The 71,644-nt window shown below is 45.5% G+C and overlaps 2 protein-coding genes across 2 annotated transcripts in view; both read left to right on the forward strand.

Annotated features, from left to right (window-relative positions):
• The first annotated feature begins 7,859 nt into the window (after window positions 1-7,859).
• Window positions 7,860-42,766, forward strand: LOC107110145 (interleukin-1 receptor-like 2). The gene is made up of 11 exons (XM_015410881.1): window positions 7,860-7,992; window positions 17,714-17,783; window positions 21,112-21,364; window positions 28,348-28,534; window positions 29,017-29,179; window positions 32,503-32,568; window positions 33,327-33,450; window positions 35,063-35,211; window positions 38,413-38,556; window positions 40,247-40,414; window positions 41,734-42,766. Exons 2-11 carry the CDS (start codon window positions 17,720-17,722, stop codon window positions 42,126-42,128), a joined length of 1,713 nt encoding a protein of 570 aa, XP_015266367.1. The 5' UTR covers window positions 7,860-7,992; window positions 17,714-17,719; the 3' UTR covers window positions 42,129-42,766.
• A 21,289-nt stretch (window positions 42,767-64,055) lies between these two features.
• The window catches only part of IL18R1 (interleukin 18 receptor 1), a 39,726-nt gene continuing 32,137 nt past the window's right edge, over window positions 64,056-71,644 (forward strand). Inside the window, exons 1-2 of the mRNA XM_015410891.1 lie at window positions 64,056-64,113; window positions 64,920-65,145. Of these exons, the coding sequence (XP_015266377.1) occupies window positions 64,056-64,113; window positions 64,920-65,145 (284 nt within the window). The remainder of the gene's footprint in view (window positions 64,114-64,919; window positions 65,146-71,644) is intronic.

The following is a 71,644-nucleotide window of genomic DNA, read 5'->3' on the forward strand; positions in this document are numbered from 1 at the left end:
TATATATTTAAAAATAAGTTGTATCTAAGATAGTAACCTGCCTTTGAGTACTTTGTACACAAAGATGGGATTTTAAAACAATCCAAATAAAACAGTTCCACTAAGCTATAGGTATTTAAATCTCAGGAGTCAGACAGAGCAAGATGTTAGCTCTGCGAGATAGCAGGCCCCACCCCAGTGCCGAAGTGTCCCAGCTCCAGTGATAAAGTGTCTGGAACAAAGGAATAAACAGGTGAGTTCAGCAGACACGTGAGTTCAGCAGCGGAGTGAGGAAGCCAGGGCACTAATCTCTCCATGTCCCTAGAAGGGTAAGCACACTTTCCACAAACAGATCTACAGAAATAAGAAATTTAAAAAGGGATTATTATTATTATTATCTGCCCTCCCCCAAATTGGCCTCCCCCCAATTGGGGCTCAGGGTAGTTAACAAGTCATAAATACATTCTCATAAGTACTATAATATGTACATACAAAAAAATTTTAAACAATAAAGACTAATCAGATGGTGTTGAATATTCCATTGGATAGTCTGTATTTTACTCTTGGGGGGGGGAGATGGGCTTGATGGCAAACAGTTGCTGTCCCTCAACCACAGGCCTGAAGGTAGAATGCCAGCACGGGGTTGCACTGCATGCATCATGTATGACTGTCTGCCTGCTGGACAGAAGTCATGGGTGTGTGCTCAGTGCAAGGAGCTCCTGGTTCTCAGAGAATGAGTTTGCTCCCTTGAGGCCAAGGTGGCTGATTTGGAGATGCAGAGGCAATCAGGCACACAGATAAAAGTCTCGGGGACTTGTGTCCCACTCCAAGAATGGCAGCCCCACCGCTGTCAGGGAGCATGAGGGTCAAGGCGAAATGGCACCATGCTGAAGAAAGGGGGAATGTTCCCTCAGAAGGGACCCCTTCTACAGTTGGTGAACAGGTATCCTTTCACACCAAGAAACCATCCCTGGGCAGGAAGGAAGGGGGGCTCTTGGTAGTTGGTGATTCGATCCTTAGGCATGTAGATGGATGGGTTGCGAACCCACATACTGACCGCATGTTGACTTGCCTGCCTGGTGCGAAGGTAGCAGACATTACATATGGTCTAGATAGGCTGGTAGACAGTGCAGGGGAGGAGCCAGTGGTTGTGGTACATGTGGGACCAATGATGTGCGGAAATGTGTGGTCCTGGAGGGAAAATGTAGGCTGTGAGGCAGGCCAGGATCTCCAAGGTAGCCTTCTCAGAACTGCTGCCTGTTTGACATGCAGGGTCAGCTAGACAAACACAAATTAGGAGTCTCAGTGCGTGGATGAGACAACGGGGTAGGGAGGAAGGGCTTAAATTTGCTAGGCACTAGGATGCTTTTTGGAAAAAGCAGGACCCGTACAAAAGATACGGTCTTTACTTGTCTTGAGAAAGAACCAGGCTGCTGGTGTTTAAAGTCAAAAAGGTTGGTGAGGAGTTTTTAAACTAAATTCCAGGGGGAAGCCAACAGGAGATGAAATGTCTCTGGTTTGGGATGGCTCATCTCTAAGAGATGAAGGGGTAGCTGTCCAATATTCCCTCTAAGCTGTGGAGTCTTGTGAGCAAAAATTCTACTTTTTGAGCTACTGGCATTAAAGTGTGAGCGAGCAATTTGGCTGCTGCATCAAGTAGTTTGCTCGGGAGCTATCCTTCCTGAGCGAAGATGAAAATGTGTGAGCCGGAGGCTAAAAAACTATGAGCTAGCTCACACTAACTCAGCTTAGAGGGAACACTGGCTGTTACTGTTCTAGAGGTAAGTGGGTTAGGACTGGCCACTGAGATGGTGACTAACAATATTAACTACCTGGCAAGGTCTAGAGGCCACAAGAGGAAGGTTGCAGGCCTAATGTGCCTGGAGAATTATAGACATTTACAGGCAAATGCTAGAAGTGTCTAAGGTAAACTGGGGAAGCTGGAATGTTTAGTGTGAGAGTAAAACAAAGACTTTGTGGGCATTTCAGAAACTGGTGGGATGAGGATAATCAGTGGGTTACAGTGATTCCTGGATATAAATTATGTCAGAAGGATAGGGAGGGAAGGGCTGGAGGTGGAGTGGCTTTGTATGTCGGAGAGGGTATACCGTCCAGTAAGACTGAGAATGTAAGAGAAATATATTCACTTCCAGAAATACTATGGTAGAAATAGTGGGCCCAAATGGAAGCTTAACTCTGGGAGTTTGTTATCATCCACCAGATCAAAGGTTAGAGGACAATTTAAAAACAGCAAAAGAATTAAGGAAAGCAGCTAGATGAAATAACTGTGTCATAATAGGTGATTGTAACTACCCACACATTGACTGGGTCAATATGTGTTCAATTCAGGAGAAAGAGATTGGGTTTCTGGACTCAATGACTGTTCCATGGAGCAGATGGTCACAGAACCTACTGGGGGGGAGTACACGCCCAATCCTGCACTTGGTCCTAAGTAATGTTCAAGACCTGGTGAGAAAAGTAAATGTGATAGCACCAGTTGGGAAAAGGGACCATAATGCTATTAAGTTTAGCATTTATATAAATAGGGATTTGCCCAAAAAGACCAGCACAACCACATTTAATTTTAGAAGGGGTAACCGCTCAAATGTAGGAGCTTGTGAAGAAGAAACTTAAAGGAAATATAAGGAGGGTCAAATTCCTTTGGGAAGCTTGAAGAATATTTAAAATTACAATATTGGACACTCAGATAAAATGTATACCACAGGTTAGGAAAGGTGCAAATATGTATTTTAAAAAGCCTGCATGGTTAACAAACAAAATAATGGAAGCAGTAAAAGGTAAGAAGGATTCTTTTAAGTGGTGGAAGGCTAGTCCGAGTGAGGTAAATAAAAGGGAGCACAGGCTTTGGCAAATAAAATGCAAGTCGGTGATCAGACAGGCAAAAAGGAGGAACATACTGCAAAAAAACATAAAGCCCAACAGTAAAAATTTCTTCAAATACACTAGTAGCAGAAAACCAGCCAGGGAGGGATTGGGGCCCTTAGATAACCAAGGGATAAAAGGATTACTAAAGGATGATTGGGAAATGGCAGAAAGGCTGAATGAATTTTTTGCCTCTGTATTCACTGTGGAAGATGGGAGTTGTTTGCCTGCTCCAGAATTGCTGATTTCAGGAGGGGTGTGGAAAGACATGGATTGAGATGACAAGAGAGGAGGTCCTGTGACTGATAGACAAATTAAAAACTGACAAATCACCAGGCTCAGATGGCATATATCCAAGATTTCTGAAAGACCTCAAATATGAACTTGTGGATCTCTTGACAAAAATATGCAATGTATCACTAAAATCTGCCTCCAGTCCTGAGTACTGGAAGGTAACTAATATAACCCCCATTGAGAACTTACAGGCTACTCAGTCTAACACTCTGTATTCACTGTGGAAGATGGGAGTTGTTTGCCTGCTCCAGAATTGCTGATTTCAGGAGGGGTGTGGAAAGACAAGGATTGAGATGACAAGAGAGGAGGTCCTGTGACTGATAGACAAATTAAAAACTGACAAATTACCAGGCTAAGATGGCATATATCCAAGATTTCTGAAAGACCTCAAATATGAACTTGTGGATCTTTTGACAAAAATATGCAATGTATCACTAAAATCTGCCTCCAGTCCTGAGTACTGGAAGGTAGCTAATATAACCCCCATCTTTAAAAAAAGGTTCCAAAGGAGATTTGAGAACTTACAGGCTACTCAGTCTAACGTCAATATTAGGTAATTTGGTGGAATCCGTTATTAAAGATAGAATTAGTAGGCACATTGATGAACAAAAGCTATTGAGGAAGAATCAGCTTTGATTTTGAAAGGGAAGATCTTGTCTCACTAACCTTTGAGTTCTTTGTAGTGGTGAACAAACATGTGGACAAGGATGACCTAGTAGATGTTGTTTACCTAGACTTCCAGAAAGCTTTCGAGAAAGTTCCTCATCAAAGGCTCCTAAGTAAACTCAGCAGTCATGGGATAAGAGGACAAGTCTTCTTGTGGATTAAAAACTGGTTACTTAACAGGAAACAGAGACCGATTTCACACAAGAGCTGCGCCGCAGTCGCGCCTCCCTTTGCCCTGCTTCTATTGGTCAATTTCCCACTCGAAGCCGCGTCCCACTTGAAGCCGCGCGGCCGTATTTTGACCCCCGGCTTCGCCTGATTTTCCCCGCAGTTTCGTGATCCTGTTTTTTGAGGATCACAAAACCGCTGGAAAAATCGGGTGAAGCCGCGGGTCAAAATGCGGCCGTGCGGCTTCTAGTGGGAAATTGACCAATAGACGCGGGGCAAAGGGAGGCACGACCTCGGTGCAGCTCTTGTGTGAAATTGGTCAGAGAGTAAGTATAAATGGGCAGTTTCCACAGTGGAATGTAGTAAGCAGTGGGGTACCAGAGGGCTCAGTACTAGGTACTACGTTTGCAGATGATACTAAGTTGTTTAGGGTGGTGAGAACCAGGGAGGAGGAGGAGAAATTGGATTTATACCCCGCCCTTCACTTAGAGTCTCAGAGCGGCTTACAAACTCCTTTCCTTTCCCCTCTCAGCCCCACCCTGTGAGGTATGTGGGGCTGAGAGAGCTCTTTCCACAACTGTCCTTGAGAGAACAGCTCTGACAGAACTATGGCTTGTCCAAGGTCATCTAGCGGCTGCAAGGGGAGGAGTAGGGAATCAACCCCGCACGCGCACTTAACCACTACACAAAACTGACTGTGAGGTGCTCCAGAGCGATCTGTCAAGGCAAGTGGGTGTCAACATGGCAAATGAGGTTCAACCTGGGCAAGTGCAAAGTAATGCATACTGGAGCCAAAAATCCTAACTATAAATATACATTGATGTTTTACATGATGCAGTCCAAACTAGTACTAACTGACCAGGAAGAGAGATCTTGGACTTGTGAAAATGTCAACTGAGTGTGTGACTGCAATTAAAAAAGGCAAATGCTATGCTGGGAATTATTACAAAGGGGACTGAAAACAAATCAGCCAGGATCGTAATGCTCCTGTATAAATCTATGGTGCAGATTCATTTGGAATACTGTGTACAGTTCGGGTCACTGTACCTCAAAAAAGATATTATAGCATTGGAAAAGGTGCAGAAAAGGGAACTAAAATGATTAAGGGGATGGAACATCTTTCCTATGAAGAAAGGTTACAGAGGTTAGGGCTCTTTAGCGTGGAGAAATGACGATTGAGGGGTGACATGATAGAATTTTACAGAATTAGGCATGGGATAGAGATGGCAAAGAAAGAAGTACTTTTCTCCCTTTCTCACAATACAAGAACTCATGGGCACTCAATGAAATTAAGGAACTACGTCTTCACCCAAAGAGTAATTAACACATGGAATTCACTGCTGCAGGAAGTGGCGGCGGCGGCTACAAGCATAGACAGCTTCAAGAGGGGATTGGATAAACATATGGAGCAGAGGTCCATCGGTGGCTATTAGCCATAAAATATAGATGGAACACTTTGTCAAGGGCAGTGATGCTCTGTATTCTTGGTGCCTGGTGGTCAACAGTGGGAGGGCTTTGGAAGTTCTGGCCCTGCTGGTGGACTTCCTGATGGCACCTGGGTTTTTGACCACTGTGTGACACAAGAGTGTTGGACTGGATGGGCCACTGGCCTGGCCTAACATGGCTTCTCTTATGTTATGAAGGAAACATGGAGTTTATTCACAATGCTTATGAACCAGGTAGGGTGAAGGCTTGCAAGGGTGGGAGAACTACTTAATTCTACCAATGCCCTCTTGTTTCTTTCCAGAAAATTGACATCATTGTCAAAGGCTTTTTAAAAAATTCTCCTTGTATAAACCTAAACCCACAGCTCTGGGTTCATTGTCTCTGTATGCTTCACTTACTTGGCCTCTACTAGGAGTTGGGACTTTCCCTTATTATATTCTGGCTCTGTGGAATGCCTTGCCTGAGGAATTACCTGTCATGTCCCTACGGTTTTGCCCTTCACAAGGGTATGCAGGACTTTTTTCTGTGTGTGCATCTGTGTATGTCTTCATTGTCATCTCTAAATCAAAGAACAATGCTACATAAGATCTTACAGAATACTAGATGCTTGTGTTCCAATGCTCTATACGCAGGATCCCGTTTCAAACAAATTCTGTTTTACAATGTCATTTTAGTGAGGGGAAATCCCCCCAAATGCAACACTGCAGATCTTCTCCTACTATTCTATTATTAGTAATATAGAACTTGTTTTCCAAGCAGTTGCCATGAACAGTCATGCTGCACTTAACCACAGCTGTGACCAGTTCTGTATCATCCATGCATACACTTTATTAAAAATGTAAGAATGTGTTTCAAAGGGCTTTTTTGGGTGTTTTTAAACAATGCATTATGTTTGAATTGGAAGACTTCAGAATCAGAAGTTAGTGTTAGTTTTATATCCAGTTGATCAGGAATTATTTCCTAGCTTAGTAGCTTCAGGCTCCCAGCTTGTGTAACCAGGCTACTTTATTCCAGAGGTTTTTTTTAATTACGCAGGCTTGTTTAAGTCCCGGGAAACTTGTAGAACTGGTATCTGCTTCTGAATACTCAGAGTCCATCAATTTTGATTACTAAGGCGAATTAATAACTTTCCCCCAAGGATGTGCTGGATATTAATTCAACCCCATATTGGTGTGGTCTGGGCATTTAGCAACTACAGAGGCTCCACAAACTTAATTAAAGGCAGCATTTCCCCTCACACATTGGAAAACAGGCTTTATGCCAGATTTTTTTAATGGCAACAGTCTGCTGCTGTAATTCAACTCTAATCCAGCTGCTGCACACCTTTAATAATAGCCCTACCAGGGTAGACTAGCCTGATCTTGTCAGAGCTTGGAAGCTCAGCAGGGTTGGCCAGTCAGTCCTGGGTTGGGAGACGACCAAGGAACACTGGGGCTGCGGAGGAAGGCAATGGCAAGTCACCTCAGCTCATCCCTGGCCTTCATGGGGTGTTGCCACCAGTCCATTGTGAGTCATGAAGCTGCCTTATACTCAGGCCCATAGCCAGGATTTTGTGGGTTGTGGGGCAAACTTTTTTTATGGTGTGGCTGCCCTTATTTGCCATAATGGGGTGTGTGTGTGAAGCACACCCCTCTCCCCCCCCCCTGCAAGATTTAAAGGGCCCTTCAGCTGATCAGCTGGGAGCACCTGGTCTGCAGATCATCTGGAGGGCCCTTTAAATCTTGAAGGAGGGAGGTAAAAGGGCACACACCACCCCCTTCTTCTCAGAAGCATTTAAAGGGATGCAGTGTGCTCCTTTTCGGAAGAAGTAGGGGGGGCTTTAAGGAAGGGGGCTGGCCTTTTAAGGAGACTTGTAGGTCGTCTGTTGCTGGGCAGAGCCTCCAATCGCCGCTCTGTAGCTAGGGGCCAGCTTATACTGAATCAGGCCATTGATCCATTAAGGTCAGTATTATCTACTCAGACTGGAGGGGGGGGGCTCTCCAGAGCCTGGGAGAACTTTCACATCACCTACTCTCAGGTCCTTTTAACTGGAGATGCCAGGGTTTGAACCTGCAGCCGCCTTCAGTATGCAAAGCAGAGGCTCTTCCACTTGAGCCACCATGACCCTACGGTGTTGCGCAACTATTCTTCGCTTCAGAAAGTGGCATCTTAATTTTTCAAAAAGCCAAGGCCAAGCGCCTGAAATATGATTTAAAAGAACTTTGGTCCCACTGAAAGGCCTCCTTATAGGATGTGTCTCAAGCAGGACCCGCACGCGGCCTGAAATACACTGGGAGGGAGCAAAATGCCCCGGGCTCTGAGGCGCGCGGCGTCGATGTGTCAGCTTCTTCCCCACGCTTGCAAGTACACGCCCAACATGTAGGGACCCGGGGAAGAATCGTGGGCGGCGCCCGCCGAGAATCCTTTCGCCCGGGAAGGGGCGCTAGATAAACGGCCGCCATCGCCACCCACGTGAATGGCTCCGCGTCAGGCTGCAGAGAGCCCACCGGAGGATTCCCCGCCGCGGAGTCTGCCTTCCGACTTTCCAGGGTTGCTGGGGAAATTATTTAGCCCAAGGTAGGCAGAGGGGAATGGCGGGACGAGGGTCTCCTGTCCAGCCTTGTTTTCCCGTTCCATTAATAGACGCGCGAAGAAAGGCACCGGGCGGCACCGCTTTTTTTTGTGCTGGACAAGCCGCCCCCCTTGTTTTCCCAGCAGTTATGCAACAGATTCAAAGGCAGTTTACTTTGCTGGGCGAGGGGTAGGGCGAATCCGCGGCTGTTCAGGGATTGGTGTGTGTGGACAGGCTGCAGCAAGGGACGGTCACTTGGGAGTAGATGGGAGATTTCTTCGTGAATCTCGTGAAGTGTGGCTGCTGCATCGAGATGGGCAAAGTTGCACCCGTTGAAATGCCGCCTTCTCCGCAACTCCAACACCTTCTTGGGCTGGGCGTGAGATGCCAACGCGCGGGCTTTCCCATAAGGTAAAAAGAGTTTTCCCAGGCAAGGCTGCACGGGCTCGGCGCCTGGTTTAAACCGTGGAGCCAAGCAACTGCGCGCTCGGTTTGAACATCAGCCCCACAGGCTACTGTCCTCCTGACGTGTAGGTCGTCGGGACCCAGGACTCTGCACGTGCCCAGAGGCGAGGGGCATTCGTCGCTTTAGTCGCTGTGCGACGTGTTCTAGTCGTAGCCATAGTTAACCATAGTGGCAGATTGACCGGGGTGGAGTGGGGTGGGGTAGCGGTATTGGTATGCAGCAGCTGAACAAAGCTTGAGCTCAGTGGCACCTTTAAGACCGGCAAAGTTTTATTCAAGCTATAAGCTTTTGTGTGCATGGAAGTTACCAGTCCATACATGTAGTGAGTAGTAAATTAGCCTACAGCATAATGAAGATGTTTAACAGATTCCGGGACCAAACAGGAATAACAAGCTTACCATTTGTTTGGTTTTAATTCTGGAGGAGGGGGGGAAACATACTGAAAGAAAGAAATATGTCAAAATTGGAGAGTGATGGGCAGAAGTATCCTTAATTGTGGAATGTTGAGAGTAACTAAGATGCTCCAACTGTCTCAAGCATGGAAGTGACCTTACAGTAGCATCTTCTTTGAAGTGGAGGGATTGAGAAGGGAGCACTCACTGGAGAAGACCCTGATGCTGGGAAAGATTGAAGGTCAAAGAAGACGGGGACGGCAAAGGATGAGATGGTTAGACAGTGTCATAGAGGCAACGAACATGAAATTGAGCAAACTTCAGAGGACGGTGGAAGACAGGAAGGCCTGGCGGGATCTGGTCCATGGGGTCGCGAAGAGTTGGACTCGACTGTGCGACTGAACAACAACAAAAATGTTAACCATAACGTTGGTCTGTCTCATCTGGTATCTCGGCAGCCCCTTCACCAGTGTTGACCTAACAGAACTGAGTATGAATTCCATATTTCACTCCTGAAATACCTGCATAGTTCAAAAAAGACTTTTCCATTTCCTCACTAAAGTAGCCCCTAATCCCACTGAGCTGCTAGGTCTGTGCTCTATCTTTCCTCCAAATAACTAGGAATTATCGTCTCTCATTTAAAAAAATTAAGCTATTGAGCCTGAGAAGGTTAAGGATTACGTAGCTGTTGTCCTTCTTGGCCTTCTCCTTGCTCAGCTCCTGCAGTACTTCCATCACAGCCCATTTTTATCCCATCATTCCTTCAGAGGAACTCCTTCCCCCATTTTAGTTCCATAAGAACCCTGAGGTAGAATCATAGAGTTGGAAGGGACCTCCAGGGTCATCTAGTCCAACCTCCTGCACAATTCCCTGCAGGAAATTCACAAATACCTCCCCCTCCACACCCTCAGTGACCACTGTTCTACACCCAGAAGATGACAAAAAACCTCCAGGATCCCTGGCCAAGCTGGCCTGGAGAAAGATTGCAAGTGGCAATCAGCATTTCCCTGGGCGTGTAAGAAAGGGCCACAAGAACTAAGCACTGATGCAACCCTCCCTGCCCTCCCTCTCATAATCTGCCTAAATTCACACAATCAGCATTGCTGTCAAATGGCCATCCAACCTCCAAAGGAGGTAGGTTGGCTGACAGTTAGTGACCTAAGGTCACCAAGCAGCCTTCATGGCAGAGTGGAGGATCAAACCTGGATCTTCCAGATCAAAGTCTAAAACTCTAGCCACTGCACTGGCTCATCCCACTAAAACTCTCCAAAGATGGAAGGGGTAGAGTGACTTTTGCCTCCCGTCTCCCACAACCCACAGTGGCCCCCTGATATGTTGCTCCTCGGGTAGGGGAGCCCCAGGAGCAGTGTGAGAAGAGATTTGGAAGACTGACATAGAACAGGGGAATTGATGGAATGGAACCATCCATTCAAAGTGGTTAAGACGCTGAACTGCAGGAATGGCCATTCAACCTCCAAAGGAGGTAGGTTGGCTGACAGAGTTAGGGACCTAAGGTCACCAAGCAGCCTTCATGGCAGAGTGGAGAATCAAACCTGGATCTTCCAGATCCAAGTCTTAACACTCTAGCCACTGCACTGGCTCATCTCACCTTCAACTTGGATCCCACCAAAAATCTCCAAAGATGGAAGGAGTAGAGTGACTTTTGCCTCCCGTCTCCCTCAACCCTCAGTGGCCCCCTGATATGCTGCTCCTCAAGGGCAGGGGAGCCCCAGGAGCAGTGTGAGAAGGGATTTGGAAGTCTGCCATAGAACGGGGGAATTGATGGAATGGAACCATCCTGTTCTCCCCCAGAGGAAATGATAGGCGGGGTCCCCCCTCCCATTTTTTCATTGTGAGTACTCTTAGCTAGGGCACTGTGGCTCCAGCTGGGCATATTTTGCACACTAAGTGCGCAGATCTCTTTTTTCCCAAGGAAGCCCTTCTCTTCTGGCAAAAACGTCGTATTCCAGCTACTAAAATCTATGGAGTGCTGGTGCTGGAGAGAAGTGCAGTTATTCCTGGGTGACTCTTAGCATGCCTGTTGCAATCGGAAGTGATGAGTGGAACATGATTGCACGAGCGTCCCACTTGTCTAAAGATATTGGTGGTGATAACGACACTTTCCTCCTCCCTTGGGCCATTTTACTAACATTTTTAAAGTTTTAATTTTCTTAATCTTAATAGTCACCAGGTCCTTAAGAATAAAGAGGAAAAGGTGGCAACTGCCAGTGGGTTTCCCCCCTCTTCATTTTTCCCATAGCGGTGCCTAGCTGCCCCCTCTCTGGCTGTTGCAGAGGTGCATACTGTCTCTCTCCAGTGCCGGAGTGCACATCTGCCATTAATTTTTTTATTGATGTTTTGGCAGAGAAGAGGGTGCGTGCGTGCCCTTGTCTTTGCAACCCAGTTGGGGTGGGGGCTGGCTAGAAGGTGACAATTTGAAGTAAGGAAATTGTGGAGTGGGGGAAAGCACCCCCTTCCTCTCCAGTTCCAGTCACCTCTTCAGAACCTGAGCTTCCCACTTGTCTAAAGATATCAGTGGTGATAATGACACTTTCCTTCTCCCTTGGGCCATTTTACTAACATTTTAAAGGTTTTAAATTTTTTTGCTTTTTCAAGAAAGGTCTTAATCACCAGGTCCTTAAGAATAAAGAGGAAAAAGTGGCAACTGCCAGTGGGTTCCCCCCCTCTTCATTTTCCCCATAGCGGTGCCTAGCTGCCCCCTCTCTGGCTGTTGCAGAGGTGCATACTGTCTCTCTCCAGTGCCGGAGTGCACATCTGCCATTAATTTTTTATTGATGTTTTGGCAGAGGAGAGGGTGTGTGCATGCCCTTGTCTTTGCAACCCAGTTGGGGTGGGGGCTGGCTAGAAGGTGACAATTTGAAGTAAGGAAATTGTAGAGTGGGGGAAAGCACCCCCTTCCTCTCCAGTTCCAGTCACCTCTTCAGAACCGGCTTCTCCACTTTAAAAAGGGATAGCTGGGGCAAGGTTACATGTGTAGTGTGTGATTTGGCCCAATGACTGAAGTGAAAGGGAAATGTGAAGTTTTGAACAGAGCTGGTTAGGCTGGTTTTAAGTTGCGCAAACCCTCTCCCAACGCCTCAGGCTTACTACAGTTTTGGAATGATAGGGATTGCCCGGGCTAGCCTGGTTGTGTCAGATAGCGGAAGCTAAACGGGGTCGGCCCTGGCTAGTGTTTGGATGGGAGACCGCCAAGGAAGTCCAGGGTGACGACACAGAGGCAGGCATCGGCAAACCACCTCCGGATGTCTCTTGCCTTGAAAACCCTACGGGGTTGCCGTGAGCCGGCTACGACTTGACAGCCCTTTCCACCATCCCCAGTCCCTTGAGCTGAAACACTTTCTCTCCAAGTGTCAGCTGAGTAAGAATCCACCCAGTTTTGCTGATTCTACCCCACTGTCGTTTTCTAGTATTTTAAGGTGAAATCCTCCCCCCCCCTTTTATATTTTAATTTAACTCCTAGTACTGAGTCGGCTTGCAGGTACTTGTCCCCCCTTGGCCCTCTGTCATTTCTATAACTCTTGAAGCCAGGCTAGTCTTGCTCATTAGATGAATCAATACCTTGTGTTTATTTTTTATTTTATTTATTTAACTTTCAGTTTATATACCGCTCGAACCCCGATTTTTATTTCCTACCTAGGGCCACATTAACTGGGGGAAGTGTTTGCCTACCAGCACCCAGGCAGCTCTTGTTGGCTCTTTCCAGCGGGCTTCAGGTGTTCTTCTTGGCGGTCAACCTCCTGGCGCCTTGGGGCGGGTCTTGCTTCCTTTGGGACGGGTCTTGCTTCCAGCGACTTCCTCTGGCGGGCTTTTATCCTGGGGCGCGGCCACGCGCCAGCCACAGCTTCGGCTGTGTCCTGCTGGCTCTGCCGCGCCGTCACGCCCCCGCGCCTCCATGACTCCGCCTCCGCCCAGTCTCCGTCGCTCAACGTCACTAGATTGCCAGGGCTGCTTGCTGATCGCTCCGCCGCTTCGCTCGCCAACCGCTCCGTTGTTCCGCCGCCGCGGCACACCCCCACAAGGAGGAGGAGGGTGCCCCCTGCCATCTAAGGCAGGTACCCAATTTATCTACTCGCATTATGCTTATTGCGCTTTTGAACCGCTGGGTGGGCAGGAGCTGGGACTAGGGCCGGGAGCTCATGTTCAGTGTTGTTACCTCAGGCGTTTAACTGCCTGCGCCACCGCTCCCTGTTGTGTGACAAGTGTATGCCAGTTAGAAAGTGTTGCAAGGTTGCCGCTAAGGTAGAAAAGCTACACACTCTGCTGGCTGCCATCACGATTGGTTTCTGACACTGCCAACGTGAACTCTTGTTTTGGCTGAAGTGCTGGCCAGCAGTGGCGGTTTTCTCTCTCACACACAAACATCCGTACTGCGTCTTGCTGAAGTTTCAGTTTTATTTATTTAGTTATTTATTTAAACATTTATATCCTGCTTTTCCAGCTTTCCAAAGCCAGTTTGGTGTAGTGGTTAAGGGCAGCAGACTCTAATCTGGAGAACCGGGTTTGATTCCCCACTCCTCCACATGCAGCCAGCTGGGATGACCTTGGGCCAGTCACAGTTTTCTCCGAGCTGTTCTCTCAAGAGCAGTTCTCTCAGGCTTTCCACAGAGATGATGAAAGCAACCTAAAAGAAGCTTATGGTTAGGCAGGAGTGGGAGCCTCAGCACGAAAAGGGCGAGGTCTCTAGTCACCTGCTATGGGAAGAGTCCGCACTAGCCAGACCAGCTCTCTGTCTGCCGATGAAGGTCAGCGGTGCTTTGCATGTCAGCAGCCCTGTAATTGTCCAGAATCTTGTTTTCTTTGGGATACATGTAAAGACAGCGTGTGTCCTAATTAGGATTGCCAGCCTCCAGGGTGCGGGGGGGGGGATTGGAGTTCTCCCAGAATAACAGCTGATGTCCAGACTATAAGGATCTGTTCTCCTGGAGCAAATGTCTGCTTTGGAGGGTAGACTCTATGGTATTGTACCCCACTGAGCTCCCTCATCTCCTGGAACTCCACCCTCCCCAGGCACTGCCCTCATAGTGCCAGGAATTTTCCAAGATGGAGTTGGCAGTCCTAGCCCTAACCCAGCTAAGTACACATGCTGGTGGCAGTGCCGCTGGTGCTGGGACCACACCAGAGGACTAGCCTTCAGGTGTGGTAGGAGATTGCCAGGTGGGACAATTATAGACTGAGCAGCTGTTAGGCTGGAGCAGGAGATGAAGGTAGATGCAGGCCAGACCCTTCCTTTCCCACTTCTGCACCTAGACATCCTCCGGCCACTGGGTGGTGGTAACTTTCAGGTAAGAGACTGTGAGGGAACCCCGTTTGTATAGTTGGAACCATAGTGCTCCACACTGGTGCGGTCATGAGTGCATAGAATGTTATGGTTGTGCAGAAGTTGTTTTAGTTTGTACCAGTTTGTGTTTAAATGTGCTTTGCTGCTTTGGAAACTGAAGTAGGCACTTGCAGGGGTACTATCAAAACAGGGGTAGGAAAGGGCAAATACGATGTTAGGTTCAAGCAGTTAGACCAAAGATATCTGGGATTAAACATTTGAGTGCTGTTGTGCTCCATCTTGCCAGTTCCTAAGTCCATGGGACACAGAAGAAGGAGGAGGAGGAGATTGGATTTATACCCCGCCCTTCACTATCCGAAGGAGTATCAGAGCGGTTTACAAACTCCTTTCCCTTCCCCTCCCAACAACAGGCACCCTGTGAGGTAGGTGGGGCTGAGACAGCTCTGACAGAAACTGCTCTTTTTTCAAGAACAGCTGTGCCAAAACTGTGGTTTGCCCAAGGTCATCCAGCAGGTGCAGGTGGAGGAGTGGGGAATCAAACCCGGTTCTCCCAGATTAGAGTCCACGCACTTAACTACTACACCAAACTGACTCTCAGGATATGGTGCCAAATCTTGTCTCTTCTCTTTTCAGGTTATAGTTATTGATTTCAGGTTGGTGATAAATAACTGCTGTAATACATCATTTAATCATTGATCTGGAATGTATCACTGGGGTCTGGCTAGATAATGCATTGGAGGGGACAGAAGATGTCATGCTGGTTCAACAGATTCCAGTTGGATACTCTGATGAGGAGGTGGTAGCATGGCATCTGCAAAGATAGTCAGATGGATGAGCTAAGGAGTTGTATGCATCTGATCCTAGTATGGAAGCCAGGAAGAAACTAGATATTCCGTTGGTGTTGCACCCATCCATCTTGCTTCACAACGGACCTGCTTGACTGAGCTTGTAGAAACGGTGGCCCCGGTCACATGGGCTGGATATCGCGGGGGGGGGAGGCGTGGCTAATTGCCCGGCGCAGTTTGATCCGTGATTACGCAATCAGACGTGCTGGTGGCACACCATGGGTCCTTCCCTCGGCGCTGGCGGGTAAATGAGGGACCGGAGGGGAATGCTGCGCACCGGCGCGATCACACCATGGGCGTCTGGAGGCAGTCCGTGGCAAATGTTTACTAGTACCTTGGAGGTACTAGTTTTTTAACGCACATTGTCGGTGGTAAGCCACGGGTGCGCTCCACTTCTCAGATGTTGGGGTGTGATCGCGCCTGGATAATCTGCCCACCATCCGTGCCTCTCCCGCGGCAACTTTGCCGTGTGACCAGGGCCGGTGTCGGAGTTGGCATTGGCTTTCCATAGGCTTTTGGTTCTGGGGGACTTGAATACGTGCTTTTGTTTCGTTTTGTTCAGTGCAGCTGAGCACTTCATAGATTCCATGATAGTAGTGGGTGTTTTACAGCTTAATTAACATTCCCACACACTCTTCAAGGGTGTACATTAGAAGACCTGTTGTACATTTTGAAATATGATCTGAACGTTGCATTCACCTTTTTCACAGTCAGAGAAGGTGAAGGTGTATGCCAAGGATGGGCAGATAATGTTGCGTTAATGGCTGATTTGACAGGGAAGTTACAAATTTTACCCAGAGTTCAAAGAAGGGGTCCAAACCACTACTAACAACTACAGTAGAAAGTCATCTCTTTATTGATTGACCATGATCAAGGAAAGCATCTATTCCTAAGAACGTTCAAGACACTGACACTGTTACATTGTTAATCTTTGGTTCTTATAGTAAGTTTAACATGACAGGATGGCAGTAAGATATAACCAATCAATGCATGTGTGATGGACTGCACTTTTTAAAAGCTTAGACATGCTCTACAAACAGCTAACGGACTGTGAAGGCTCAATTCTTCACAGAAACAGAGAGCCTTGAATGATGGGCTGCTCCAAGTAATCTGATTGATTAGCATTAGCTGAACAGAGAAAGACTTCTGAACTGGATGCTGAGAATTCAGTCTGATTTCAGCCATAGCTGAGAAGAGTCAAGTACTGACAGATTTGGAATTCAGCCCTGATTGAGATTAGTTTAACACAGACAAAGAACTGGGGAAAGTTGGCAAGGATGAGTGCTTAGTTAGATGGAGACTCTCATGCGAGCCAAAGAAACAGGATAGATCTTCTAGTGAGAGGAGAATTTCCCTACCCAGCCAAAACAGGGATTTAGCTCTGAAGAGTGCAGAGATCCCTGATCTGGAGTGGTTAGAAACTGCCTTTAGAGACCTTAAGAGTTAACACTCAAGATGAATACTGATGTTTCAAGAGAAGGCATTTGGGTCCTGGAAAGATTGTACCAGCCTTCTGCAAACCAAAAGAGTCAGAGAATACTCAAAGAAAGTGTGCTGGTGTGTTTGGAAAAAACTGGAATAAAAGCATCTCAATATAAAGATTTAAAGAAGAATAAGAGAGAAGATATTGGATTTATACCCTGCCCTTCACTACCCAAAGGTGTCTCAGAGCGGCTTAAAAATTCCTTTTCCTTCCCCTCCCCACAACAGACACCCTGTGAGGTAGGTGGGGCTGAAAGAGCTCTTGACAGAAACTGCTCTTTTTCAAGAACAGCTCTTATCAGTACTACGGCTTGCTCAAGGTCATCCAGCCAGGTGCAAGTGGAGGAGTGGGGAATCAAACCCGGTTCTCCCAGTCCACGCACTTAACCACTACACCAAACTGGCTAATTAACTCTGAATAGCTTAAGAAACTCTCATTAGCCTGAACCATAACAACTAACGTCTGTGCATGTAGTGATTTTACCTCAGAGTTATCTATATTGAGTTACCACAGAAATTTTACCCCTGATTTCACCAGACCTTTCCCCTCTGTGTTGAATAAAATATTTTGTTAATTTGGAATATAAAAAATGCCATTTAAGTTGTATAAGTTAAAGGGGGCACCAGTTCCTTCCCTCAGGTTCCTGGACTGAGCAAACAGCCAAAACATTACACTGTGACAGGATGGGACAGCCAGAATTCTTCAGGAAAGAAGAAAACAGAGAACTAGGATGGCTCAATCACAGAAGGGAAAGAAAACTGGAGGGAAAATCTTGCTTCTGAGGGAGGGAAGTGGACGGAGGCATCATAGCGTGCCTACTCAACATTGCACTAACTCAAACAACAGAAAAGCAATCTTCCTTCTTAACATATTATTTCTTCTTAACATATCACTATCTTATCTTTGGTACACTACAAGTGCAATACAAACTGCTGACTAATATAGTTTAAGAAACTGTGTTAAAGGTTCATTAAGTTAGTTTGCTCTGTCAGACGAGAATGCAGACTTTTGGAGACTTCAGCTAAGAACACAGATAACAGTGCTGGCTCATCACTGGGTCAAACATTCTCCTCAGTTCTTTACTTGACCTTCACTGACATGGCTATGCCGTGGCGCATTCACATTTCACCTTTCCCCCCTTCAGATTCCCTTGTTTAAAATAAATGCATACTTGAGTTTGAAATGTGCATTGTGCAAGCTGCAATGCAGAGATTATTGATGATATGTCATTTCCTCCTTAGTGCAGCATGAAAGTGACCACGTTATTCTCCTGCAGTTTAACAACAGTCTTCCTTTCTTCTATTAAAGCAGGTATGTTGATAAGCATTGAAGCATTTTCAAGTGCCCAGGGTTTGCAAGACATGCTCAGCCAGTCTGTCTAATACCATGGCTAAATGAACCTGAGTTCCTCCTATTTGCTGAAGTCCACAGACCTTCCGTTCCTTCCCATTCTGCTCCCCCTCCCCCCGTGCCCACCAAATTTGTGAGAAAGTTGGCAGGGCTCTTGTAAAGTAGTGCTTGTTAACAGCTGCCTTCATTCAAACGAAAGGGTTTTCCATGGCAGCAAAAGCAGCCAGAGCCACCTGGAGGATTGGTAACCCCTGGCTTTTCGTTTCCAGTGTGTGGTTCTGTTCTACCTTCAGGCATGACTGATTATTGCCCATGAGCTTCTTTTGCAAAGCAGAGAGGGAGCTTTGTTTTAGTCTTAGAATCCAGGGAGCAGGGCTGTTCCATGAGGGGAGGTGATAGTTCAGGACTAGAAACCCACCTACTTCTCCTTTGGGCTTGCTATCTTTCTAGTTGCTGGGCTGTGGTTCCAGCCAAATGCAGACCTTGACAGATGAATGGCCAGACTCTGAATAAGGTGGCATGGTATGTTTCAGTGTAGTTGCCATGTGATTCTTTTGCAGAGCAAGGAGGGTGGTATTGTGTTTGGTTTTGCCTCCTGTGGCAGCCATTTTGGGCTTGGCTCCACCTCCTCTGGCTGCCATTTTGGGATGATGCTCACAGCCCCCTTTCAAAATTCTAAAGGTGCCCATAAGTTCAAAAAGGTCCCAGTCCCCTGCGATATTGCTCAGTTTGCTCTTGCAACAGAGATTCCATGTGGCACAGAATAACCTGGTTTTTCACCCTTGTTAGTCCTGGTTTCCCTTGCACATCAGATGCAGGTTTCATCCCCAAACACACATGCATTCAGACATACACACACTCTCTCTCTCTCTCTCTCTTGTCCAGCCATCTTTTTAACTTCCTGGTGCATATGTAGCAATATTTGAATTCTTTGATAATACTAATTGCTGAAGAGTGGTTGTCTACACTGAAATACTAACTGGCCTTGAAGAACTTGGGGTGAAGGCTACTGAGTAGTTCAGGTAATTTTCAAATGCTCATCAGGAAAGCAGAGCACCTGCCCCTTGTTTTGGCCTAATGTGATAACAGTGCTACTGACCCCAGTTTTTTTTAAATCTCAATTTTTATTGGTGACACTCAAGAACACCTAGCCAGTTCACTGAAAAATGCAAAGGTTGTTCACTCAAGGTGTACCTTCCCTGGTGGACACATGAAGATGACCATTCCAAGAGAGCCATACCAGGAAAGTTTTTAAAGATCTTTTAGAAAGTGGAGTTTTTAGCAGGGAAAAAAAACCCCAGACTGATTTGAGCAGGAAAGGAGGACACTATTGTGTTAAACCCCCCCCCCCCACACACACACAAAGGCACATAAATGGAGTTGCTGAAATGGAGAAAAATCTCCATGTGAAACCTGTTCCCTTTGTACTGGTGCTTAGGACTCGGAGTCAAGAACTATCCCATGTCCTACTGCTTACTGGACTTTAGAAAGATTGGGACCCCTGCTCCCCAACACACTCACTGGTTTTAGTCATACAAACCTTATTTGCATCAGTGTTCTCTGTGCCACTGACAGAAAACCTTTGCATACATACCTGACCATTTTGTGCATAATATATATTCATATTTATTTATATTTGGATTTATATCCCGCCCTACCCTGAAGGCTCAGGGCGGCTGACAAGGGCACCATGTGCCAAGGTTACAACAATAAACACATAATTTAAAAACAATAGATTACAATAAAATACAGTAACAAATTTGCAATACAGATTTAACCAAGATGGGTAGATCTTAAGCTCCATAGCAACTCCCTGAGATCTTATCATCCAATCCGTGCCCAGGCACCTCACTCCCCCCGTAGGAACCAAACAATCATGATGGTAATATGACAGTGCACAAGAGGCGGAGGTGTAATAGTGGTGGCGGCGGCTCCTACTTAAAGGCCTGGTGGAAGAGCTCCGTCTTGCAGGCCCTGCGGAATATAATCACGGCATAACTGTCTGTTAGGTTTTTTTAAACTGGAATACCTGATTTCATCCTTTTAGAACTGTGTGTAATCTCTCAGAACATTTGATTGCACTCTGTACAAAATCCATGCCACCTGGTACACTACTGCTTCATCATGCCGTAAATAGAACCAGGCTGCTTCTGTTTTCATGCAAGGTGTGATCATTTCCTGTGTCAGAAAAGCACCTTAAGTCCAGGTGCTGTGAGCCACGGTACATAGACCCAGCACATCAGCCACTCTCACAGTACAATCCTAAACCCACTTTCCTGGGAGTAAGGCCATTAAGCAGACTTCAGTAGGATTCTGAGTAGCCTTGCTTAAGGCTGCACCGACAGAGTTGTTAGTCCCGATCCTGGTCCCTTCTACACTCTCTTCCCCTATCCTCCACTTGCAACAAAGCTATGCTGGTCATCACTAAAGAAGAGCGGAGGCGTCTCCTGCAAAGCAGCTCTGGGAGCAGAACGTATTTCAGTTATAGTAGCGCAAGTGTGTTAGTGCTGTGACTCGTTTTTCAGATTTCTCCATTGCTGGCCCTTAAGGCAATCTGCACTAAAATATTAATAATCACTGGCAACAGCATCAAGCCCATTGGCAATGAGATGCTCCCAAGCCCCTGTAAAAGAACCAGTGTGGTGTAATGATTAGAGGATCTGGGAGACCCAGGTGTGGATCCTGACTCTGCCTTGGAAGCCTGCTGGGTGACCTTGGGCCAGTATCATGGTCTAACCTACCTCACAGGGTAGTTGTGAGGATAAAACAGAGGAGCCGAGAATCATGTCAGCTACTTTGGGTCCCCATTGGGGAGAATAGTTGGGGTATAAATGAAATAAATAAAACAAATTAAAATTGCCATTCATCTATTAGTGTGCATAATTTGGGATACTGTGCTTACAAGAATGCTGTTTGCAAACTGGAAAGAGGCACATTTATCTAGTTAAAGACTATTTGTGTGTGTGTGTGTGTGTGTGTATAAAGATGAGTTGGTTTTTATACCACACTTACCTCTACCTTAAGGAGTCTTGCAGCAGCTTACAATTGCCTTCCCTTCCTCTCCCCACAGTGGACACCCTGTGAGGTAGATGGGGCTGTGAGGGTTCTGAGAGAACAGTGACTGGCCCATGGTCACCCAGCATGCTTTGTGTGGAGGAGTGAGGAATCGAACCCAGATCTGCAGACTAGAGTCTGCTGCTCTTAAACACTACACCATGGCTTTCATATTGGTCTTTATGAGTGTATATTTACCGCTGAAATTCTCTCTTTAATCTTTGTTTTTATTTAGATCAGTGCAGTGTGTACAATTGGAGCAGCAAGTTACAGCATTTTGTACTTGAAGGCCAGCCTTTGGCTATCAACTGTTTGCCAGACAAAATGCTAAATCTGGAGCTCGAAGAGCACAACTTGACCTGGTACCGAGCTGGTGATCACACTCCTGTGTTGGAAGACCCGCATTCCCGAATTCAGCAGCGGGCAACCTTCATTTGGTTCCTTCCTGCAATTTTAGAAGATTCGGGGTCTTATGAATGTGCTATAAGGTAAAGTACTTTAGCATAGACCTCAATGTTTTAAAAGCGAGCTTGAAACTTAAAGGTAAATTAAATTTTAAAAACTTAAATAGAATTACCTTAAGAGCAAGTCTTAAGAGTATTTTTGCCTGTTCCTCACCTAAATTATGGGTACGGTAGCTGAATTTGTTTGATTATACTCAGGCCTTCCAGATCTTCCTGTTTCCAAACTCTCAAACAATTGGAATTCTGACTAGGGATAGGCACAAACTGAATTATGAACTGAATTTTGTGATGAGCTGAGCTGGTGTGTTGGTTCGTGAACTGCGTTTTGGGCAGTTCAGCTGTTCACGAACCCTCATGAACTGCCATTGTTGGGGGGGGGCAGTTTGGTTTGTAATAAGGTTTGTGGGCCAGACATGCTGGTGGCCAGGGCAACCACTGAGAACCCTTTAAAGCCCCGCTGCTGCCTTTTCCTTTACTCCTGGAGGTGTGCCGCCGTGGCATCACAACCCAGGGAGGGAAGGGAAGGCATTTAAAAATGCCCACCTTCACTTCCCGGAATGGCTTCTGAGTTGCCTTGCAGGAGCTGCCATGGCTTCCGTGGGGAGGAGCGAAAGGCATCGCTGAACTAATAGATGCGAGCTAGTTCAGCGAGCCCTTTGTTCTCCACCCCACTTGGAAGCTGCACAAACCTCATGAACCTGAACCGGTGTGGCAAATGGAAAAGTCTGTGGAGGTTTGCAAACCATGAACCACCACAAACCTCCATTTTCCTGGTTTGTGCCCTTCTCTGATTCTGACTCCACTTCTTTAGAATCAATTAGCAGTAAGATAAGGTTAAATATTCCACAGGTGACAAGGAGTGCCTTGATATCAGGAACCAATAAGCAGGAGAGGCCACATCAAGCATTAGTTTTTACTATAGAATGAAACAAGAAGTGGTGACCCATGATACTCGTGGGGGGGAGCTCCACACAGAGGAGGAAGCCACCACAGGTGAGCCTTCTCCCCCACCCCTGCCTGGCCTCGATAGCGAGGCCCGTGTGGCTCTGAGCGGTCAGGCCCACCAGACCTTCCCTGCCCCCTACAGCAATGGTGGCGAGGCCTGAGCTTGGTCCGCCAAAGTCTTCTCCCTCCCCCCTCCCCTAGCGCAGTGGCGGTGAGGCCTGGCCGACCCACCAAGGTTCCCCCCCCAGTGGCGGCTGTGGCAACAGCGAGAGCTGAGCGGCTCATAGTTGCCAGCTGGCCAAGCCTTCTCCCCCCCCCCAGCGGTGAGGCAGTTTGCAGAGTGTTTGCAGAGCGCAGGGAACGCTCTTTTACTTTTGGGGGGATTTAAGTATCCCCCTATAGTTTTTTATAGATTTGCCCCAAATGTGGAGGAAAATCTCCCTGCCCCCCTGGTGACCCTGATGTGCGGGTTTAGATATCCACACGCGGGGGGCGCCTTGACTATTAGATATATAGATTGCATCTATTAGAAGATCTTTTTTTCCCCTTTGGAAAACATTAGAACAAGCCTACATTAACACTCCTTTATGAACGTTCATTTGTTTTCCAAGGGCTGACAAAACAAACCTGATTAGCAACAGCAATAAGTAATACATTTACTACCATAACACCTACATTTTAGTAGAAAAGCACAAGAGTCCAGTAGTACCTTAAAAACGACAACATTTTTGGCTGGGTATGAGCTTCCATGAGTCACTGAAGTGAGCAGTGACTCACGGAAGCTCATACCCTGTCACAAATTTTGTTAGTCTTTAAGGTGCTACTGGACTCTTGCTGTTTTCTACTGCTACAGATAGACTAACATGGCTACCCAACTTGATCTACTTACATTTTAGGATAGGTGTAACCTAACCTGACCTGCATAGCCCAGTCTAGCTCGATCTCATCAGATCTCCAAAGCTAAGCAGGGTCATCCCTGGCCATTATTTGGATAAGAGACCACTAAGGAATAGCAGGGTCTTTACGCAGAGCCAGGCAATGGCAAACCACCTCCGAATGTCTCTTGCCTTGAATGTTAGGATTATCATATTCTGAAAAACAAAAAAGAAGACTTATTTCCTGACAGACTATTTCAAACAAGTGATCACTATGGCAGATCTCATTTTAAAGACCTTTACTATTTAAGCTGTGATAACTGCTACTAACTAGGAATATTGCTAACCTTCCAACACAAAAACAGGACATTTTCATCAGTTTTTTAAAAAGAGACCAAAAGAGGACAGACACCAAAAAAAGAGAGGACATCTGATAAACCTACTTATGGGGTCTCCATAAATCAGCTGTGACTTGATAGCACAATAAATAAAACTCTATTGGTTCTAGTAAGGTTTCCCATTGCCTTGGTTGTGTGTGGCCCTCTGTTTAATCCTAATAGTCATCTAAATAGTTTCAGACTATGAGAAAAATTATATACCATAAACATAGTTTTGATTTAACAGGGCTATTTTTGGGCAGGAACGCACAGGAACGGAGTTCCGGCTGGCTCCCGAGTTGGCCACGCCCAGCAGGAACTCATTAGCATAATAGGCCACACCCAACAGCAGAAATTCATTAGGATTGGCTACATTAGGGGTGTGTGGCCTAACATGCAAAGGAGTTCCTGCTACAAAAAAGCCCTGGGTTTTTACAACAAACAAGGTAAACAGAATAAGAAGCAAAAGGTGGGTGTGGCTGGATGACCACACTTCTGGCAACATGGGGGTGCAGCCTAATGTGCTAATGAGCTGTGCTGGCAGGGGTGTGGCCTAATATGCTAATGCATTCCTGATGTTGTGTGTGGCCTATTATGCTAATGAGTTCATGCTGGGCTTTCTCTACAAAAAGAGCCCTGGTTTGAATACTTAAACAGTATACTTCAAAAGCCAGTGGTCTGAGAGCAGTGGGTTAGATCAAAACTGCCATCAGTGGACCTCAGGTCATGGAACGGCTTTCTTGCCTTCTCTTTCTCTCCATGCCTCCTCCATGTACATCTGTCTGGGGCTGAAAGGAACACAAACAATTTTGAGGACAAAAATGGGGGCTAGGCCCATAGTGGAAAAAGGGCATTGGCAAAAATTGCCACCCCCCTCCTCTGCCAGTGGCAGTTGCATTCTGCTGGTCTAAGTTTTTTGTTAGGTTGAAGAGCACCATTGCTACTCAGTAATCTTACAGCCCCACCGCAGGATGAACTGTGAGACTAATTTCTGTGTGGCTTTTTTATGGCTTGAAATCTGTGATTTGACCACATGAGGGTGCCACTTACACACTCATGAAACTCCAGGATAAAGACCAGGTTATGTAACTACAAATAAAGATTTTTTAAAGTGGTTTAAAAAAAAAAAGTATGGTAGAGTGTATGGAAGCAGTATGTGTTTTTATTTTCAGATGATTAATTTGCAATAGAAACTCTAAGTTGTTTCAGCTTGAGCCCTGTGAACTGTTTCAGTTGAAGACCTTGGGTTTTTTTCTTTAAGAGCTCTACACCTGCAAGTAATAATTAGCTACCTGCAAGTAATAATTAGCTATTTGGCCTTGATTGGCTGGCAGGTTGTTTCATATTGCTTTTCTTTAGAACTCACTCACTGGTCAGATCATGTGGGTCTGAGAGCTTGAAACCTTGTTGATGCTGCTATGTTTGCCTTTTCACTGTCACCATGCAGTGATTTGTTATTTTTTAAAATCATCTTCAATAAACTTTGTCGGGCTGCCCAAAAGCTGAAGTGTGGAGCGGTGTTGTTGATGGGTGACTCCCTCCCCTTTTCCAGAGCCAAACCGGAGCCTGAAGAGGTGAGCCTTTACAGAGCAGAGTGCTTTGAGTCCTGCCAAAGTAAATAAGCTGCCCCTTGCCAACTTGAGGCCTGGAGCCGCTGCAGACTTGGCAGGAGAACCAAGAGAGAAGCTCCTGGTTCACACATGGTGGCAGCAAAGCAGGATGTGTGAACCAGGAGCTTCTCTCTTGGTTCTCCTGCCAAGTCTGCAGGGGCTCCAGGCCTCTAGTTGGCAAGGGGCAGCTTATATACTTTGGCAGGACTCAAAGCACTCTGCTCTTTAAAGGCTCACCTCTTCAGGCTCCGGTTAGGCTCTGGGGAAGGGGGGGGAGTCACCCATTAACAACGCTGCTCCACACTTCATTTTTGGGGAAACCCAACAAAGTTGAGTGAGTTCTAAAATAAATCAATATTAAACAACCTGCCAGCCAATCAAGGCCAAATAGCTAATTATTACTTCCAGGTGTAGAGCTCTTAAAGAAAAAAACCCAAGGTCTTCAACTGAAACAGTTCACAGGGCTCAAGCTGAAACAACTTAGAGTTTCTATTTCAAATTAATCATCTGAAAATAAAAACACATAATGCTTCCACACACAGAGCAAATGAGTGTGTATGTATTCTTGATATTCTAGTTTGGAGGAATTGTTTTCTTTGGCCTATTTTGGGGATAACCCTTTAGGGGCTATGAGATCTGAATTCAAGATAAGGGTCCCAGTTATCTGTAGTTGGAAGTATTTTGGAACGGCAGCTGAATTTTCCATAGTGCTTTGGTGTATACCAAACTTGAAGTATCTCCAGCATTTTCAGACATCTCTAAGAATCACTTGCATGTTGGGACAGGAGCCATCAGCAGGACCTTTAGAGATGGGGGCACCTTTTCAGACCTGAAACCCACCTTTTACTCTCAAGCGTCAACATGTGACACCCCAGTCTGATAACATTACCATCACATGATGGGAAAAGGAGGAGCCAGAGTGATGATCTCACCTGTGGGGAGGGGAAGTCACTGGAACAAGCATCTGCAAAGCCTTGTAGAAGCAATAAGAGGTGGTCAGATAAAACGGGGGGTGGAAGAGAAGGGGAGCTTTTGCATATTTATTTTTTATTTTACAATATTCATACCCTGTCTTTATGCCCTCATAAGGGCCACTAAGGGAGCTTACAAATTAAAGCATATGTAATAAAAAAACCAACAAAATTACATCGTTAGAACAATTAAAACCAGAGCTAAAGTACATACAAAAATATAAAAATAACAATGAAAGCATGTACAGAACACCGAAGGGCTGACTGGCAGTGGTGCAGCGGCTGTGCTGAACTGCCTGTGGGGATGAGAGAGAAAGCCATGAGGGTTTCCTGTGTACTAAAAAGGAATCCCGTCCACCCACAAGTGATTCCGCCTTACTCTGATGCTGTTCTTCTCTGCATGTGGACAAGGAGGCAGGAGGAGTGATTTCCTCACTGTCTATGCATGTGCACTCACAGCAGGCCCTCCTAAATTGCAGAAAATTTGCACCTCTGCAGGGACTCTCAACCAACGCTCCCTCTAAGCTGTGGAGTCTTGTGAGCAAAAAGTTCTACTTTGTGAGCTACTGGCATTAAAGTTGTGAGCGAACGATTTGGCTACTGCATGAATTAGTTTGCTCTGGAGCCCTCCTTCCTGAGCTAAGACAAAAATGTCTGAGCCGGAGGATAAAAAGCTGTGAGCTAGCTCACACTAACTCAGCTTAGAGGGAACACTGACTATGACCCGAAGATCTTTTTCCCTCTCAGACTCAGCAAGTTTGGTCTATTCGCCTATATTTGAAGTTGAGATTTTTTGTCCCGATGTGCATCTCCTTACACTTACCAACATTTAACTTCATTTGCCACATTGTCTCCCAGTCAGCCAGTTTGTGGAGATCCTCTTGGACCTCTTCGCAGCCATCCTTGGTTCTCACCATCCTGAATAATTCTTTGTCATCTGCAAACCTGGCCACTACACTGCTTATCACTTGTTCCAGATCATTTATGAGCAAGTTAAATAGTACTGCCCCCAAGACTGCTCCTTGTGGGACCCCACTGCTTACTTCCCTCCATTTTGAGAACTGTGCATTTATTTCTACTTTTTGTTTCCTGTCATTTACAGCAATTTTTCATCAATGAGAACCCATCTTCTTATCCCATGACTCCCAAATTTACTCAGGACTTTTTAGAGAGGTACCTGGTCAAAATCCTTTTGAAAATTCAAGTATATAGCATCTACTGGGTCACCATTCTCTTCATGTTTGTTCACTTTCAGAGAACTCCAAAAGGCTTATGAGGCAGGACTTTCCTTTGCAGAAGCCATGCTGGTTTTCCCTCAGCAGGCTTTGTTCCTCTCTGTGCCTAATAATTCTATCTTTGATAATAGTTTCTACGAATTTATCTGGGACAGATGTTAGGCTGACTGGCCTGTAATTTCCTAGTTCCCCTCTGGACCCCCCCCTTTTAAAATCAGTATAACATTTGCTATTCACCAGTCTTCTGGTACAGTGGCTGAATTTAGTGATAGGTTACATATACACTTTGAACATTCTCGAAATGCATGCTATTTAAAATTATGGTACCTGTAGCCAGGAATGTTTTTTTGGGGGGCATTTAGGAACATTAGGGGGCAGTCACTAATTAAATTAAGCATAATTTAGGTTGATCAGGGGGAGTGAAACTGACCAGAAGCGGCAGGGCACCTCCCCTTTCCTTCCCCAGCCTCCTGCCTATGCGAGGATGTGGGGCACCAGGGGTCTGGCATCCTCCCAGGGAGGGGCAGGGCTTGTCTATGGTGGGGCTCCACCACCAGATGCCCCACCACAGCTTCAGGCCCAAGTCTCTAAAGACAGAAAGGTGAATGAGAGAGAGGGTGGGCTACACATGCAGCCAGAGTTGTGCTGGTCCCGTTCTGAATAGGACGTGGCTATATAAAGGCTGTGCATGAAGCTCTATTGCTGCTGTCCATTACGAACAACAGATTTATACTTGGTCATCTCTGGGATATTACTCATGTGGGGACTAGAGTAAGTTCTAAAGACTACTGAGGCCACCTTTGCTTTCCCAAAGCACATATTCTGCAGTAAAGCGAGCTCCTTTATCGAATTAAAACTGCTATAGTATAAAGAGTGGTGAATTTTTCAGCATTTTCATGGTGGCGGGTGGCAGAGGAGGTTGCACGTTCTATGAATGCTGATGAACTAACATCCTATTTCAAATGAGCTAATTTCTTTCTCTTTTTTGCTGTAGGAATTCAACGCATTGCAGCAAAATGTATTTTAAATTATCAGTCTTTCAAAACACTAATGGTTCGTGTTTCAATGCCAAGTTTGCCCTTCTTCAGGATGTGATCACAGCATCAAATTCAAAGATTGTGTGTCCTAATCTGGATTATTTCAATGACAAACCCCCCATTTTAACCATTCTCTGGTACAAGGTAGACACACTTTCCAGTTTTCTTCAAGCATATGCTTAGCGATCCTGTTGAATTTCTCAGTGATAATAATTCAGTCGTGTCCATTGTATGATCATGCAGGATGGGATACTTGGTAATACATTATTACTACAAAATATGTAAATCAAATGAGGCCAAACATAAAACTTCTGAAAGAAAATGTGTATTGTATATGTGAAATGCATTAACAGAAGTGAAAATGTGCATCTTGATCTTCATAAACCTAACAAGAATATGGGAGTCTTAGGGCACATATTGCTGTAAATATATGGGTTAATTTGCATGCTGGTTTCAATGCCTAGAGTTTTGAGAACTAACCGCCCCCCCACCCAATACCTAACATGTTAGTTTGAAGTCCATAAAGCAGAAATCAGTGTAGGTTATTAATGTTACATGGCTTCAATCTAGAGGTCTAACTATGCATTACATGCTGTATCATGCATACTTCTATGATTTTTTTTTAGGATTGCAAATTAATTAAGGACAGAAGGTTTCGGCCTTTAGATAAGTTTCTTATGATTGCCAATACAACTGTGGAAGATCAAGGAAACTATACATGCCAAATGCCGTACTATTACATGGGAAAACAATACAACGTTTCAAGAGACATCAGTCTGGAAGTTAGAGGTAAACTCTTTTTTATTTGCGGTAGCTCTGGGCTGGGATCTTAGGTAATGCAGAAAGCTCAAATGGTATCTGGTTGCAAATGATGTGACAAGATTGGGATGGCAGTGGACAGAAGAGTTCTTAAATGAGTTTAGGATGCAGCAGTTTTGAAGTCACGGGAAAAGCCTTTTTTCCCAAGGGGGGAAATGAAAATTTTGTGGAAAACTGAAATATATATGGACTATTTTCCTGTCAAGCTTAAACTGCTTTTATTGATTTAACAACATAAAATGCATCATTTAGAAAATTTTATTCTTTGGCATTTATGGAATTTATAGGAGTATAAATTGTCTTTGTTTTCTATAAGAAAAACTGCAAGTATATCCAATAGTGGAGAGAGGGTTTCAAACTGCTGCACTCTGTGCTACTGTAGAGCACATGTCTTAATTTGTGCCACTGAGAGGCAGGGGAAAAATAAAATTGAAAGTTGAAAACAAGTTTTCTAGTAAACAAAATAAAGTGTATTTGAAGAGAAGCACCCTACTGCGGTCATAACAGGAAGGACTACCAGCATATTTGAATATTAGGCTAAACTTTATCATTGAGCATTCTTTAATAAAAACATTAAACACACAAACGTATCAATTGTGCCAAAATTATTTACGTTTAAACAAAAATATTACAGTGTTGTAGACACAGTCAGAGATTATCATTATCTAATGCTATAGATTGTCTCACTACACATTGCTACAAATTTTCATACTAGCAGGTTTCTTTCTGGGGCTCCTCCAAATTTCCCCTCCCCCTCAGATATTTTTCATGTTATATGTTTGGGTTAGAAAACATTGCCTTAAGAAGAACTTCACTCATTTGGAAAGATAAATCTTTTCACAGAAGTTTGTATTTTCAGATCTCCCCCCAAATTTCCCAATGTTTCCATCAGAAATTTGGTGGTGGTGGTGGAAAAGCTAGACTTAAGGCAAGAAAAGAAATGGAAATAACCCATTATTTCCCCCTGGCCTTCATATCTCTGGTTTGGAGGAGGTCATTTGAAAGGAAAGAACCAGTAATTTGTATGAAGGCTTATAAAGGAAGGGATAGCCCATCTCTGCAAATATCCAAGGGGTTGCTTGGGCACTGGACTTAGATTCTAAGCACTGCAAGAGGAGTATCACTAGAGAAAAGCAACTTTCCCAACTACCCCCTCCTCACTGCCCCGTTTTTGCCTTCTGAAATCATGTTCCTTTTAGGCCAGTGGAACCCAAGCCCATAGCCATGGGGGGGGGGGGATTTGGGGGCAATGCCCCCACATATGAGTGTGACCCTGCAGGCAATTTTAAAAAAAAAATAATCAAAAAATGTTTTTAAAATGTAAGATGCATGTGAGGTTTCCAAAATGATCTCGGGCACAGTCAGGGAAGCGTCAGTTTCATTTTCTCTTTTATGCGCTGAAAAAAATCAATGGGTTTTAAAAATGCAAATAAAATAAAATAAAATTGCAAAATGCAAAGAGAGTCAGCAACCCATCCTTCGGCTTACACAGAAAAACAGCCCAGAATCAAGTCTCTCCAGTCAAAAGGAGGACGAGAGGTTGCAGCAGAGCTGGAGCTGCTGCTTCTGCTGCTGCAAGAGGAGCAGCAGGCGCAGCCCTCCCCCAAATTTTCCCATGCTCCACCAACCAAAATTTGCTTCGATCTCCTTAAAGATACATGTGCTCAAAAAACCCCTTCATTACAACATATATGCAAGGTGGGTTGATTGGACAGTACAGGCATAGAGAATGTGTGGCTCATCTGCAAATTTTTAAAAAAATCTTACTTAAGAGCCCAATGGTAGCATGATGGCTCTTTGTTGTTATAACAACTTGCTTTGGGAGGGGAGGATTGGAAAGTAAGAAACAGCAGCTGAGGGGAGGGCCCTTTCCCACCTTCTGCTAAATTTCAGCTGTTTTTTCTGGGGTTCAAGTATGGTACATTATCACTATACAAATTAATTAATTAATTATCATATGACGTTATGTGTAGAATAGCCAGGAGATCCTAAGATTGTCTCGCAGCCGGAGGCTCTAGCTCTTTTTGTGTTATGCACCAGTAGGTGGTGAGCTAGACTTAAGGCAAGAGACGTTTCAGAGGTGGTGTGTCATTGCCTGCCTCTGCGTCACAGCCCTGGTATACCTTGGAGGTCGCCCTTCCAAATACTAGCCAAGGCTGACCCTGCTTAGCTTCGGAGATCTGAGGGATCGGGCTAGCCTGGGCTGTCCAGGTTAGGGTTTCACACATGGGAGCCACTGTTATGTAGTGGGTAGAGTGTTGGACTAGAATCTAGACGAGCCAGACTCGAATCCCCACTCTGCCATGGGAGTTTGCTAGGTGACCTTGGGCCAGTCACACACACTCCTTCTAACCTATCTCACAGGGTGGTTATAAAATTAAAAAGAAAGGGAGGAGTACAATGTAAGCTGCTTTGAGTCCCCATCTGGGAGAGCGGTGGGGTCTAAATGACAAAGGCAATAAATATTTGATGTGAAAAACAACAAAATAGTTGTGGCTTTAGAGGTGTATACAAATCCCATATTAGTCTTGGACTCGCTTAGCGTCACCACCACAGTCTTGGTGCTCCATTTCTAAGTTATGACATTGGACGTCCATTAAGCAGGAAGAGGAGGAGTGATTTATTTATTATGTTAAATATTTTGTCTTTCTTTCCTCCCACACTGGGGACTCAGTGTGTCTTAAAAATGAAACGGGTGAAGAATATTACAGTGTATACAACTCAGCAGTCCCCTGGTACAGTGTTATAGCAGATGATGAGTCTCAAAGATGTCCCTGGCTGTGCTTGTTCCAGTAACACAGCTCACACAGGGCCAAGGACCCTTCAGATACCAAGAGGAGGGGCAGGTGCTTAGCCCAGTTCCTTCCCACCCCAAGTTTAACTGTGTCTACAGCTCTAAAAAAAGTCCTGATTATCATGCTTGTCTATGTAACTGCTGGCAGAAGTAAGTGTATAATGTACTGGGTTCAGATGCATAGCATGTGATCAGCTCATATTTATTAGTGAAGTTCAGCTCAACTAAAAGACAAACTAGCCGGGTTTGAACCCTGCTTTTATCCGTGCAGCACACAACACCCAATACACACCCCACTCCCATGATTGGCTATTTACAGTGTAAGAGTCGATCATAGGTCAACCTTAGGATCCGGGCAAACTTATTGGTCTCCACTAGGATCCGAGTTGGCTATTCTAAATCCTGATGGTGCGCTAGACCGCATGGCTTCCTTAGTGCTACGTGTCCAGACATGTCCGTATCAATACATAACAAAGTGCTTCCCTTTTTTTGCCCCTAGAAAGCCCACCAAGGAAGCCTCCAGAAATTTTTTTCCCAAGAAACCACTCAATTGAAGTAGAACTTGGTAAGCAGCCTTCCTGTAAGGAGTGACCACGTGTCTGTACATTGCTTGGTGGTGGAAAGTGCTGTCAGGTCTCAGTTGACTTATGGTGACCCTGCAGGGTTTTCAAGGCAAGTTACATTCAGAAGTGGTTTGCCACTGCCTGCCTGTTTATCCCATGGTCATTGTTTTGATAGGTCAGGAGCCCCCACAATTCAAACTCTGTGGTCTGTTTGTGCTATGCCTTTCCTAGTAATCAAAGGCGCACTTTCTTTTCTTGAAAAATGTAAGCGCAGTTCCTTTACCAACCTCTGAAGTGGCTTGTGAACTGAAAGTGACATTGGATACCAGCCACTCATTTCCTTCTTTGCAGCAGGCCTCTCTCTCGCTCTCTCAGAGAGGGAGCAAAGAAGACCAAAGTGGATTTATAGAGTGTTCAGTTATCATTAAAGCCTGTGACCCTCTGCTTGAAGGCAGCATTGTGGGAAGGAATTGCTTTCATGTCTGGGAAGCTCTAAGGCAACCTTGCTGTTACTAAATCACATAGCTGACATATGTTTGCAAATTTTTCATGTTTTCTTTGTGGTACTCCTCAAATCTGTCCTTGAAACTCTGTGGAAATACATGCTCGCTTGGGTTTTTTTCATGTGAGGCTCTGTTTGGTTTCCTTTCTAATTGGCATGTTTTTGAGTTTCTTCTAGAAGAGGGGAGCACTCTGACTCATGGGCATAGAGGGGAACAGTTTTTAATGTAATAATGCTGTTGTGGATTTCCCCCCCAAGGTTCTAATATCATAATTGACTGCAATACATCAGGTGCCGAAGTAGATCATGTGTTCTGGACAGTGAATAACTCCTATATTGATCACTATTACAAGCATAGCAAAAACGTTTTTGAAATTTACGAGTAAGTAGGCTTTTCCATATGTGCAAAGACTTGAACAGTAGAAAATGCCTCTGAACAAGATATTTATATTTTAATGTGGTAATAATCTTCTTGTCCTTTAAGATGCGGAAACTGATGTTTTGATTTGCAGAGGTGCTTTAAATAGTTTGTAACATCTGCTAATCTAACAAATGAATAAGCAGGAAATATTTTCGCTTCTAGAGAGCAGCAGTGATTAGCTGTTGTCCCCAGACTGGGTGGCCTTTTATCAGGCTCCCAGTGGCCTTGACAAAGTTTAATTAAATGCCTGGCCACAATGTCACTAAAAGGGAAATGCTTCTGAGTTGTACGAAATGGAGAAAATACTTTAATGTTACATCTTATTTCTAGACTTTACAAGTGCGGGGGGGGGGCCCACAAGGACTTGTGGGGGTGAATCTTATTTTCGCCTCCTTCACCATATCCTCTTACCTTTTCCCTAGAGCCCCCATAACTTCTCCCCTTTACATGCTTCCTTCTCTCCTTTCCACCCACCAGCCAGCCTAGCTTTCTCTGCCCCCTGTCTTCAGCTGTTCTTCCTTCCTTTCCCCAGCAGCCTCTGCCTGGGAAACCTGTGGCCCAGTTGACCAGTTCCAGCTGAGCTAGGCCCATTTGCACTGGAAGGGGGGGAAATTTATGAGGGCTTGTGGGGGGCACTTAACTTTGTCCTGCATCCCCCTCCTCACACTTTTTCATGTTTCCCTCATTCTAGCAACTCTCATATTCTCACCTTTCCCTACTTCCTTCTCTCCTGCACACCCAGCCACCAATTTACCTTTTATCTTATTTATTTACTTCATTCATATCCTGCTTTTCTACACAGTGAGGACCCAATGCAGCTTACATAATTCTCCCCTCTTCCATTTTACCCTCACAACAACCCTGTGAGGTAGGCTAGGCTGAGAATGTGTAACTGGCCCAAGGTAACCCAGTGAGTTTCTATAGCAGAATGGGGCTTTGAGGACCCAGTCTGAAACTCTAACCACTACATCACAGTGGCTTTGTGGCGTGGCAGTTGTTGAACAGTAGCCAAGAGCCAGGCCTGAGTGAGTCTGAATGACAGCATGTTTGGGTGGTATCAAGTTGCCTGGTGGTTGCTGCCAGGCCTGGCCCCAAAGCGTCCTTCCTCAAAGTCCAAAACAACCCTGGAAAAGGACACACTCCTTTTCCCTGCCTTTTACTGACAGAAGCGAAGCATAAACCAAACCTGGAATGCCACTCAGGGCATCTGTTTTTTTAAAGCCACAGGCACTACTTTTTGGTTTTCTTAAAGAGAAACGCAAATAGACTGTCCATCTGAGCACTGGCATAATGGAGCCATGGACTGGGGTTCTTTGTAAAATGAGCAAGACAAAGCAGTGTACAGTAGTCTCTGTTGAAGAGGCATATGCTCTGAAGATTATAGCCAGTTATCAAGAAATTGATCTAAATATATTGAAAGGGCGACACGTCCCTCATATACTCAGAGCAGTGTGTATGGAGGGAAGGAAGTGGACTGTCGTCTGTGTTCTTGTTCAAATGCTGCATTGGGGGGGGGAGATGTTGACTTTTCATAATTTGTACTATTTTTATTTATTTTTTTAACAAAAAATAGGAAAGAGATTGTCCTTGAAGGAAAGCCTTTTTTAAGAGTGAGACTGAACATTTCAAAAGTCAGTGACGAGGAATATGAAAATGTGTTTGTGTGTCACGCTTTGAATTCTTTTGGTCAAGTTGCAGCACATGTTACACTGAGGAGCAAAGGTAAGCGTGTCTTCATCTCTTTTTCATTTATTATTTGTCTGTCATGCTTTTATACTGCTCTTTCTTCAAGGAACTCAAGGCGGTGTATGGAGTTATTCCATAACCCATTTTATCCTCAGAACCACCCTGTGAGTCAGCTAAGCTGAAAGGAATGAGGGCCCCCCAGGGCGCGTCATGGCTAACTGGGGACTCAAGCCTGGATCTACCAGGTCACAGTCCAAGATGGTAACCATTACACCAGCCTGGCACTTTTCATTCTGTGCTAATTTCCACACTGACAATCCAAATTTGCATTTGGATACTATTCTGTAGCCTGACCTATGGAAATGCAAAAGCTATAAAATATTAAATTTGTGGATAGTGCTGAATCCCATAAGTCTCTGTGGCTGAATTAGATAACAAAATATATGGGAGATCCAGCCCCTTTGTCATTTCTTTCTTTTCCCCTTCTGCATCCATTTTTCTCTCTACGGTTCCTGTCCTTCTGACCCCTGTCAGCTCCACTCCTATATGGAGAGCTGCAGCTGTGTGAAGACTGTGTAAAAATGCCCAAAGTGGAGCAGATGTTTTGGAGTATTCATACATAATTATGAGTATAGAAGTCTGGACCTTGTATATCCCTAATGAGGTTCTTGGGAAGGAAGGCAGCATGATACAGCCTGACCTTATCATATCTTGGAAGCTAAGCAGGGTCACTACTTGGAAGGGAGACCTCCGAGGAAGACTCTGCAGAGGAAGGCCTTGGAAAATCACCTCTGCTTCTCACTTGCCTTGGAAGCCCCAGGGCTTTTTTTGTAGAAAAAGCCCAGCAGGAACTCATTAGCATAATAGGCCACACCCAACAGCAGGAACTCATTAGCATATTAGGCCACACCCCTGACAGCACCGCTCATTGGCATATTAGGCCTCTCCCCCATGTTACCAGAAGTGTGCTCATCCAGCCACACCCACCTTTTGCTTCTTATTCTGTTTACCTTGTTTGTTGTCCAAACCCAGGGCTTTTTTGTAGCAGGAACTCCATGCTGGGGTTGCCATGTAAGTCGGCTGTGGCTCGATGACACCTTCCACAAACACACACTGAGGTTCACAGATAATAAACTATCCCTTTTTGAACATCTCAGCAGGTGTCAGGTCCTGTAGTAACCACTCAGTACACAATAGTCCTTAAACCGGTTTATTGGTAAAGTATGGCTTCTGGTCAGGTGAACACCTTTGCCAGAACTGGCGGGTAAAAGCATTGGGATAGAATGTAGGGTATGGGGTCCACCCCTCATGCACACGTCACAAGCACCCACTAAGGCAACTACAGGTCATGATAAGAGACTATACGACCTAATTAGCGATATCTCTTAGTCTGTCTCCCAAGGCCACGGCTCCAGCTGGGGTCTGTGAACTCTGCCGGGGGGGGGGGGGCTGCTTAGGAACAGTTACGAGAGGCGCCTTAACTATAACTCCTTTCTCACATTTACATACTCCCCACCCTCAGGAATGTCAGGGAGGACTGGCTGCTTAAGGGCTGCGCAAAGGCAATTAGCCAAGCGGGTATACAAAAGCGGGAGTTGGCAACAGCAATAAAAGGCATCTATACACAGTCAATACACATGGGCACAAACAAGATCCATTCAGCAGGTTCCAAAAGTGAGGAAATTTATTCTGGGTTCCAGCTCTTTGCATTACTTACTGGAATCCATTATTTGCCTCATTTTCTTTACAATGTTTATTTCTTTTCTATTTATATATTTAATTCCCAAGGGTGCTCCCTATCTCCCTACTGAACAAGTGGAGACCCACAAGAAACTTGAGGGGAGAAGGCATTCCCCTCCTTCATCTCCTCCCCTTTTCTGTCGCTCATAATGGATTCAAGTTTCTTGTGGGTCCCCTAGGTCCATCAAAGTCAGTATTGTCTATTCAGACTGGTACTGGCTCTCGAGGGTCTCAGGCAGAGGTCTTTCACATCCCCTACTGCCAGATCCTTTAACTAGAGATGCCAGGGATTGAACGTGGGGCCTTCTGCATGCCAAGCAGATGCTCTACCACTGAGCCACAGTCCCTCCCCCTAAACAGACGTTTCAGCAAATTTGGGCCCCCCCTAGAATTGCAGGAAAATATGAAAAATTGTTAAAATATTGGGAGGTTTAATCTCTCCTTTGAATAAAAACTTACCTTTAACAGTCCTGGTGGTTCCTGCCTGAAGAAATGTCAGGTGAGTTGCCTGAAGAAGGGGGCCTTGGTTCACCCGGAGCCACTCCAGGCAAGCCACCAAGAGAGGTGTGTGTGTGGGGGGAGACACTGCTGGCTCACCTGGACAAGCTGTGGAGGGTGGCTATGGGAGGAGCTTCAGGGGTGGGGGGGACAGAGAAAAAGAGAGTTCTGGGGTAGGGGGCAGAAAGAGAAAGAGAGTGATGGAGTAGATGGCTGAAGGAATTATGGGGGGCAGAGAGTAACAGGCATGGGAAAAGAGAGTAAGAGATGGGGGGTGACAGGGTGGAGAAAGAGTGAGGGACAGAAAAGGGGAGGAGATGAAGGAGGGGAATGCCTTCTCCCCCTCAGGTTTCTTGTGGGTCCCCACTTGTCAACTCCTAAATGCAGTTTTACACACACACCCATTTAAATTCTCAATTTAACACAAAATCAAAATGAAAATCACACTAAAAAACAAGGTCTGCAACAGAAATACAAAAACCAGTTACCAAAAGCTGACACAGATTTTAAAAGATACGTGTTCCATCAAATGGGGAAAAACTTTAACAAATAAACATCTTCACCCTTCAGTGAAACACAGCAGGTGATGGGACTGGTGGATATCCGCTGTGGCTGCTTTACCGTGTGGGGAACACAACTAAGAATAGCCAGCTCTGTGATTCATTTTGTCTGTGTCTCTGACTATGTTATCATCCCTTTGTCATACAAACAGAGAATTGGGTTGGTCGAGTTATTTCCTGTGCCTAGGGAGTATGTGTCCTTGATCTAGTTAAAAAATTAATTGCACTATCCCATGTCCTTATGAACTTTTTATGTTCCTGGAATTGTGGTATGTTTAAACAAAAAGTCATTTCCTTATGCATGATTGGAAGCAGTCTGAAATAATTTGTGACAAGCAGGAAAATAATTTTCAAATTCAGCGGGGTTCTTTGATGCTTTTGTTTCAAAGTTCCATGTCTCACAAATTTATTTCCTCCCCCATTTTCTTGATTGAGGTAGTTCCAGATTTTCGGGGACCACTGATTGGAATGTTTCTAGTGGGATTTCTGCTAACTACAGCTGCTATATTATTCTACAGTTTCTTCAAGATTGATATTATTCTCTGGTATCGGAGTTCCCGCTGTCCTTTGACCAGTAAAGAAGGTATGTCATTGTAGTTAGTTAAGGTTTTAGCTCTGGAAATCAGTAAAATCTGAAATCCCTCTGAAAAAGAATACTTAATAAAATCTGTTTGGGTTTGGGAAAGGAGTTTATAGTTGTGTAGAACCGCCTGAAATTATTGTGAATACAGTACTCAATGGAAATATTTCAGGGTTTTCAAGTAATTGGATTAGATGTATACGCTGGGCTCAGCGTTGTCAGAGTTGTAGGACTTTTTCCTAAGTTTGCAGGCCTCATAGTTATGAATTTAGAACCATGATGGAAAAATAATTGAAGGAATTCCAAGTCTGAAGACAAATAGAGATTTGCTGAAGGCAAATAAAGATTAAAGTTCCCTTTAATGGCTTTTGTAAGCTAAGCTGCACATGAGTGAACTTGAAGTGGTGCAAGTTCCCTGCTGGCTTGGCTGGGGCTCTTTTGGGCAGCCCACCAGCAGAAAGGAGGGAGGGAAGATCTCCCCTTCCTTTCTGCTGGCCTTGGGGATTGTTCTCCCTGCAGGACTGGCTCCTTAGCAGGCTCTGTTGGGCTATCCGGTGAAAAGTACTGGGTTTGGAGCATGGAGGGCTCGGACGACGCCATGTGTTTGCACACGTTTATTGTACTTAACATCGAACTGCAAAACAGCCCTGCAATGCCAACTATATACACACCCACCCAGCACACCCCTAGTCCCATTGGAGGGTTTGAATTTCCCGCCAAAGTGGCTATTGGTTGGTGTTGGGGAAACTAGGATCCTATGTTCCTATTGTTCAGGGGAGCTAAGCTCCTGACTGTGCCGTGGATCCCTAGTGGCGGTCCGCATACATAACATCCGGCTTCAACTGGGCAGCTCAGCAGAGCCCCAACAGTGCCTGTAGGAGAGAGCTCCCTGCGGAATTAGCTCCTGTGAGGGCTGATGGGTGGACCTGTTGGGCTTTTAGGTTTAAATGGCTGGGACAGAGTTGTCCCAGGAGCTGGTCCTCCTGGCAGCAGGGAATGAAACCGGCCTGTGAAATGGCTGCCAGCCATTTAAACCTGAAAGCCCAACGGGTTCGCCCTTCATCTGTCAATTTCACTCCCTCCCCTGCTTTCAAGCCCAACGGGTCCATCTGTCAGCTGTTAGGCTTAAATGACTGACAGCCATTTAACCTGTCCATTTTGCTCCCCCTGCTTCCATGCATGGGGGGTGGGGGTGGCTGTGAAACAGATCACTGAGCCTAAGAGCCGCTATTCAGCATTACTGACTAGACCGTAATAAAAGCTGAATAATTTCAGCTTTTATTCGGAATCAATATATCGGTAGCCAAATCAGATTCTTAAATTTGATTTGGCTTAGGAAATACCCGAATAATGCCGATAAGATATTATTCGGGTATTTATTCAGCTTGATTTATACCGAATGCACACCCCTAAAATGTGCAAGATTATGCTCAAGAGGCATCAGAAAAGTAGTATTAAGTTAATACTATTAACATTTTCACTATCATAGTTTTGACTGCACTGGTGTATCAGAAACATACATGCAGTGTATGACTTACTGCAGTCTTCAGTTTTCCATCAGATTTTCCAGGATATCCTTAGTGGTGTAGGTTGAATGGTATGTGGTTTCTGACTTGTGCCTCTCAGTTTGCCTGCATATAACTAGAAGCAGAATGGGGAAAAATGCATGTTAAACATGTTTTGTTCATTATAGTTTCAGATGGGAAGATCTACGATGCCTTTGTCTTGTATCCAACAGCTGATACAGTGGCTCGGATGTACAGCATAGATAACTTTGTTCTAAAGCTGTTACCTGAGGTTTTGGAGCGACAGTGTGGATATAAGCTTTTTATAGTTGGAAGGGATGACCTACCAGGGCAAGGTATGTTTAATATACCAAAATAAACCCTCCCCTTTAGAAGTCACTGTTTTCTGCAATTGCAGCAGCTGTAAATATTTATTTATTTATTTAAAACATTTCTTTGCTGCCTTTCCACCCAATTCAGGGTCCCCAAGGTTGTGAATATTAAAACATTTAAAACATTTAAAATACAAGTGTATATAAAATATTTAAAATGATTAAATAAAACTTATAAACGCACAAATAAGTAGGAGAGCTAATAAGAGTGAGAGAGCAAATGCCAAACAAAACAAAAAAAGAAGTCTTCACCTGCTGGCAGAAGTCACCAACAGAGGGAGATGGATTAATCTGAGTTTTGCTGCCACCACCGAGAAGGCCCTTTCTTGTGTTCTGATGATAGTGCTGATGAAATTATGGAAAGACTTCCATATCTTTTCCATGCACAGCCTAGTTCATAGGTGGAATTGCATGCAGGAAATACAAAGATTGCACAAAAAGAACCAGAAGGTTTTCCTCACCCTGCAGGACACCAGATGAACTTTGTGTGACTGAGTGGATGGGAATGAAGTATAAGTTGATGTTGCTTTCAGTGTGTTAGTTGGGATCTCACGACAGTGTACATGCTTATTCCTACATCGCATGGACCTCCTCTGTGGAAATGCACTGCCTTTCTTCTTTTTGTAGGAAGCGCCCTTAAAATAGTAAAAAAGGTGAAGGTTTCCCTTGCTTGAAGCTAGTTGAATCCAACTCTAGGGGGCGGTGCTCATCTCTGTTTCCAAGCTGAAGAGCCAGCGCTGTCTGAAGACATTTCCGTGGTCATGTGGCCAGCATGACTAAATGCCGAGGCACATAAAATGCTGTTTCCCTCCCACCGAAGCGGTACCTATTTATCTACTTGCAATTTCTTGCTTTTGAACTGCTAGGTTGGCAGGAGCTGGGGCCAGAGAGGGGAGCTCACTCCGTCACGTGGCACTAGGGTTTCGAACTGCCGAACTACAGACCTTCCACAGTCTGCAGCTCAGCATCTTAACCTCTGAGCCACTTAAGCTCCAGTCTGCTTTTCCAATCCAGTCTTGTCCTGTTCACTCAGATCCATAATGGCTCTCCAAGGCCAGAGACAGAGGTCTTTTGGAACCTTTTTACCTGAGATCTTTAAGTGGAGTTGCCAAGGCTTCAACATGAGACTTTCTGTGTTCAAAGTGTATCACCGAGCTATGAATGTAGAGTTGTGTTTTCTCTGACCGCAGGAGAGGAAGTCATTGTTGAGCTAAAGCCATTGCTTCTTATTGATGAGCCTTTTTGTTTAAGACTGTGGAGCAATTTTTTTTGTTTATTTACAGCTGTGGTGAGTGTAACCGAAGATACTATTAAACAAAGCAGAAGGCTGATGATCATTTTGGAACCGGAACTATCAAGCTGCAGCAGGTTGGAAGAAACATCCGAGCAGCAAATAGCCGTGTACAATGCACTCGTTCACTGTGGTATTAAAGTGATACTAATTGAGATGGAAAAGATAAAGAACTACACAAGCATGCCGGAGTCTATTCAATACATTAAGCAGAAGCACGGAGCGATCCGGTGGAAACAAGACTCTGCAGAAAAATCTCAATTGGCTAGTACACGGTTCTGGAAAAATGTGAGATATCAGATGCCACTCAGGAGAACTGTGTCTCTTTCAGAAATCCACTTATTGCCACAGTTTCATAGCGATCCTGTAATGACTATCACAAGGTGATCATCACAATAATCAGGTCAACTGGAAAAAAAGGCCTCACCAGCTTTCGTACATCCAAAGGAAAGCATTCCGGATTAATCCCTTAAAAAAATATTGGAGCCCTGAAATTCTGCAGGGAATTGCCCTGAGCATAGTCCCATTTGGCATGGTTAGTGCATGCAGTATGTTTCCCGAGACAGGCTTTAGGCTGAGAAGCATCTGTCATGCTCCAGGATTGACAGCACTGTATACCTGTACACATGCTCAGTTCTCCCCAAAGCATAGGGGTTTTTGAAGTGTTAAGTCAGGAGGAGAGGGTGGTCTTTCCTTGGACAGCGCTTGACAACCAGTTGTCCCTGTCTTTCTGCTTCCCTGCAGCTAGCTTACTGTTGTTCCTGCGGAAAGAAGAGCAGTGGTACAGAGTTGAATTATGATTGACAAAGCAGTCATCTTATTTTTGCGTTCAAAGAACTGTGATGAGCTGATTTGAAAAGCCTGTTAAGAATGCAAGAAATATCTGAAGAATTGTTACCAAATATATTGTATATATTTTTATACTTAATATAGTTCATAAAATAATTGGATGGTAAATGCATGAGCATACAAACATAACATTTTACACTAGATTTGTGTGATTTCTGGATAATTTCCATTAAAACAATGCCTCAAAATAATCAGTGACTTGCAGATCTTTTCTATTTGTTTATTTGTTTTTCCAACTACTAGGTAATGCTACCTAATTTAGCTTGTGTATAGATTCTGCCCCCCAGGCCAGTCCAGGGATGGGGGAAATTCTACACTGGCACAATACGTTACTCAATAACCCAGAAAGGTAGATTCTCTGGATTTAAACACAATAGCCACCAGGGATCTCTAAACTTAATCCCTCACCAACCTGAGATTAGAGATCCCCAGAATCTCAGTTGATATGTGGGTTTTACACATTAGCAACTCAATCCAGATTGTGCAGTTAATCTTACACAGGTAGCACAATTGGTCAGCGGTTTAGGCTACAGGATTTAGCTTGAAGTCCAGTTACCACAATCCAGACACTATTTATAAACAAGAATAAGGTTTATTCAGTACAGACGTAGCACAGACTATAAAGGATTACAAAATAACAAAACTCATGGCTCTTGGCCCTAACTAAACATTAGATATATGCATAATTACCAACTTCAGGAATCCATAGTCTAAGATTGTCCTTTGTGATAAAGTCCATTAGGTCCCATCTTTGTGCAAGCATGTAGCCATGTGCTCAGCTCCAAAGCAATCCTTTGTCTCTGTTAGGAGCCACATGGTAGCATAGCATCTCAGATGGACAGACACAACAGTAGAGATCACAGGAACAGAAGAGAAGTTCCTCTCATTGGGAATGAGCAGATATAGGGCAATTCCAGTTGTCCAATTAGCCCTGGCCAGGGGCCAATTGGAGTAGACCTGGGAGTACCCAATTGTAGAGTTACCATGGGAACAATTTCTGAATGGTCAGTTGTCTTGGAGGCCACACCTGCAGTTATGTGATCCCCAAACTCTAACCAATCCTCTATGCTTTACGTGACTCCTGACATATAGGCACAACCAGGCGCCATCAGGTCTAGCTCTTCCACCTAGAGTGTGAAGAATGTGTGGTTATATGGCAGGCAATTGAGCTTCTCTGACCAAATGTTCAAGCCATTTGGTTTCAATAGGAAATCAACACAGCAGGGGATCAGCAAGATACATTCCAGGGAAGACATGAAGCCTATAGAAATCAATATTTCTATACAGCTTGTTGATGCCCCTTCAAAAATTAAGCTCAGTTTTTGCTAATATAAGAACCACCACATTTTTCTTGACTTCTGCTCTCTGCCATAAGAGGGTTTTGTTTGTTCTGAAGTTTGCTAGGGCCAAATCTGAACAAATGCTGGATTGTATGTTTTCTGAGAGAGACCAGCAAGTGTGTCTCTCCCCCCCCCCCCAATATATTTTGGCACTCTGTGAGGCATTTTGCATTTAGCACTAAGATATTTTATAGGAATATGAGTCTCCGTGCTTTTCCTTGTTTCTTATTTTATGTGGAAACGGTTTCCAACCTCTGTAGGAGGAACATAACGTATCTTCAGCGACATAAGAATACAGTACACTTTTTAAAAATACAAAATTACAAGAAGGAAAGAAAAAAAAGCATTTATATTCAAAAGAATTCTGGTTTGGAGGTTGGAGGCAGTATGTGTTGCGCAGAGCGTGTGTAGTGGTCCACAGACCAGTCTAAGCCAAGACAGCACCTTAGCAGACTTTCCAGCCTCCCAGCTCTTACCAGTTCTTTGCTGTTCTGCCCCTCTATAGTAACCACACTGCACAGTCCAGTGGTACACTATATACAAGGGTTTATTCACAGAATATACAGACAAAATGCTTCGCCAGACGCTTGTTACCTCCGAAGAGAGCGTACATGGCTTCTGTACAGACTTATATACACAGTAGCACCAATCAGCAACAAGCTGAGTCATGATGACTGCACACTGTCCAGTGCCAGCCATAACCGGTTAGAACAGGCTTATCAGTCCACCTGCTGACATGTAGCTGTCACTGAACTGTCAGTTAGATCCTAATGATCTTCCTGCTATCTGATTAACTTACAACAGTATGAATGTGTACCGGAGATAACTAGAGGTGTGATTTCCCCTGTAGGTTCATGCTCTGAGACTGCCAAATTGAATAGAGCCTTAGAACAATTGATTCTTGCTGTCCCTATAAGAATTTGACTGTGCTAGGTGCTGATTGGCTTCCATGCCAAGCATAAAGCTACTCTCTCAACCCCATTGCCAAGGGCAGTATTTCCACAGAGCCCTAAAAAAAAAAAGTGCCAAGTAAGCAAAATGGATTAACATGCAAGGTGCCTGGAGAAAACATGGTTAAAAACCAAAAAGAAGAAGAAGAAGAAGAGATTGGATTTATACCCTGCCCTTCACTCGGAGTCTCAGAGAGGTTTACAGTCTCCTTCCCTTCCTCTCCCCACAGACACACTGTGAGGTAAGTGGGGCTGAGAGAGCTCTGAGAAAACTGTTCTTGAGAGAACATTTCTGAGAGAACTGTGGTTTGCCCAAGGTCACCCAGCAGCTGCAAGTAGAGAAGTGGGGCATCAAACCTGGTTCTCCCAGATTAGAGTCCGCACTCCTAACCACTGCACCAAACTACACCCAAGCCTGGGGGTGTGAGAGAGAAAATCCATGCTGCATTCAGATCCAAGTATGCCTGGCTGTGGAGGAGCGAGGCGGGGAAGCAGAGCTCATCTTGCAACAAAAATTTCACAACTGAGGGGAAGTACAGCTGTCGGTCTTCACCTTACTTGCAATCTGAGGTACATCTTGTACAGACAGCCTTTTGCTGCCTTGCCTGTTTTTAGCTGACACAGATGATTTCGAATACCGGGATGCTGTTAATGAAACAAGGTCACCCAAAGGAGCTATTTATCCTATCTTTAGGTCTGTTAAACATCTTGATTATGTTTATTGTTACTTTTTAATAATGCAGGGAATGGGGCTTGATTTTTAAGAGGAAGTGGGCAAACTCTCATCTTATTTTCTTGATGAAAATTCAACCTTCCCAAGCTGCGTTTTTTATCCCACCAGGATAAAAAACCTCTAAGCATTTTCTAGCAGGGCTAAAGACTGGTGTGGGGTTTGTGTGTGGCTATCAGGAGAATGGGGAGAGAGGGGGAATTAACCCCCCTCTGTACAAGTAGCATAAAATGGGGCGGGGGCTGGTCTGGACGCAGCACAGAAGGGGGTACAGAACTCCAGCTACCCTACCCAGCGGTAGCTGGAATGGGAATGCACTTAGGAAGAGTAGGAGGTCCATTGCTTTGCGTTACTGGAAGGGGAGATGGCCACCTCAAGGCAGCAATGGAAGCATTAGGCCTGCTCCTCTGCTCTCAGTGCAGGTGCCCCGCTGCTGATTGGCTAGGTGTGCCAAGCACAGGTCAGTGATCTCACCTGACAGTACCACAGCATGGCCAGCTGACTTCATGGAATCAAGAAAAAGTTTTGCAGCTTAAGACTTGGACCGGCTGGGTCTATTTCACATCTCTCGTGCTAGAAGGAGGCTTCTTTGCCACCCATCCTGCTGCAGTGACTGCTTGAATGTGTGTCACACCATCACGAAAACAATTAGGAAATCTGGTCTGCAGATAAAGGAAGGTTAGACTAGTACAGATGTGTACGGACTTAGTGCAAACTGTCTTAAGGTTAAATCAGATGTGATGCAAGAGATTCATGATTAGGGTCTCTGGTGGTTTTGTAAAAAGCTAATTACAGAGCCGGTGTCTGTCTCCCCCCCCCCCCGAGTGAGCTAACTGCAGGTGGAGAGGGTTGACTTAGGCCCATTACACACGCACATCTTACTGCAAATTTTCGGAACAGTAAGCCTTTAATCTTGACTTCAGATTCTGTGCCCGCCTCACACACCATTCTTTTTTCTCTGGTGTATTTATTCTGCAGGTACAATTTTTTAAAAGCACTTTTCTAAATTGTGGTGGAATGTCACCTGTGACATGGGGGTTGTACATTTTCTTTTTTAAAAATTGTGCAATTGCCCTATCGCAGCTACACAGTAGCGTCCAGCAAGCACCTTCCATTTAAATCCTTGTGGTTCAGGTTTTGCGCGTGTGTTTTAGCATTAGTTCATTGAATGAAGGGGGAGGGGGAGAAGGAAGGCAGGCAAAGGGGAAAAACTCACTGTTGAAACTGACCAGACTTTTTTTGAAACTGACAAGCAGCTGCGAAGCCCCGTTTTCCATATTGTGGAGCACTAGGGGATTTTCTGCTGTGTTATCAGCCACTATGAAAAATGGGAAGGAGTCACAGTCTCATAATATGGGGGGACATGTTGAGTGTACAGAATGTATGGTAGAACCCACTGACACTGGGATTGCAAGCTGTGATCACTGACAAAATGTGTGTATGTGTGCATGCTTGCGCACGCCTGGGCAAAGTCAACTGCAACTCCACCACACTTTCGGTAGGGCTGCAATAGAACCTGCACACTGGTCATGATCTTGGCAGTTTTTTAAAGCTTGTCCTGTGAGGATTGCACTCTTCCTCCAAATGGCTCAATCCCAAGCGATTCTTAAGTTTGGTAGTTCACAGAAGGTCCATGTGGTTCAGCTGCCATTTTAATGTTAGGCTTCCAGAGATTGCCAAAATGGTTCCCCCTAAAATTTTGTTCACTAAAGCATGAAAGGGGAAAATGTTTTCAAAGCTTTAGGCTTCCCATCCCGGAGTTTCTCTTTACATCTCATGTCAATTTCATTCCATGCTGAGGATTCCTCCCTTTATTTTGTTTGCATGCAGCACTGAAATACTTTTTTTTCCCCACTGGGGATGCTGCTGTTTGCCTCCTCTCCAATCCCCCTTTCAATTCAATTCAATACCAGCAGGGAACTAAACATTGCACAACTCCTTTTAAACTCTCTCCCCATCATTTTTTTTAATTCAGTGCTCTGAGACTAGCAATAGTCTCATATCACAATAGTCTCATATTGCTAGGCTCACGTTGCTTGTAAAAAAAAATTAAAAATTTTAAAATGAGGGGCAAATGGAGCTTGTACACCAATGTCTTTCATTCTGTCTCTGTCTCTCTTGCTTTCTTTCTATCTCTCTGTCTTTGTCTTTCTCAGTCCATTTTTTTCTTTTGGTGCATAATGCCTTCAGCTCTCACACACAATGCCACTTCTGTCACCTCTTCCAGATGATTCCTTAAACTCCATCTTTTCTATGAATTGTTTGGAACAACTGCCTAATCCCCATTTTCTGCTGAAATTGACCAGTACCACTTAAGAGTAAACTACATATTTTCCCTCTTTAACCTTGCCTGGTCTCTCTCCCTCCCTCCCTCCCTTTTGTCATCTAGTGCACCACCCTCTTTCACACAGTGGCCAACAAATTACCCTGAAGGGCCAACACAAAGGGCATAGAGAGCCAAAGCCTTCCCCTGGCACTGCCCCCAGCACTGGTATTTAGATGTTTACCACTTTTTAGTGATTGTTGCTAGTAAATGTTAAAAGTACAATCTTAAGAACACTTTCCTAAGAAAGATCCCCATTGAACAGACCCAAGTAGGATTCTGGGTAGATCTGCTTAGGCTCGCTGTGTAATGGACCTAGATCCCATTAATCTGATTAATCCCCTTTTAAAGCCATCTATGCTTTGTGACCATTATTATATCCACTGGCTATGAATTCCGCAATTTCGTGACTTGTTAAGTGAATAATGGTTTCCTGTTCCCCACATCATGACTCTGTTGTAGACATGTGGCCTTAGCTAGGGATAAATTTGGAACTTGTAAGGTGCTCAGAGACCCTTCGGGGTTGGAGCAGGGTAGAAATCGAAGATATAAATAAAAATAAATAAATAAATATTGCCTGTCAGCTTCATCAGATGCCCCTAATAAAGTTCTCCACTTTTCCTACCTGACGATAAACTTTATAGACCTTTTTCATGCCCCCCTCCAGTCTTCTTTTTTCCCTAATCTGAAGAGCCCCATGCTCTTTAGCCCTTCCTCATAGGAAAGGTGTTCCAAACCCTTCATCATCTTGGTTGCCCTCCTCCTCAGCACTTTCTCCAGGCCTTCCAGGTCTTTTTGGAAAAACAGCAACCAGAGTGGTACACAAGACTCCAAATGAGGCTGCATCATCAAACTATACAAGGGAGTTACAATTCTAGCTGTTTTACAGACAATCTCTTTTCTAATACTCTCCACCACAGACTTGTCTTTTCGCTAGTGCCACACACCAAGTCAACATTTTAATCAAGCATCCAAGGCAACCCAAATCTTTTCTCTTCTCAGTCACCACCAGTTCCAACTGCTACTCAGAAAAGTATCAAAACCATAAAAAGAAGTCTACAATTTGTTAGCTGAACACTGTGCCAGCCACATTCAAAACTCAAAGTAATTAAAACCCTACATGCTTCCAGGAGGGGAAGATATTTTAAAATGTTTATTTATACTATTGCACTTTTAGAATTGGACTTCTTTTGTATCTCTGTCCTGGTCTGGTACACTATTGATGCTGTATGAATAAAACAACAGTAATACATTTTGCACACCAATACCACTAGTAATGTATCTTGAATTCCCTGAAATTAGTTGATGGACACTTGTACATTGAATGTGACACTGAATCAGGAAATGTATTGGAATTTAAAAAGACTCCAACAAAAATCTTTTGAAGGAGCAAACAAACCCGGGAAATATCTGGCTTGGCAATTAAAGAGCAGGAAAGAGAGAAGGACGATCTCTAAGATTATAGAAGAAGGGAAAGAACTCATTGACCCCAATGGAATAAAGAGAAGTTTCTTCAAGTATTATGCGAAACTGTTTCAAGGAAAAAAAGTTAATCTTGAAAAGATTAAGAAATACTTGGACAATTTACCACTGCCAAAAGTACAAAATGAATTCAAGGAATTACTAAATGGTCGAATACAAAAAGAAGAAGTGAGCAAGGCAATAGAAGAAACAAAGTTGGGCAAAGCACCTGGGCCGGATGGATTTACAGCGACAAAATTACAAGGAAGTTGAACAACAAAGAAGATCAAGATTTTTTTGACGAATGGAGTGACTTTAAATTGTATTTGGAAAAAAACTGGGATGTAAAACAAAACTTACTATGTATGGAACAATATTGAGTCAAAATGTGTTATCTAGTTAAATTGTGATATCTAGAGTAATACTGGAATTTTGAAGTAAAAGGGGGAAGCATTGCGGGAAGCCACTGGTGGGAAGGGAGGGAAGGTAGGGAACTTTGGTTAAATGAAAATGTTCTAAATATATGATTACCTTTAAGAGAAAATAAAAAATTGTTTTAACCAAAGTGATGGAATACTGTGACGATGGAGATCTCCTGCAAAAGATTAAGCGTCAAATGGGGAAAACTGTCTCCAGAAGATACGGTAAGAACTGAGTACTAGCTCTAACTGAGAATCTTTAAGGTCAAAACGAGTCAAGACCACTCCCCTCCTCTAGATCTTTAAGGATCCAACCTTGTGGTAATATGTGCCTGCTCATATAGTTTAATATCACATTTACCACCAATGAAATACTTTGTGAGTGCAAAGAGATAAATGGGTGGAAATAGAAACAAGCCATAAAGGGGCTAGAGCAGTGATGGCGAACCTTTTAGAGACCGAGTGCCCAAACTGCGACCCAAAACCCACTTATTTATCGCAAAGTGCCAACACGGCAATTTAACCTGAATACTGAGGTTTTACTTTAGAAAAAACAACTCATACATTAACTTAAGATGGTCCAAACAAAGTAAGGAAAGCAATCCCAAATGCTTTCATTTACTTAAAATTATTTGGCAGAGAATTCGACACTTTAATGATGGTCTGGGCCTGGCTGGGGCGATGGCACGTGTGCCCACAGAGAGGGCTCTGAGTGCCACCTCTGGCACCCGTGCCATAGGTTTGCCACCACTGGGCTAGAGGCTGAAAGGGTTTCGCTTCTCTCAAAATGAAAACCTTTAGCACAAAGAATCAAGACTATCATACACAGTTCACTCAATTTCCTAACTGGAAACAAATAAGAAAAATATCTTGGAAGTGCATTATATTTGTAATCGTTCTTAGGTCCTTTATATTTAGAAATATACCGTCAGGACAGTGGTCTATACAGGTCAGCAGTGCAAAACTCCAAGGTCTTTCATATCGCCCACTACTTGATCCTTTTAGCTGGAGAGGCCAGGGATCCGACCTAGGTCCTTCTGCGTGCAAAGCAAAAGCTCTGCCATTGAGCCAGAGCCCCTCCCTTTGCTGATGACTGTTCCATTGGTCCATCAAGGTCAAATCTGTCTACTAGGACTGGCAGAGGCTCTTGGGGGTCTCAGGTAGCAGTCTTTCACATCACCTACTGGGCTCATAGGCAATGCTCCCTCTAAGCTGTGGAGTCTTGTGAGCAAAAATTCTACTTTGTGAGCTACTGATGTTAAAGTTGTGAGCCAGCGATTTGGCCACTGCATAAATCAGTTTGTTCTGGAGCTGTCCTTCCCGAGCTAAGACAAAAATGTGTGAGCCAGAGGTTTAAAAACTGTGAGCTAGCTCACACTAACTCAGCTTAGAGGGAACACTGCTCATAGGTAAGTATTTGTTTACCTGGTTCTCGTTAATAAGCACTTCATGGTTAAGCAGAGGTGTCCATTGTGCTGTTCTGAAAATACAGTGTTTTTTGGGTAAAATGGGACTATCCTGGAATTTTGAGAACAACTTTTTGAGGTCAGACTATGCGCTGTTCCCCTCACTGGGGAAACTCCCTTGTAGCTATCAGTACACGGAAGTGTCCCCAATGGGGAAATAATGGCTCCCCTGGTGTTACTATATGAGCCTATGTTTGCATTTCTGTACAGTGGTGATGCTGTTTATGTGTGTCTATGCATTGTGTATTCAGGGATTGCTGTTTGGTTGTGTTGCTTTGTTCTGCATCTCATGCGTGCCTAGAAATAGGCAAGGCATGGCCTGTTGTTGCACATACGGACCATGTGCTTCCCTGGAGAAGGTATCCCGTCATGCATCGGGATAGAGAAGACACCGCGCCATTGCACCCACTCTGAGGGCTATGGAAAATCCCCAGCGAACCCCGGCATTTCTGGAATGGGAAAGAGCATGTAACCCTACTCTCCTAATCTGGCTTGGGATCTAAAGACAATAGCATTTATGGCTTTGGAGCAGGCACCAGATCTGCAAGTCAAGAGGTGTCCATGGGAACGGAGGATTCGCACCTCACCACCAGGCCCCCTTTGAAGTAGGACAGGAGATCTGCATTTTGCCAACTGCCCCCTTTGGAACGTCACCCCCCTCGTCACCCCGTCTTTAGCCTATTGCTACAGGTAGGGGACGAATTTTGGATAGTTTATGGCTAATAGAGCCAGCCCCAAATAGGAGCTGATATAAGGAGAAACTCTTCTTTGTTTCCCTGGTTAACCCACCCTTCCCCATAGCGTGCACTAGAGTGCTTCAAGTGACTCTCTACCTAAGTTTCCCCAGAGTCGCGACCAGGGAACGCACACGTGGCTTTGGCTGGCCCAGTCCGTGTGTTCTTAGAGTTTCACAAGTTGCTGCTTTAGCTGCCCATCCTTCCCAGGAGGAGATTTCTTCTCGAAGCTTGGACCTCAGATAAGTACAGCCGTTACCCCATTGTGTCATCCCCTTATTTGATGCTTTTGTTATTTTCTATGCTGTAATTGTTCTGATGTACTATTGTAACTAAGGAGCTTGTGTGAATCCGTGTATGTATCCGATTTTGTATGTCTGATGAAACCATTTAGTAAAGACAACATTGATTTAAACCACTAGTGTGTTGTCTGACTCCCTGATAAATAGCGAGCGTTTCCCCCCCCTTGACCATCCGACCTCTGTATAAATTGGTTCAGAACTTACGCACTGCCCCCTTTGCCCTTGGTAGATAACTTGGGATTGGGTCTCCAGGAATTTCCTGGAGGAGTTGGCATAACACTGGGCAATGTTCCCTCTAAGCTGTGGAGTCTTGTGAGCAAAAATTCTACTTTGTGAGCTACTGGCATTAAAGTTGTGAGCAAGTGATTTGGCTACTGCATAAATTAGCTTGATCTGGAGCCATCCTTCCTGAGCTGAGACAAAAATCTGTGAGCTGGAGGCTAAAAAACTGTGAGCTAGCTCACACCAACTCATCTTAGAGGGAACACTGCCCCTGGGGCCATTTCAGGTCAGGAAAGCAGTAGGCGGGGAAGGGAGGCTTAAGCACCTTCACCTCACACCCTGTGTTGCCAATCCAAATCAGACTCACACAGATCTCAGAATTACAAAACCATGTGTACTTAGTAAACAACCCCTCCATGCTGGTCACCAACCATGCCCCACTGATGCAGACTTCCTGCACGAAGGACCACAATGCTAGGGTTGCCATTTGCCTGGTGGGAGTGGGGGATCCCCTGATTTTGTGGGCTCCTGTCTGCCGCTGGCCAGCTGACCGGCAGGAGGGAATCCTCCCCCCCAACAGCGACGTCAGATGTGACGTGCCTGTGTCACCCTGAAGTGACATCAGCATGTTGGTGATGTCAGGGGGTGACACTCTGGATTCTGGGCAAAACTCTATGGTTTATGCCATTTTCACCATAGAATTTTGCCCAAATCCACAGTGTCTCCCCCGACATCACCGACATGCTGATGTCACTTCTAGATGACATAGGCATGTTGTCACTGTTTCAGGGGGAATTTGGGGGAGGTGACATCACTTCCCACTCCCAGAATGTCCCCCCCCATCCCCCTGCTGGTGAGTGAAAGGGATCTGGCAATCCTACACAATGCTCAGGGGCCAAGATGGTACTTTTCTTTGCTCCTCTTTAGCTTCACAGTCCAGCATTGCCCGGGAGCACAGTATGTGGCCACAGACTTCAAATCCCAGCTGTCTGAGCCCTCCTACCCTCTGAGGAGAGGGGTGTATCCAAGACTGGACCTTCTCCCAACCTCTCTGTCACTGCCCCCGCCACCCATGAGAATGTAAGAACGTAAGAGAAGCCAGTGTTGGATCCATCCAGTCCAGTCAGTGGCCCATCCAGTCCAACACTGTCTCACAGTGGCCAAAAATACCAGGTGCCATCAGGAGGTCCACCAGTGAGGCCAGGACACTAGAAGCCCTCCCTCTGTTGCCCCCCCCAAGCATACAGAGCATCGCTTGCCCCAAACTGAGAGTTTATATCTATACTTTGTGGCTAACAGTTATTGATGGACCTCTGCTCCATATGTTTATCCAATTCCCTCTTGAAGCTGTCCATGCTTGTAGCCGCCACCACCACCTGCGGCAGTGAATTCCATGTGTTAATCCCTCTTTGGGTGAAGAAGTACTTCCTTTTATCCATTCTAACCCAATTGCTCAGCAATTTCGAGTGCCTATGAAACACTGGGTTACCTGCAACTCCCTGCAGACCACTGCCAACTGAGTGGCCTTTTAAGGAGGCCCTTGCTGGCAGCTGTTGCCAGGCCTTCAGGCAAAAGAGGGACAGGTGCCGGAGAACCAGGTAGGTTGTTATATTTGCATGTGATTAATCATAGCCCATTTAAGGGGCCAAATGGCGGGCCAGGGAGGAGGCTCCAGGTAAGAAAACCTTGGGAAGAAAGCAGGAGGAACAAGACGGAGTCAATCCCCTCCCTTCAACATCTGAGGTATTTTGCTGGCCTTGGAGGCTCAGCTGGGACCATGGAGGAGGGAGTGAAGTAAAAGGTGTACACCAACTCCATGGATCCCCACAGCTAAACAAAAGCTTCTCCAAATAATGCCCAGACCCCCAGCTTCCCATCATGGGCATAGCAATTCCTAAAAGGCTCTAAACCCCGAAATGGGCCGTCTCCTTCCACATGTCTTTGTGGCCCAACTACAATCTCCAGGCAGCCCTTTGCTGGCTATCCCACCAGTGAGAGTGGCCTGTCTGGCATTGAACAGAGCCCAGGTCTTTCCCCTTGGGGCTCCTGCTCTGGGGAATGGGTTCCCTGAAGAGGTGAGGCCATACCGACAATCCTAGGAAAGAGCACTACCAGGAAAAGCTGCCTGAGGAGTATACCAGGAGGCGTGGTTCATAAAAACCTGCAGTTGAAATCTGCAGGAAAATCTGCTGGAAATAAGCCATTGTAAATTTGAATCGACCACTAGAGGCAGCAATCAACCACTCAAGGGATCAAAACGCATGTGGAATGGGAAGACCCCCCCCCCCCCAAGAAACAGGAACTTAGACATGAGGAAAATGAGGATGTGGCTATATGATGTGTGAGGAACAGGGGGGAAAATATGTGAGGAATTGGGGGGGAGGGAATGAAAGAAACAGGAACAAAAGTGAGGATGTGGAAAAGCCCATCATTTCAGCCTAGTTAACTTTATTGAGCTGTTGCAAGGATTAAATTGTGGAAAGGATAATGATGCTGAAAGCTGCACTGGGGAGAAAAGTGGAGTATAATTATCTAACAAATAATACAAGGAAGCCCATCTCCCTAATCTCAGATGGCAGGGAGATGTTAGGATTTCCTGGGAATGAGTGACACTGTCAGAAACCCAACTATCTGCAAGCCTTTTTGACTGAGAAAGAAGGTGACCTGGAAAAGTCCTCTGTTGGACTGGCCTGGTAACTTCATATCTCCTCACAGTACACAGAGATGAGTTTGGGGCCCGACCCAGAGTCCGATGAAACCAAGTTAATAAGACCAACGAGGCATTTCGACAAGAATTAAATTGCCAGTAGTCAGATGAAAATTGGAAGGTGGCTTGTGAGGCCCCTGGTCTTTCTTGCTTTGGATACAGTGATCTTCAGTGTCTCCTTTCAAGTCTATTGATCTGTCAGAGATGTATGCAACAAGCCCAAAAAGATTTCTTGCCTTTGTCTTACTTTCTGTGTGTATCGAGAGATGCAATGAGTGCTGTGGAGAAGAGAATACAACCATAATCCTGCTGACAAAGTGTCTGGCCACAAATGACCATTTTGCATATGAGCACCATACCGCCTTCTGCAATGCCCTCATCCAAAATAACACCAAGGTGATTCTACTAGAAATGGAGAGAATTAGAGACTATGAACAACTTCAAGAATCTCTGAGACATCTCATTAATCAGCAAATACTATCAGATGGAAAGAAAAATATATGTGCCACCCATTCTCACCTGCCTTTGCATTTTGGAAATGTGAGATGCCAAATGCCAGTGAGACATAGCCCTTCAGTCACTAACCCCATTGGATTTGCTTCTTTGTAAAACACACTAAATGTTTAATTCTGAAGGAAGTATAGGCCCTGGTCACATGGCAAAGTTGCCGCGGGAGAGGCACGGATGGTGGGCGGATTATCCAGGCGCGATCACACCCCAACATCTGGGAAGTGGAGCGCACCCGTGGCTTACCGCCGACAATGCGCCTTAAAAAACTAGTACCCCCAAGGTACTAGTAAACGTTTGCCACGGGCTGCCTCTAGACGCCCCTGGTGTGATCGTGCCGGTGCACGGCATTCCCCTCCGGTCCCTCATTTACCCACCAGCGCCAAGGGACGGACCCGTGGTGTGCCGCTGGTGTGTCTGATCGCATAATCGCGGATCAAACTGCGCCGGGGCAATTAGCCACGCCTCCCCGCCACGATATCGGCCTTTGTTTACTTTTCATATACTGCAGACCTGTTCCTTTTTTTCTCGCTTCCAAATTTCAATTTAAAAAAACACCTTCATTTCTAGTACAGAGTCATGGGCTTTCTGGTGTTTCCTTGTTTTCCTGGTCCTCACTTAAAAAGCAACAGAACTAACTTGAACCCGCTGGTGTTTTGTAACAGATGTAGTTAGATTTGGCCAGCAGGCAGCGATATTAGTGCATATACCTGTCTAGGCAAGTCAAGCAAAAGGAGAATTGCCAACTACATATGTGGGTCTTTTGCATTTTAAAAAAAGCAACCACAAACAAAAACTATATGTCCGTATGAATTCCTGCTTCATGCAGCTACTGTTGGCAGCAAATATCCTCTGAAATATACAGCCCCAAATACACTGGGCAGCAAGTAGGGTTGGATTAAGATACTTTATGGAGCAAATGTTTATGCTGCTTCTTTAGGGGTCTTTTCTGGGATGGGAATAAACCCGACTTCTTGCTTCTTGGTTTACACGCATAACTTTTGTTATGGGGAAAGTTTTAAAATCCGTTTTTGTATTTTTGTCTCAGCTGGAACACTCCCTTATACTTTTTTTAAAAGAGTAATTTTTGTCCCTGACTCAATTTTTCCCCTCTTACAGTACCATTTGACCCATTAGATGAACAGCGAAAGTGTAAACCCTTTCCAGCGTCGCGGTACCGATCATAATCCCTCCCGACAGCAGCTTCTATTGACCGAAGGTTTTAAAAAATTGGCTCATAGGTGGTGTTCAGTCCCGCTAGATGAATCCTAAGCGTCGAAGAGGCTGCCTTTGAAACTGACTAATTCCGAACCCTTCGCACCCCCACCCCCCATCCAATGGGAAGAAAACGGCCAGACATGTGTATCTATGCCTCTGGAATTGGCAGGGTCGGTGGGGGTTGTAGTTCTTTGCTCCCCCTTGTTTCAAAACCCCACGCACCAAGCATAGTTTCCAGGTTTGCAGGTCACGTCACCATGCGACATTCACGGGACGAGCAGAGCGTTTCCTAATACAATCGTGACATAATTGCGGGACCACATGTAACAACGCTTCTGGCCAGAAGGTAGCGGTAACGATGCACGGGCTCGATAGAGCACCTTCGAGTCAAACGATTTTCGGAATATAAATTTTCTTTTCTCTTTTTTCAGAGCTCCATTTCTCAGATCCTGATAAATTTTGACTCTGGAAAGCTCATAGCCCGAAAATCTTGTTCGTCTCTAAGGGGCTACTGGATTCGAATCTATCTCTTCTACCACAGGCGACCTACATTGCCTGTCCTCCGGAAACCGGTAGCGGGATTTTAATGGGGATATAGCGCGAAATTAGAGGCGTCTGCCATAAACCGCTACTAGTTGATCCACTTGTGGCGCACAACAGTCCCTGGGTTAACAGTCTCCGTCCCTCTCTGAGGCAGCCCGTGAAAGGCCACTGGCAGGAACTCGCTTCGCCTCTTCCATGGGACTTTCTTCTGAATGTTTAAGTGGAGGGCTGCTGTGCCTTTCCTTGTCTGTATTCACGGGCTTCCAATGAACGGAATAGGGAGCAGTTAGATCAACCAGGCAAGGCTGAACTCCAAGGAGTCACGGGACTATTGGCAGGCACATCTGGTTCCCCCACATGTGGGTGGCCCGCGGGCAAGAGAAGGCATTCGGGAGAGAGACACCCCGGTGTCCTGTTTGGCTATTACTCTTGCCATAGGAAACAAGCGAGGGGTCATTCTGGCTCTCCCAGCTCCGGTGAGGGGCTCTTTAAAAAGTTTTGGCCGCTGCAGGGGGGGAGGGCGAAATGTTTCCCGCCTCCCTGAGCCCCGGGGTGGTGGCCTTGGACTCCTAGGGGCAAATTCCACCTCTCCGTTTGATGTCCAAGCGGACATCACACGCAAGAGGTCATTCTGGCTCTCCCAGCTCTCTGAGGGGCTCTTTAAAAAGTTATGGTCACCACCGCGGTCTCCAGCGCGTCGTTTGTGCCCTGAGCCCCCTGCCGGTAGAAGTCGGCTGTTGCACGTCTCCGGGGGAAACCTGCGAGTGGAAGGGAAGGGAGCGGCGAGCAGGGACGTTTTCTCCAGCTGCTGGTTTCTTTCAAGTCATCCTCTTTTGGCGGCAAAGCTTCCTCCTCGCCCCGCCAAACTCACATTTCTTTCCAGCGCGCTGGCTGGTAGGAGGCGCTTCTCCGGAGCTGGGCTTTCCCCGTTGACGGCGCCCACCTCGGTCGACGGTGTAAGGTGAAGTGACCTTTTCTTTTATGTTGGGTGGGGGTTGTTTTTGGCGAGGTCGCGGGGGGAGGACCGCTCCCATGGGGGTCTCCCTGGACATGCCGCGCACCTGGAACGGACGGGGGGGGGGGGGTTTGCCGGGTGGGGACACGTGGAACCGCGCGGGGGTCAGCAGCTCGCCGGACGTGGCGTCCGGAAACGTCGCGGTTGGTCGCAGAGGAGAGCCATGCTCCGCCGCACCTGGGGAAAGGGAACCTGCGGCGCACACGCATCTGATACCGCGTCCTTGTATCGCGGGGATGGGCTAGTTAACGTGCCCTGGAAGATCCGCTTTAGGTCGAGGTGGATTTATCTCGGTGGGAGCTCTGCGCTCGGGACTTCCACCGCGCTGCTGGTTTGACACTGATCGCCAGTTTGGCCCCCATTTCTTTGAAATGTTCTTCACAGTGGTTTTAATATTAGTACCCTACACTTCTGCTAACGAAACCATGCTCAGAACAGATCCCCCCCCCCTTCCAAATAGCATAGTAAAATCAAGAAAATAGTAAAAAGGCACACCCTTCTTAGTTTCTGAACCGGTTTAAAAAGTTTATTTACAGTTTATGTATGCAGTAGTGTAGCCTGGTGGCATGGGGGGCAGATACCAAAGTTACCATGTTATGCATGTCAAGAGTGCTGTTTGCTGTCAAGACATAACATAATGCACTTCAACAGACCTAAGCGTTGTTCAGTTGATGCTACTACAGCACTTTGAATGAAACTGAGGGAGCTGCTAAGGACTTCAGAAGGAAATGGCTGCTCCTGGTAGCTGTTGTGTTGTAGTGTTATTAACTAACTAGGGGAAATGCCTGTTGCGGGAGGAGGCAATGGGCCCTAGGGAGAGCTGTCCGCTTGTGGAAAGGGGGCTGGGGCCTCCCCCACCCCCAAGCGTGGGTGGGGCCAGCGGAGACCCCTTCAATGTAAGGCCTGCAGCCTGGCCGGCGAAGGCTGCCCGGTGCGGCTGCCAGAAAGCGGCCTCGCACTTGTCAGGGCCACAGTCTCGCCCCACTGAAGGACTTTGGCTCTCACCGGTGGAGAGGTAGGCGGAGAAGACGTGCGCGGCCGGGGCCAGTGCCTCCGGCCGCGCTGGATCATCGTCGCGCGGTGCATGGAGGCGGTGGTCGGCACGGCGGGAGGGGGGTCGCCGCCTCTCCCTCGTCCCTGAGGCCAGGCGGCCCCCCGAAGAAGGTAGTGGAGTGAATGAGCTCCTCACCCGCCGTCGGCAGCCTCTGCCGTCCCCCTGGCTGACATTCCGCTTCTCGGGGCTGGCCTCGCAGCCTCCGTGTTCCAGCGTCCCTTTGCAGCGGTGCACATTTTTTCTCCGCTCCCTTTCTCAATTACATATAAGGAGAGATACTACTGGTACGTGATAGCACCTGCTGTAGTATTGTGCCAGCCGTGTTTATTCTGTCACATTTTGGGTGCGTTCAGACGGGGCGTTTCAGCCGGCATAAACTGTACCGGTTGGAACCGGTGCAGTTTATGCCGGCTGAAACGTGATCACACTTACTTCCTGTCTGCGGAGCCCATGGCTGTATGCCCGTTCACATGCAGCGGGCGTCGGCGTTTTTGTTTTTGTTTTTGTTTTTAAAAACTCAGTTTGAGCATGCGCATAGGCAGCCATCCACAGAATGGCGATCTTCACGCATGTGCAAAACACCCTGTCTTACATTTAAAGTTTAAAGATAAGGACTTACCTTTAAAGTTTAAATACCAAACTGGCCTTCCTGAGGTCTCGGAGTCCTCCAAAACCTTAAACTAAGGACCTTTTCTTCTTTTTAAAAATAAACGCCAGGGTGAAGCTTCGCCTAAGCGCATATCACCGACCTAACAAAAAAAATGGTGGGCGCATATCGCCGACCTAAGAAAAAAAATGGCGGGCGAAAATCGGAAGCCTTGGGCTTCCGAACGGAAGTGGCTCTACAACGTTGGAGAGTGATCAGACAGGGGTAAAGTGATTACAACCATTGCACTCAGGATACCACTACTTGGGGACCTAGTGGCAGAATACAACGGTGTAAAGCTCTTTGCAACGGTTAGGGACGGAAGGCAGATGTTCGTCGTGTGAACGCCAGTAAGTACACCGATTCCAACCGGCACCTATACCGTTGCAAATGCCCCATCTGAATGCATCCATGAACAGGTATGACACTGCCTTTTATTGAGTCAGACCATCAGTCCATCAATGTCAGTGTGGTTTACTCAGACTATCAGTGGCTCTCCAGGGTCTCAGGCAGAGGTCTTTCCCATCACACACTGCCTGGTCCTTTCAACTGGAGATGGCGAAGACTGAACTTGGGACTTGGGAACCTGGGCATGCCAAGCAGGGGCTCTTCCACTGAGCCACGGCCCTTCCCAGTGAATAACTTGGAGTCCTCGCCCGTGGGCAAAGACCCCACTGTAACATTCAGTCTGAAAAATTGTCCCAGTCCTGGTCTATAGGCAGGACAAATGTGGTGGAAATGTCTGGGAAGCCATGTAATCATAGGCATTATTTATTTATTGTTAACATGTTTACCCCGCCCTCCCCGCAAGCGGGCTCAAGGCAGCTTACAAGAGGGCACAAGCCCATGCATAAAAACAGGATAAAACAGTAAAACCAATAAATAACAACATAAAATATTTTTTTGCATTTATATCCTACCCATTCCATAAACGGGCTCAGGGTGGGTTACATCAGATTAATAAATACAATAAAATTTAAAACAGATTATAAACATATAAAATCAGTGGTTGCAGCTTGCCGTTGGGAGACTCCAGCCCATTGATATAACTGGATCTGGCCGGTTATCTGTGGGTGGGTGACAGCAACCTCCGGGAGGCCATGGTTTTTTAACAATGCAGATTAAAGTTGAACACAGCAGATAAGGACAAAGTCAAGTGTGGCAGTGAAAGAGTTAACTAGCGGGGGGGGGGACTCCATGGTGGCCCCCTTTCCTCTGGTGCCCTAAGCACGTACTTATTTTGCTAAATGGTTAATCCAGCGCTGGTGCACACTTAAGACTTTGTGGAAAGGCAAAGCTGGCTCTTTGCCCCAGCAACACAAGCAGCCAAACAAAGGAGAAATGTACCGTAAAGTAGACTCCAGTGTTCCCTCTAAGCTGAGTTAGTGTGAGCTAGCTCACAGTTTTTTAGCCTCCGGCTCACACATTTTTGTCTGAGCTCAGGAAGGATGGGGCTCCAGAGCAAACCGATTTATGTAGGAGCCAAATGGCTTGCTCACAAATTTAATGTCAGTAGCTCACAAAGTGGCATTTTTACTCACAAGACTCCGCAGCTTAGAGGGAACATTGCTCCAGACAGTAATAAAACATGCACACACACACACACACATATTCAAACAATTCACTAGCGATTCAACAACGAAATATATACAATGTTATCTGATAATAATAGTATTCATCTTGTGCAGTAATGCTTCATCAAACATCCCGCAGGAAAGGGGAAAATGTATAACATTTTCAGGAATAATTTTTCAAGTTCATCTAACATTCTTCAAAGAAGGAAAAGGTAAGAATTTGAAGAATCTTAGATGAATTTGAAAATTTATTCCTGTAAGTGTTATACACTTTCCCCATTTCTATGGGATGTTTGAGTCTATGGCACATTTCTGGGTTTGCCTGCCTAGTTCGTTAGACCATGGTCTGTTTTTGTCAAGCAACACAAGCGGCTCTTGGGGCTGCCAAAACTAGAAGGGTAGAGAGAGAATGAGAATCTTCCTTCACTTTGACATGATCTTTACAGAAGACAGAAGTGCTGTGAGTCTTTGGCCTGGGAAAAGCCAGGGGAGGTTTTACCCCCTTGAGGTGTACCCACCACCACCGGACTAGAAGGGAGCCCTGGCAGAGCTCTCTCACCCAGCACAGAGATCTCTTCCTCTGGATTCTTGGTTGTGCACATATGGAGAACTCAGGGTGGCGTGAGGGGAAATAATTTTTTCGGGAAGGAGGCCATTCGAGTAAAGAATAGAGGCAGTCTGGCCAGGAAGTGTGCAGGATCTTGGCTTCATATGTCCTCCGATGGGTGCATGGAGCTACAATGCGAATAGTTTTTCTGTTCATTTTGATGGAGGGGGAAGCACTGCAAATTTGGAGCTCTCTGCGCATCTGAAACTCTCCATAGGAGTTACAAAAGGAAATTTTATGGCTAGCCGTGTTAAGCCTACCTTGCCTGCAAGTGTGTCTCTGCAAATGTTTAGCCTCCTGTTCACCTGTTTCTGCATAGGCTGTTTATGGCATTTGGGTAGTCTGTAGGTTGGAGGAGGGAAGGAAGAACCAATTCTCCTCCAGTTGGTGGATGCTTTCCTGCCTGGTTGCCATGCTACTGGTGATCTGGCGCATGGTTTTTACAATCTTGAGTTAAGCATCGGATTCTTCTGCCGTGGTGATCTGATGAGCAGAATTTAAGAAGAACCCTCATGAGCCGGACTAAAGGTCTGCCTAATCCAACATTCTGTTTCCTTGGGGAGAAATTTTCACAGTGGCCAACCCAATGCCCCTGGGAAGTCCATGAGCAGAGCAGCCTTCACTGGTGCTTTCCTTTACCCACTGGCTTCTGAGCATTTCTGTCTGTATATATTTGAAGTAAGGTAAAGTAAAGGTTCCCTTGCTCGAAAGCCAGTCGAATCCGACTCTAGGGTTGCGGTGCTCATCTCCGTTTCAAAGCCGAAGAGCCAGCGCTGTCCGAAGACGTTTCCGTGGTCATGTGGCCAGCATGACTAAGCACCAAGGCGCACGGAACACTGTTACCTTCCCACTGAAGTGGTACCTATTTATCTACTTGCAATTTCTTGCTTTCGAACGGCTAGGTTGGCAGGAGCTGGAACTAGAGACGGGAGCTCACTCCGTCTTGCGGCACCCGGGTCTTGAACTGCTGAACTACTGACCTTCCACAGCCTGCAGTTCAGCGTCTTAACCACTTGAGCCACCGCAGCTCTTTATTTGAAGTAAGCAGATAGATAAATACAAGTGGGGAACCTGCACGGACTTGTGGGGAACACCTCATTTCCCCCTGTATTGCCCCTTGCTATTTCCTTTTCCCCTCCTCCTAGAAGCCCCTATATCTCCTACACTTTCCCTGCTTCTCCTTCCCACCTACCAAGATTCCTTGCTCCCCTAGTCTTCAGCTTTATTTATTATTTATTTAATGCATTTATACTCTGCCTTTCTCCCCAGTGGGAACCCAAAACAACTTGTATTGTTCTCCTCTCCTCCGTTTTCAGGGCTGCCCTGTGGCTCTGGAACAGCCTCCCAGGAGAGGACCTTGCCTCCTGGCTTTCCAACGAGGCTGAAAAATGGTGCTGTTCCACAGAGAGTTTTGGGGGCAACCTGAGCAAAGGGAGAATACCCAGTGGTAGAGGGTAATTTAGTGTTCTTCGATTGGCTTTAATATGCCTTTAAACCTGTTGCTTTAATGTTTGCTTTATAATTTTTAATATGACTTGCCTCCAGATTATACCCCAAAGGTAGGCTTATAAATAATTTTAAATAAATAAATGTGGTGTGTGTGTGTGTCCCCCCCAGAGAAGAAGATACAGCTAAATTTATCTGAAAATGTATTTTGGAAGTCTGCCAATTTTACTACTGCTGTGCTTTGGTATTGTCAGCTCAGGTAAGATTAATTCACTTTTCTGTTGTGTCCCCCCCCCCCCCCCGCCGACAGCAACAACATCCGTGGCCCCCAGCAACGGCCCTCCAAGGCTTCTCCCTCCCTTCCATAAAATTGCCAAGATGATTTTTTTTTTTTTGCATAGTATGAAAAGTTGTTGCTCAGTTATTGAGGGGCATTTGGATGCCTGTCCTAAAGGAACTGCTTCTGTTGTGGAGAAATTGCATTTTCCCAGTGGTAAAATAGACTGTGGAAAATGAACATTCACAGGGCAGAAAAAGAAGAAACCAGAGAACTATATTTTTAAACACTACTGTTTTATCATGACAACAAAAAAGACTTCACATGAAATAACATTACAAGTTGAGAGAGGAAAGCAGGAAAAAATTAAATCATATAGTACTAGGGCTTTCCCCCTGCTTTTCAAGGAAGCTTGTTACTTCTTAAGATATTTTTAAAATTTCATAGAGATATAAAATATTGGAGGCAGTTGGTAGAAGCTGCATTAGCCATCATTAATGATGGTACAGGCACTAGCCAATAGGTGCCCATGATGCTCACAAAGTACAAGGCAAAGTATACAAGGCAAAGTATGCAAACTGTCACAGTAGTTGATGGTAGGATGGGGAGTTTTCCACAAGTAGGGGTAAGTAGAAAGGTCATCTACTGCTCTTCCATCCAGAGTACAGGAGGATAAATTTTATCTGTGCTATTACTAGCGCGGCTGTAAGAATAAAATGTATTCATCCACGGCTACCTGGAAATACCATAATTATGTCTTTCCCTGCCTTCCCTCAAATCTTGTGAAGGTGAAAGTTGTTTAATACGCTCCTCCATTAACATACTTGAAGAAGAACATTTCTCAAATTGTTGTCCTGGAAATCAAGATGAAGGGTATAATGTAACCTGGTATAGAGAAAAAGAAGGAAAACAGACATTAATTCGACAAGGAAAGAGAATAGTTCTGAATGGGACTTCTTTGCAGTTTTGGCCAGCTCTATTGAATGATACTGGAAAGTACATTTGCACTCACAGGTAAGTACAATGTGGGGATCATTGGTCTTTTCATTTAGAAAGAAGCATCATTCTTGTATTTCTTTGATTTCACCAGGTCTTACAATGTTAAGCCTGTGCATTACTCTTTTAGATACATCCGTGAGAATTTGTTTTCAACTTCATCTGTCATGCCTTGAAACTGCTACTGCCAGTGCAATCCTAAACAGAGTTACACCCCTTCTAAGTCCATTGAAATCAGTTGGCTTAAAAGCATGTAACTCTGGCTGATTCTACATTGGCTTTTTCCTCTGTTATTTTACGAAACCCACTTTAGAACAGAAAAGGTGCAGCTCAAAACCACATTCAAATACCCCCGGGGCAACGCAGTAGTGACTGCAAAGTCACCCCTGAATGGCCATAAATCTATGCAGAAGGTACCATAAAATCCAGTGATCAAAGAAAGTGACAGCAGCATGCAATGCAGAGAGGAATTTCCGTTCCAACGTGGGTTTGTTATAACAACGGAGAAAAAAGCCAATGCAGAATCGCCCACTGTTTAGGATTGTACCATCTGTTCTGGAAAGCTTTTGGAAGGAACACAACTACAATCTTAATGGGTCCTTGGATCCAAGCCCTGCTGAAAAAAAAATGAACAAAAGGAAATTATCTTGTTAGTAAGGATCCTGGGATTGGACAGTTGGTTTTCCAGGAAGTGGACTTGTTTATTGTCTTTGCCTATATACTGAGGAAGACCAAAAGAAACCAATCAGTTTCACAATTGCCCACCTCGGCTCTAAGCATGGAACTCTGTTGTGCAAAATGAATGTTGGGGATGATGGGCCCAAAGATCTGAGATTGTACTTCTTTCTTAGTAATAAATAAAAGGTCCGTTGCAAATTAATAGCGTGGAAAACGTAGTTTTAACAACCAATGGTATGCAGTTTGTTCAGTAAATATATGAATCACAGAATGTGAAAGCCAGTTAATGACTTGAATTGCCATGAGGGGATGGGAATACTGAAGGAATATGAACATGGGGAGGTTTATAAAGTCAGGGAGGTTTATAAAATTGCAAGCAGGAAACCCTCAAGGACTTTAAAAATATTAAAAGAAAATTAACAGAAATGAAGAGAATACTGATTCTTAATGTTATTACAGTTTTACAAGCAGGGGAACAGCAAGGATTTGCTGGAGGCATCTCGTTTTCCTCTCTCCAGTATTTCCCTTTTCTGAAAGCCCTGCAGTCTCCTCTTTTCCTACTTACCTCTCTCCTTCCCACCCACCATCCAACCTCCCTTTATCTTTCCTCCTGTCTTCATCTTTTCCTCCTTCTTTCCCCCTGGCAGCCTCTGCCCAGGAAAACTCTGTGTGGTTCTGGCTGCTAGGCTGGGGTAGACCCAGTTGCACAATGGGGAACCTGCAAGGACTTGCAGAGGGCACCTCATTCTCCCCTTTATCTGCCTCCCCCCATTATATCCACTTTTCCTTTTCTTGCAAGCCCCCATATCCTCACCTTTCCCTGTTTCATTGGGTTATTTCCCACAAGCGCTGCTCCGCACTCACTCTTCTCTTTGGCCCAATGGTACGTGTCAATTTCACACAAGCTGCTGCGCGGCCGCATTTTGCTCCGCAGGTTCCTACTATTTTCCCTGCGTCTACTCAATCCTCAAAAAACAGGACTGAGTAGACGCGGGGGAAATCGCACAAAGCTGCGGGGCAAAAGGCGGTTGCGCAGCAGCTTGTGTGAAATTGACACGTACCATTGGGCCAAAGAGAAGAGTGAGTGCGGAGCAGCGCTTGTGGGAAATCACCCATTCTCTCCTTCCCACCCACCCACTAACTATGACTGCCAAGTCCCCCCAGGGGGCGGGGATTCCCCTGCTAAAATCCACAGGTTTGAATTTGGCCGGCGGGGTGAACCCCACCCCAGAAGTGGCCAGATCAGACCAACGTGCCCGGCGTGATGACGTAGCTCGGAAGTGACGTCATCATGCTGGGCACGTTGCTGGGCGACGCTCTAGCAATCGCCCTGAAAACTCTATGGTACCATAGAGTTTTTAGGGAGATTACCAGAGCATTGCCCGGTGATGTGCCCAGCTTGATGATGTCACTTCCGGGCTACATCATCGTGCCATGCGAGCGCTTCCCACGTGCACAAGGACTCCCGGAGAGGGCCCTGGACTCCCCCGCTATTACTTCGGAAAGACTTGGCAATCCTACCACTAACTAATCTTTTATCTTCCTCAATCTTTGCTTCGTCTATACCCAGCTGTCTCCATAATGGGACCAATACACTACAGTGGTTTACAGGGGTTGGCTGCTATCAAAAAGTAGCAAGAACTGGGCCTGGTGGAATAGTTGCTCTCATGCTTAGCCCCAACAAGCCCAAACAGCAATGGAAAAGCTGCTGCTCCCTTCCCATGCTTTTTGCCAAGGCTTGAAGGCTAGCAATACAGTTGGTGGTTGCCTACCAATGGCCACAGGAGACATTTATTTTTACAGCTACAGAAACTGCTTCTATGGGGGTGTTAATACCCAATGCACTTTTTATTTTAGATTTCAGATTTTTTTCTGCCAACCTGGGGATTTTTTGCAGATTTGTAGAAAGATCTCTTCTTTGTTTATTGACCCAATCATCAGATTTACGTACCCACATATGGGACAATTAAATATATTTAGGCATCAGGTGGAAGAAGAAGAAGGACTGGATTTATACCCCACCCTTGGAGTCTCAGAGCGGCTTACAAACTCCTTTCCCTTCCCCTCCCCACAACAGACACCCTGTGAGGTAGGTGGGGCTGAGAGAAATCTGACACAAACTGCTCTTTTTCAAGGACAGCTGTGCCAGAGCTTGTGACTGACCCAAGGTCACATCAGCAGGTGCAAGTGGAGGAGTGGGGAATCAAACCCGGTTCTCCCAGATTAGAGTCCGCACACTTAACCACTACACCAAACTGTAGCAAACTTTCCCCCTCTATTTCTCATACTACTAGAACTTTGGGGTTGAAAATGGAGCTGATGGGCAATAGATTCAGACTAACAATGCGTAATTAAATTGTGGGATTCACTGCCTGAGGACATAGTGGTGATCATTACCACAGATGGCTTTAAAGTGGATTAGACAGTTTCATGAAAGATAGGTCCATCAGTGGCTACTAGCCATGGTGACTGACGTGATCTTTCACATCCAGACTGAGTGAACCTCTGAATGCCAGTGCTAGGAGGCAACTTCCGGGAAAAGTGTGAGCATCTGTGCACTGTTTGTTGGCCCTCAAGGGCAGCTGGTTGCCACCGTGTAAAACAGGATGCTGGACTAGATGGTCTGATCCATAGGCGTAATCTTCGTGGGGGCGGCGGGGCTTCAGCCCCCGCCGAAATTTTCAGGAAGCTGCTCAGCCTCCCCCGGGAGCCACCCTTGCTCCTAGCAAAGCAATGCCTCTGGCCCAGCCCCAGCCCCCCCCGGGAAATTGGAAAGTCTACACCCTTGGTGATCCATCCGGATGGTTCTTACATTCTTAAGAGCAGGGGCGTAGCCAGAAAATTTGGTTGGTGGGGCATGGGGAAATCGGGGGGGGGGGCACTCCAGCCATGCCTGCTATTCCTCTTGAAGCAGCAGAACAAGCTCCAGCTCCACTGCGACTTCTAGTCCTCCTCTAGTCCTTTTGATGGGAGAGATTCAATTCCAGGCTGCTTTTCTGTGTAAGTTAGGAGGGGGGAATCTCCAACTCTCTCTCTTTTGCATTTTGTAATTTTATTTCATTTTATGCAATTTCATTTTATTATTTTATTTGCATTTTCAAAAACCTATTAATTGTTTTGGTCTGAAAAAAAGAAATGGTGTCTGAAACTTCCCTGACTGTGCCTGGGGTCATTTTGGAAACCCCATATACATTTTCCATTTTCCAAACTTTCCCCCCCATTTTTTGTTTGCGGGCTCTCATCTGTGTGTGGGGGGGCATTGCCCACAAATCCCCTCCCCCTCTACAGGCCTGTTTAATAGAACTGTGCATTTCCAAAGTCCTCCTGTTGATTGAGATATTAGAAGATAAAGGCAGGTGTTTCCTAACTCACCTTTTTAGCCACTAAGCTGCAGAATGTTGCATGTATCTGCCACTTTAAATATTTATTTATTTTAAATGTTCCTATGCCTCCTTCCCACCTAAATAGCATCCTTGATGTGGTGAACATCAGAACATTAAAACTTTTCTATATTAAAATATTGAGATGTTGAAATGGCATTTAACTGTAAATAAAATATGTCAACAATTCAATAAAATGTTTAAACACACTACATAAACATGCGTAACAGCAACAACTAGGAAGAAGGACTAATAAAAGTTAGTGAGGGAACAACAAATCAAACAAGAAAATTTTCCCTTGGTTAAAGACAATGATAAAGGGAAACTGGTGTGGAGGGAGTTCCAAAGTTACTAGTTCCAAAGTAACTAGGTATTAACATTTCTTTAAACTCCTGTTGGGAAAAAAGGCTGCTTTCATCTATGGAAGACCCAGTTTTACATAACGGACACATATGATTGTGACTGGCTGACTCAAAATGGCCATTTTCCCTGGGTCTGTTCCCCCCCCCCCGGTTCCATGCTTGTCAGAAGGGTTGCCTTCAACTTGAGGGATAAAACTGGCTTATTCATCAGCTGTGAAGATGAATTAGGTTGTTCAGTAATGTGATACTTAGTGAGGAAATGATTCATCTTGAGTAGCGCTTGTGCATATGAGTCTGTAAGTATGGGACTGAGGACACAGTTGCCCTCTCTTTCACAAGGGTACTGCCATTTCCCACACTAGTGCCTGCAGAAATTCTGAAAAAATCCTCACCCAACCATGCCCAGAGCCTACCAAACTCTTGTATAAACGGTTGCTGTATTATTACCTTCCTTAAATTCTATTGCACTTGAAGAAGGCTCTTGTGCAATGAAATGAATTTTTTTTGTGTGAGACTTCTGCACAACCTCATAGGGTTGACAAACCCCCTGGTAGAGGCTGCCCCCCCACTGCCAGGCACTGCCCCCCAGCTGCCGATCAGCTGGCTGGCAGTGGGGAATTTACCTGGAGAAAAAGAAAGGTCCAGGCCTTGTTGCCAGTGTTGCATGGGAAGTGATTTCATCCAGTGACATCCAGGCAATGGTCCGGTATTTGGGCAAAAACTCTCTGGTAGAAGCTGGTTTTACCATAGAATCTTTGCCCAAATACCAGAGTGTCACCTGGACGTCACTGGTGTGATGATGTCACTTCCAGCGTGATGCTGGTGATGAGGCCTGGGCCTTTCTCTTTCTCCAGGTAAGTCCCCCCTCATCCCCTGTTGGTTGCCAGGAAGAACCTGGCAGCTCTACAACCCTAACTTTGATAACTGATATGATTTTTGTTTCATACACCCCCTGAATTCATTGTCTTGTCATGACTATAGTTTGGGACGGGACTGATTTGACTGTAGACTGAAGGTTTTATCAGAGTTCTGAGGTCTCTGGGGATCTTTAAACTATCCTGTTTTTTAGTGGCAATGCATTAGATTTTTCTACCAGTATTGGTATCTGGTTTCCCTTCTTTCCTTCCATTCTGTATTTTATACAAACTTATGAAGTAGGGATGCCAGCCTCCAGGTGGGACCTGGGGAATCCCCTGGAATTACAGCTCATCTCCAGACTACAGAGATCAGTTCCCCTGGAGAAAACCGATGTTTTGTTGACTCTGTGGCATTGTACTCCCCCTGAGGTCCGTGTCCTCCCCAGGCTCCAGCCCCAAATCTCCAGGAGTTTCCTAACCTGGATCTGATAGCCTCCATCCCCTGCTGGTGGCCAATGGGGACTGGGCAACCCTATTATGAAGCCATCCAGATGTCTTCATCTTGATAAGCTTTGCAATGCTTTTGGGTGGACATGCAAGTGTTGTCTCTTTAGTTCCTTACTTGCCTGCTGTTTGTGAGGTTCTGCTGCCTGCCTTGCCCGTGGTTTGCCTTTTGTGTTTGACTAATACTGTGAAACAAAACACTTCCTGGGTTCAAGTGGAGATATTGTGGTCTTATGAATCTTGATTTGCATGCGGCAGGAAGTGTGCTGTAAATTCAGGAGTGAGGACAGGCGCAGATTGCTTATGTGGATGATAACTCAGGTTCACCTTTGTTGAACCATCTAGGCTAGGGTCGCCAGGTGGGGCCTGGAGATCTCCTGGAATTACAGCTGATCTTCAGACTGTAGAGATCTGTTCCCCAGGTCCCTCCCTTCTGCACACCCCACCCTCCCCAGGCTCCACACCCAAATCTCCAGGAATCTCCTAACCTGGAGTAGCCAGCCCTAAGGGTGCCTCAGCAAGGGTGCGTCCAAAGGGGTATGTGGCTTAGTGGCAGGTGTACCCGAGGAAAGGATTGTGCCCGTAAAACTGCCCCTCCTAGTTCAATACACTGGTTGATCTAGAGAAGCACTTTTGTTTCCTATAGTTACCCCTGGTCATGATCATGAGCTACTCATTGCAAAATTCAGACTTAAACTGAAGAAAATTGGGAAAACCACTGGGCCATTCAGGTTTG

This window comes from Gekko japonicus, unplaced genomic scaffold (assembly GCF_001447785.1).
Source record: "Gekko japonicus isolate JY-2015 unplaced genomic scaffold, Gekko_japonicus_V1.1 scaffold353, whole genome shotgun sequence".
Classification (NCBI taxonomy): domain Eukaryota; kingdom Metazoa; phylum Chordata; class Lepidosauria; order Squamata; family Gekkonidae; genus Gekko; species Gekko japonicus.

Bases quoted from the DNA above. Each gene is read 5' to 3' on its own strand.
- LOC107110145 (XM_015410881.1), top strand. From the start codon at position 17,720: ATGAAAGTGACCACGTTATTCTCCTGCAGTTTAACAACAGTCTTCCTT. The intron at 21,365-28,347 runs GTAAAGTACTTT...TTTTTGCTGTAG, and splicing joins TCTTATGAATGTGCTATAAG to GAATTCAACGCATTGCAGCA. The intron at 38,557-40,246 runs GTATGTCATTGT...TGTTCATTATAG, and splicing joins TCCTTTGACCAGTAAAGAAG to TTTCAGATGGGAAGATCTAC.